At 36.6% G+C, this 72,089-nt stretch overlaps 3 protein-coding genes and 1 long non-coding RNA gene across 4 annotated transcripts in view; all 4 read right to left on the bottom strand.

Annotated features, from left to right (window-relative positions):
• LOC149784122 (uncharacterized) overlaps positions 1 to 3,866 on the bottom strand; it is a 3,898-nt gene extending 32 nt beyond the window's left edge. The window contains exons 1-7 of the long non-coding RNA XR_016414101.1: positions 2,868 to 3,866; positions 2,447 to 2,517; positions 2,074 to 2,237; positions 1,758 to 1,892; positions 1,081 to 1,245; positions 219 to 362; positions 1 to 71 (exon numbers count right to left, since the gene is read on the bottom strand). The exon at positions 1 to 71 is cut by the window's left edge and continues 32 nt beyond it. This is a non-coding gene — a long non-coding RNA (uncharacterized LOC149784122). The remainder of the gene's footprint in view (positions 72 to 218; positions 363 to 1,080; positions 1,246 to 1,757; positions 1,893 to 2,073; positions 2,238 to 2,446; positions 2,518 to 2,867) is intronic.
• Positions 3,867 to 34,625: 30,759 nt separating this feature from the next.
• On the bottom strand, positions 34,626 to 49,459 carry LOC149784121 (uncharacterized). The gene is made up of 9 exons (XM_089932217.1): positions 49,337 to 49,459; positions 38,079 to 38,150; positions 37,706 to 37,869; positions 37,390 to 37,524; positions 36,711 to 36,875; positions 35,849 to 36,413; positions 35,579 to 35,701; positions 35,179 to 35,248; positions 34,626 to 34,986 (listed from the first exon to the last, which is right to left on the bottom strand). Exons 6-9 carry the CDS (start codon positions 35,864 to 35,866, stop codon positions 34,709 to 34,711), a joined length of 489 nt encoding a protein of 162 aa, XP_089788343.1. The 5' UTR covers positions 35,867 to 36,413; positions 36,711 to 36,875; positions 37,390 to 37,524; positions 37,706 to 37,869; positions 38,079 to 38,150; positions 49,337 to 49,459; the 3' UTR covers positions 34,626 to 34,708.
• LOC149784120 (uncharacterized) lies at positions 49,446 to 55,700 on the bottom strand. Its single transcript, XM_089932215.1, has 9 exons — positions 53,177 to 55,700; positions 52,804 to 52,967; positions 52,488 to 52,622; positions 51,809 to 51,973; positions 50,947 to 51,511; positions 50,677 to 50,799; positions 50,277 to 50,346; positions 49,739 to 50,084; positions 49,446 to 49,580 (listed from the first exon to the last, which is right to left on the bottom strand). Exons 5-8 carry the CDS (start codon positions 50,962 to 50,964, stop codon positions 49,807 to 49,809), a joined length of 489 nt encoding a protein of 162 aa, XP_089788341.1. The 5' UTR covers positions 50,965 to 51,511; positions 51,809 to 51,973; positions 52,488 to 52,622; positions 52,804 to 52,967; positions 53,177 to 55,700; the 3' UTR covers positions 49,446 to 49,580; positions 49,739 to 49,806.
• A 7,639-nt stretch (positions 55,701 to 63,339) lies between these two features.
• On the bottom strand, positions 63,340 to 68,643 carry LOC149784119 (uncharacterized). The gene is made up of 9 exons (XM_089933204.1): positions 68,261 to 68,643; positions 67,888 to 68,051; positions 67,572 to 67,706; positions 66,897 to 67,061; positions 66,035 to 66,599; positions 65,765 to 65,887; positions 65,365 to 65,434; positions 64,827 to 65,172; positions 63,340 to 64,668 (listed from the first exon to the last, which is right to left on the bottom strand). The coding sequence occupies exons 5-8, from the start codon at positions 66,050 to 66,052 to the stop codon at positions 64,895 to 64,897; spliced, it is 489 nt and encodes a 162-aa protein (XP_089789330.1). The 5' UTR covers positions 66,053 to 66,599; positions 66,897 to 67,061; positions 67,572 to 67,706; positions 67,888 to 68,051; positions 68,261 to 68,643; the 3' UTR covers positions 63,340 to 64,668; positions 64,827 to 64,894.
• Between the last annotated feature and the right edge of the window lie 3,446 nt (positions 68,644 to 72,089).

The raw sequence follows: 72,089 nt of genomic DNA, 5'->3' as shown, positions 1-72,089 counted from the left end.
GCGCCATTTCTTTCGATGAAAGCATGGATGGACATGAGTTGACCCTGTTGTCGGAAAGGCTCACCAACGACCTGGAAGTTATAATCACATTTATTAAACAATTGGACATGAAGGCTATTATTGCGTGCTATTATAAATTTAAAACAGACAATATCTGCAGCTCAGCAATAACTGGCAGTCGAACAGCATACAATAATGAATACAACATAATGATTTACCTTAAATGTTCCATCCATATACCACCGTTTTGCTTCTCGCAAAACTCCTAACAGATATTCAGTTGCCAGCAAGAAGTGTCACTATCTATCCATTCTGATGTCTGCCACCAAGAAGTCAGGAGCGTTGATGAAGTCCTCATTCAACTGTAAAATTCAGAACAAATATATAATTGTTGTCAATATCATTCATGTCTTAAAATATTCACACTTTAAACTATCAATATTTAACTACAAACTATATATAATATATTTTATCTTCAAAGTATAATTGAGAGCAGATATTAAGAATAATGAGCAAACATTATAAAAAAGAAAAAATAAATTAGTTTAAATTTTATAGTCAATTAATATCGAACTGTAGATTTGTCTGATTTCTATATAAACTACAAAGTCCAACGTTCTTGTCTTTTCTGGACGTAGTTTCGCTCTGGTTCTATTGGCAACTCTTTTCAAAAGCGTCTTCTTTAGGAGAGAGACTGTATCTGGTCCAGAACTCTCCAGAATAGCGTCTTCTGCAATCTTCAACGTCTAGTGTGAATATTTGCTCTCTAGCAGCACGTCTCGGCTTTGATAAGGAGAAAATCTTGTTATGTCAAAGGAGGTAATCATAAGTGTATAATTAAGCACTAAACATGTATGAAAATTTATTGCCTTTACCACGGAATCCACTAAAATTATGAAAAGCATACTAAAAAAACATTTAACGAATATTGCCTTTAGTATCACCACTGTGTTAGGATTGAATATTTAAATAATTATAGTTACATGTAATTTTTGTTCTTATAATTATAATTTTTATTTGTTTATGTGCAAATTGTACACTTAGCTGACAATGTAACATGCTATGCTGACAAAAAATTACCTTGGCGTACACCTGTGTCTTTAGCTGACGGTCAGGGACAGCGGTGTGTGTGTGCTGAGCATAGCTTTGAACAAACAAGTTCCCTTCCTGGCGTATTGTTGCTTTGCACTTCACGTTGACACTTCTAGAAGTGCAGCGCCACAAAGTAGAATTTACGTTATCTCGCTGCAAGGACAAAAATGCATTATGTATGTCCTTGAACAGTCTTGGCCAATGAGGAAATTTAATACAATTAAAATTTTTATATCAAACACACACACACACACCAATTTTATTTATACAAATTAAGGTCGAGAAGGATGTATTTTACTACTCATTTGATATATACATGTCATTTGTAATTGATATGTGATTAATTACCTAGAAACAACAGTATTCAGTGTTATAAATTATACAATCAATTAAGGGACATTCGAGAAGTATGTATTTTGATTCTAAATAAGGATAAATTCAGTCTAAATACTGCAGTAATCTAACCTGATGTACACAAGTTCACATCCATATTAACAAACTAAATCGAAATTATCATGTGGAATTTGTTTGTCGATATAAGTAAACATGTTTGTCCAGGATTTTGAAGAAATTGAATTGTCAGAATTGAAAATAAATCATATGTATTTGTCTACGTTTACAATAAATGATGCAAATACTGTTAATATCGACACATTTTCACACACCTTTACCCCATGTAAATATCCAAGTCTGGACACCAATAATCTGGTCTGGTATGTTTCTGTGAAGATCCCTCTAGGATTGAATACGTTATACCACGGTATTCGACTATCGTCTCAGTCAAAACATCGTGCACTGACCTGAAATAAACAATGTTATGCAAGCAATCATACAAATTTTAAGCATTTATGATGAACGGAAGTATTGCGGTTGCACATGTTTTATGTTTGTATATGATTATCAAGGAGTTCAAAATCATATTTATAACAACGTGTCTCAGACTCTTTGGAAATATTACTAGTATTACTTGCGTATACGTACTCTTCTTCAATAATATTCACTGGATCAATGTTTCTGTCACTTATATCGAAAGAAGTGTCTGCATCGGTGATGTCGGGAATCGTAATCGCCCCATATGGATCCACTTCAATTTCCGTCAACTCGGCCACCGGAATATCAGTCGACAAATTGCCTATACTATGGATCTATGAAATAAATGAAACAATAAAAAGCATTACATTTTCAATTTTTCCTCGCACCAGATAATGATTTTTCATTTAGTTTCATCATATGTAAAACGGCAAATTGTGACTTATGGAAATATAAATATTAAGGCAGTCGAAAACCGACTGGTTTAATTCATTGCCTTACAAACAAAAATCCTCGTATCGCCTTATGAATTTTAAACACTTACACTTAACTTCAAAAAGGCGGGTCTTCTGGCTCATCTTGGTCTTGATCGGATATACCTATGGTCACTGGAACCTGTTGTAAACGATTAAGGATTTATTTAATACAAAATTTGCCTCGATAAACGCTCATCATGAACAAAATAGTGTTACTAATTGTCAGCAGCATCTCTTGAACAACCACCTTGAATTGTATGAGAAATTAATCAACTATAGTGTTACTTGTTTATATATACAACATAAATACGACATGAACACGATTGTACTGTTATTTAACTTATTGCAAGTTTTCTTAAAATTCCTCGTGTCGCCTTATGAATTTTAAACAAAGTTGGGTTCATCGGCTCGTCTTTGTCTTCATCTTCCACCACCATGGTCATATGTGGTAGAAATATTTTCTTAATATTTAGTTGTTTTATATCATACCTGATTCAATTCTCTGCATGGCCTGCATGTAAAACTGATTTCCCCTCTGCTATTTACAGCCTCCCTGTACGCCAGCAAGGGTATTCCTAGAATAAATAATTTAATATATAATCTTCTTAGATAAATATTTCGATCCATACTCTGTAGGATGTACAATTAAAACATGCAAAAGATAAAAATTTCATAGGTGATTTAATTGAACACATGAAGCGAGCTATCGCCATCATTTTCAGAGTAGTGTCTTAATTGTCGTAAATAAAGAGAATATTCTTAACTAAAGAATGTTCTTATGTTTTGTACCCTGTGTTGCAAAAGTCGGCAATAGGCAAGACTCTCATTGATAATTTTATTATCAATGACCTGCACCGTCATCTTTATATGTTTCATTGTAGTTCTAGTGACTTCAAGAAAAGGTGGAGTACGTAAGAATAATAAATGTTTGCTCGTGCTCCCCTATTTCCAATTGAATAGAAGTGAATATGAAGATTTTCACAACTTTAGGAATATATTTAAAAGTGTACCTACCAGTGTTGCACGTGCGATGTTTCCAAAATCTGCACACGTAATCGGTAAAGGTCTGCTGTTTGCAATCCGTTCTTTATATTTGTCTAGGTGTTAATTCTCACTAACCAGTATTTCAGTTAAGGCAGCTCAGTGTTTTAGCAATATATGTAAAAATATCATTGACTTAGAAGTGAATAGATATGGGTATTGTAGAAAAACTGACTTTTTTCTTCTTTTATTATTATTATTATTTTTATTATTATTATTATTAATAATCATTCTTGTAAACGGTCCATTTTAACCCGGGCCTTTTCCGTCTAGGTCCTTTCTGACCCGTTATTGGCCTTTCTGGACCGGGCCTTTTTAACCCGGGCCGTTTTGATACTGGGTCTTTCTGACCCGTTACTGGCCTTTCTGGACCGGGCATTTTTAACCCGGGCCGTTTTGGCACTGGGCCTTTCTGGCCCGTTACCGTTAATATTGGTACTACCCTAATTCGTGGACGTGCATACTAAAATGAGTCTTTGTGCATCAACGGACCAGCCTAGCGTGCTTCACACCCGGCAGATTTTCAGCAGACTGTGCATACATTTGAACATTATTAGGTCTTTAAGTTTGTTCTTGTTCTATTATTTTAAAATATATGCGTAAAATTATATCGTCCCTATTTTAGATCTATATAAACTTGACAAAAAAGCAATTTTTAGATGCTTTTATTTCTTTCCAAAGCACAAGACTAATTAATAATAAATATAACAATACCATTATATACACATGAAGTTCAATGTATAGCATATGAAAAGCAAGAATGAATAAGAAACTTTCTTTATAACTTGTAATACAAGGTACTGCTTAGTCTTTGTGAAGAATGTCACTGAAACTTCATCAGTATCGGCCACATTTTTTCCCCAGACAATTTCTTAAATGCCTTCCTGAAATCAAAATTCTCAACATTGGACCCATCAAGTGACATTCTCAATAAATGTTTCATAGTAGATATGATATTTGATTATATTCTGGCGGCTGTTCCACCTCTCACAGTCTGCAGTAGAAACAATGCAACAAGTCACGTGTTAGCTGTCTCAGATGCTGCTAGATATAATTCTTTGTATTTCAGAACTAGATCAACCATATTTGTTGTGCATGATACAGTCCTGTTATATAAGTAAATTTTAATTTTTTCACTGATGTCACTTAAGTGACCCAGCCTTTAACAGTCGACGACTGGCATCCTTGTATCGGCATCAATTGTTACTCAGTTAAGTTCAGACAACACAATCGTGTTATCTCAGCAAATGATCCCTAAAACACTAAGCAGCCTCAAGTGCGTATCATGCTCAGGATTCAAATAACATGTTAGCAACACGTGCAAATGACGCTAAATCTGGGGTCAATTTGAGCTTCTACGTTGTAACTACTCGTTAATGGAAATTCTCAGTTTGTGACAGTTTTACTATTTAATCAGAGTTTACCATGCCCCTAATAGTCTGTCTGGCTGCTGTATAAACAAATGCTTAATTAAGAATAAAATTCTCCCCTCGAAAAGTATGGAGGGGATTACCGCCATAATTCTATGCATGTATTTTCTAATCTTTCTTGATGATCCATTGTAAATGGCTCTTTGCAATTGCTACTTTCATAATTCTATAAATGTATATTGTATTCTTCATTGATGCAGATTGTACGTGGCACTTTGCAACTGCTACTTTCCTTCTGCAATATTGTCAGTAGCTGCTAGCAAGTGCTACATTCATAATTCTAGTCATGAATTTTCTATTCTTCATTGATGCAAGCTGTAAATGGTTGCTTAAAAGTACCTAGATCTACTTTCACTCTGCGTCCTTGTATCTTGCAATTTAAAAACAACTGAATTAATTCTATAGTTTGTCAGTTATTACAAGTTTTAACATTACATTTATAAACTTGCTGTATCACAAGTTTCACAAATTGCACCTTCCAAAATCATGCCTATAATGTAGCTTCAAGCACATTGCAAGTTAGAATCAAGGAGGTAAGCATAAAATAATGCCTCATTATGACAACAGATGGCATTATGACACAACAATTTTTCACAATGGGACTACTCCCCTGACCCTAGCAACAAGAGGCTATACCACTTTATGGCATGTTTGGGTGTCTTATTTCAAATATCATTCGAATTAAATTACATCACCTGATGTCAGGGTATTAACATTTGGAAGAGAGCTGGCCTGCAAGAAACACAAAACAAATTAAATATAACAAATTCTATACAATTATCATTTTAGAGCATATTTATTATTTTAGAGTGCAGTGCAAATTCTGCTTTTTGTAGCAGTAAAAACCTCATAAGGTTTGAGCAAAGTGCAGATAATAGCACCTAGAGGCCATACTTTCATTTCTTTATTGAAGAGAGAGAGAGAGAGTACATTACTGAGATGAGGATTCTGTTTATTCACTCAACCCTATGTAATTAAACTTTACTGTTAATCTGCAGTTCACAGTGGCAGTTGAATTATATATATATATAACAAGAAGTAAGGTAAATAGTCAAATTATACAGAATTCTTATCTAGGTATGGCATGCATGATTATGCAATAGCCAGCAAGTATTGTCGCTAGTTGTCTGTGACAAGCATGTCAAATCTCCAATTTCATTTTAAATTTCCAGTTCCAATACAACAGAAAGAGGCAATGACTTGAAACAAGGACATCACATACAAAGCATATATGCTACAAAAAATATGAACTTATTTCATTATATAAGAAAAGAAATTCTAAGAGTAGGAAATATATTTTCTGTATGTAAACATAAGATCACTTCCATTCAATTATGAGATGCTTTATTTTGACATATATCAAACTGGAAACTACATTGTTTTATTATTTGAAACCATATTCATCCATATATAAAGCAATATATATATATATATATATATATATATATATATATATATATATATATATATATATATATATATATAGTACAGATAAGATTACTAATTGTATGGTACCTTACTCATAAAACATCAAACTCCTTTGGTAGCAATTATAAAAATATAATATATTGAATATAAATAACATTGCTACCACTACCAGTAACCAGCTCAATTTGTTTGTATTATTACTGCTACAATACAGTACTAAAAGTGCTTGATACATTTGGATATGAAATTAATGTATTAGTTCAAAAGATTAGTATACATTTTTACATGTATCTTCTACAGAGGTGATTGTTTTCTGTTAGAAGAATAAGACAACCCCCACATAATTTTCTAAAACAACTTGTAAAGTTTTTAAGGCAAGTCACAGTTCTGGCCATTGTACCATCCATCACCCCTACCACCCCACATAAACATCTTCATTTGTCTGTGGTTTTATCATTATTTTGTCCTGCTTCAAATATAAGCTAATATTGTCTTAACACAAAAAATATCAGAACAATAAAACTATGTAATAAGGCAAAATAAATAAAAGAAATATACAGTCCTATGTTTAACTTTTCATAGGAAATGTAAGAGAAAAAAAAAGTTTAATTTAAACCAGCATTCATAAAATCAATATTGTTAGAAGAATTAGTCTGAAACAAAAGTTACCATACAGGTAGGCAATTATACGGAACAAATACCTGGATTGTCTTGTTACATGGTTGTTATATTTTCATTTGCCAATCCCTTTTCTTTTTCACTTTCACATGAATAAAACATGAAGGAAAACAAACTTTTCACACATTCTGGCTTTTGGATTGGACATACACACTCATCATTGCAAATTCTGAGGAATTAAAACTAAATTCTAGATTGGCCAAGACACATTACCTTTTGTGTACCACATACATTTGTAAATTATGACTCAAGAACAGTCAGGTTATATTCCCTAGTGTCTGTCTCAAGAATTAATCCACAAAAACATTCCATTACTGGATCTGTATTCAATAAATATACTGTAGAAAAATACACACTTTTTGATAAATTTATTTTGTGGGCAATAAAAACAGGTTGTTTGCACTTGCTATGAGCAAAATGCCATGACAAGATTATATTTTATTTGCTATTTTATCATTTCTCATACTTTGACCTTTACAAAACTATTATATTTATGAATCTGAGATGAAATTTTAAAATTGGCCTCTTATCCCTAATGTATGTGCCTTGGAACAATGGATAAGGTAAATTCCATAACTGATATGTCTTAATCACCAGCAGAGAGAGAGAGAGAGAGAGATTCATAAGTTAATTTCCTCACAGAATAATAGAAACCATGGGCCATTTTCTGACTGCAGATTTGTAAGATACCTGAGCAGAAAGTAACAGCTACTTTATAAGCATGCAAGCCATTTTAATATGAGTTATAGGCCCCCAAGTGCTATTATTCCTCAGAGAAGACACAAGACTGGGTTTTAAAAATTAAAGCCACACATGTACCAGTTCGTTACTTTGTGAAAAATGGGTTAATTATGAGAAAATGTAGACACCGCTTGTACCTGCTGGTGATGAGTGGTTAGTGGGCAATCAAATTGTTGTTCCCAAGTCATATAGACTGGAAATGCATAGTCTAACCCATAAAACTCCTTAAGCTGGTCATTTTGGTGTCAATAAGACTTATCAAAAGATCTTGAATAATTTTTATTTGCCAAAAATTAAAAGTGACGTTTATAAGTACTATAGATCTTCACACTTGTCATATGGTAGGAAATCCCAATCAGAATATTGTAAGGCACATCTGCAACTTATTCCTGCATTTGACCATTTGACAAGCTATTTAACAGAAAAATGGCAGACTGTTGGTTATTTACTTAACACCAAGTCAAGCAACTTTTTGACCATAATGTGTGCATCCTCAAGATTTCCAAAGCCTATTCCTTTGAAGAATATTAAAGCAAAAACTGTTCTAAAAGTTTAGGCAATGTTTTAACACTTGTTTGCCACCCCAAATCTGTCCTGCAAATTTTATGTTTGATTATTTCCAACAACTTATGTGTGAAGGGGCAAATTTCTGGCAATCTAACAAGAATACATTAGTTGAGAACCATTAATTAGCTCTATGGAGACATGCGCGTATCATATCGCCATACGACCATGTTTGGTGATGTCCTTTAGAGGGAGAATTTGGTTCCTAATTAAGCATTTGTTTATACAGCAGCAAAACGGACTATTATGGACACTGTAAACTTCATTTTCATTGTAAAGTTGTCAAAATTGAGAAATCGCAGAAACACTGTTACTCAAACTACCAGGTCAAGCTGACCCCGAATTTGGCATCTCTGAAGAAAAGGGTGGCAGTGATATTTGATTATGATTGGTTATGTTAAATAAGGTGGCGTGTTTCCCACACAAAATTTCATAGGTTTCAATATCACCTACATCGAAATTTTAATCAGTCTAAGCTTTTCTGGAAGAGAAATTAGAGTAGGCTCTGGGGGATTTGCAAGAAATTCCTCGTAAAATGGGACTTATGTCGAAAGGGACCGACAAAATAATTTTGGCGATCAGAAGGAGGAACACTGAAAGCAAAGGTAGTGTGACAATTCCATGTAATTTTTTGATGCCTTATATACTGCTTTGATGAATTTATTTACTTGTATTAACATGAATCCTTTTTCCTACATTTGTATAATAATTTGCTTTATGAAATATAACTCTTGAGTTTATGCATAGGCAGTCATACATTAATGTTCACCGAATTTAGAAGATTTCACGTATGATTAAGAATTAGGTTCTAAGAATTTAACGCATTACATTAGTTAATATGATTACGAGAATCCGTGTGAATTCACCAAATTTAGAAGATTTCACATATGATTAAGAGTAAGTGTGATTGACTGAAATGATATAGTAATTGATGTAATAATGTATTCCAATTTTGCTGTGTAAATTGAGGCTGGCTCAGAACGCCAAGCCTTGCATAGGGTGCATTAAGGTCAAGGCGTAACGAATTAGCCATTTGACTAACTAGGGTCATTATACGACATATGCAGTCAATTGACAGCCTTAGCATCTGTCTAGCACTGATAGAAAAATCTGATAATAAGGGAGAATAATTTGAAATCCCCTGTATCATAAATAACAGGAAATTTAGGTTGTCTCTATTTGTATTTATTTAAAAGGGAGAAAATAGCTCCTGGGACGAATGATATGATGTTACCGTGAGACGTATACTGAGAAGGATAGAGAGCAGTGCAGTGAGACATATAATCCTGTGGCGCAATCCTGCCTGGTATTAATTTCTAAACGTATTCTGAGAGTATCCAGAGATGGATGGTGGAAAGTATTATCCTGAGATCCAAGGTTCTGAACAGCTACAGTCGAAGCAGAAGAAACTGGGGACTAGCAGGTTATCCAATTGTACAAGCCGTTAACTTCAATTGTTCACTTGACCCTATGATGAACTAAATCTGTCAGTAAACAGATCAGATATTTTCCTTCTATATATCTGCTCAGATCTCTATCTACTTCACCTATAAGTTTCACCACTTCATATTTACTCGAACCGGGCAATAACATCGAGGATGGTCAACCCGTAGATAACAAAAAACCAAAATTAAGTGAGACACAGCAAAAGTCACCACCAGAAAACATTCATACCCTCCCCGCTTTACATTATGCATGAATTAGACAACCAAAAGTTTAATTTTTCGGTCACCCTGAAAGTAATGGGGCTAGCTCAAGACTGTGTGAAAACACACTCACCTACCCAGGATACACGTATACAATTATATTGAATCAAACCTTAAAAAGGACAGTGATCAGTAAATTTCTGCATTGTTTTTTTCTCCCATATTGATATTTGTCACCAAATGAAAGACCCTATGATTACCCTAAAACAATAAGACTGTCCCAAAACACCCTCAACTACCCAGGATACATGTGGGCAATAAAATAGAATAAAACCAAATAAAAAGACAGAGATATGCAAAATTCTACGCTGTATAAATATCAAGTATGATCAATAGAATTTATTCTTTTGTTGATACTTGCTGAAGACTATCCCAAAACACACTCATCAACCCAAGATACGTCTATACAATTACAATGACTTAATAAAATATACAGTTTTGGTGCATTTTCTCTCTCTGTCTCTTTCTTTGATCATGGATAGTTCACTAAACTACATTCATATTGCAAAAAGCAGCACAATTAATAAGTCAGAAGTATGCATCACTACATTCATCTTTCAAATATTTTTTAAAGCATTTTTTTTAATTTTTAATATCACAATGAGCAGCTGAATAATTAGAACCCAAGGGTGCTATATTTATATTTTTAAAATTCTTGAACCAAATTAAGAATTACAATAAATAAAATTAGTCTCCTGTAACATCTTTTGTCTCTGATTATTTCCACTTTTAGAGACAAAAGTTTTAAAGGATGTAAACCAGTCTTAAAGCTGGTTTTGGGGATTCTGTATATTACCAATGCAAATTAAGTATTGGAAAACAATTGTACACTAAATCCAATCTTTCTAATTGCAAATAAGCATTTTTATCATGATACGATCATGATTTTCCAGTTTGATTTTTTCAGATTTTGTAGCAAATTATGTCCCAAAATGAAGATCATGATAACAATAAGAACACCTTTAAGGATTGCTTAATTTTTGTAATGTCAATTTTACCTATAAACTTTATTTAATGTGCTATTGATATTGCCCTGAAATATTTTATTTTCACAGGAGCTTATGTACAGTAGTATCACAGGAAAGACAGACGTCTGTGAGGTGCTTCAAAATGGGTGATATACAATACAATCGTTACAAGCAGGGTTTGTCTGATGAAAACTCATTAAGAAGAGTACGAATATATCATTGTCATTTCTGATCCTTAGTAAAATAACTAATGTTTCCAAAGTAATGAAAGATATCACTAAGAAATAGATTTTTTAAATGGTGAAGGTAAATATTTAAATGCGTCAAAACTGGGGTTGAAAGAAAAGGACCACCCTGCTGTACTGTACAGGAGCTTGTTACAAAGAAAATTTGGAGTATCCGTCCTTGAATCAAGGGATGGGGGTTCTAACCACGTTTTACCACAAATTTTTCATTTGGATGGTTTATCTCCAGTATGTATCCTCATGTGCGTCTTCAAACTAGAACTCTCTCTGAACATTTTATCACACACTTCACATTTGAATGATTTATCTCCTGTATGTATCCTCATGTGTCTCTTCAAATAACTACTTAGTGCAAACATTTTGTCACAAACTTCACATTTGAATGGTTTGTCTCCAGTATGAATCAACATGTGGGTCTTCAAATGTTCAAGGCACCTAAACATTTGATCACAAACTTCACATTTGAAAGGCTGATCTCCAGTATGTATCCTCATGTGGACCTTCAAAGAACTACTTAATCTAAATATTTTGTCACAAACTTCACATTTGAATGGTTTGTCTCCAGTATGAATCAACATGTGAGTCTTCAAATGTTCAAGGCGCCTAAACATTTTATCACAAACTTCACATTTGAATGGCTTATCTCCAGTATGTATCATCATGTGACGCTTCAAATGGCTAAGGCTCCTGAACATTTTATTACAAACTTCACATTTGACTGTTTTACCTCCAGTATGCATCCTCATGTGGGACTTCAAATAACTATTGATTGGAAACATTTTGTCACAAATTTCACATTTGAATGGCTTATCTCCAGTATGAATCATCATGTGGACCTTCAACTCGTTATGGAGCCTGAACATTTTATCACAAACTTCACATTTGAATGGTTTAACTCCAGTATGAATCATCATGTGGCCCTTCAAATGATCAAGGCGCGGAAACATTTTATCACAAACTTCACATTTGAATGGCTTATCTCCCGTATGAGTTATCACATGGACCTTCAAATGGCTAAACCATTTGAACATTTTATCGCAAACTTCACATTTGAATGGTTTATCTACAGCATGTATCATCGTGTGACGCTGCAAAATCCAACTACTACTAAATGTTTTCTCACAAACTTCACATTTGAATGGTTTATCCCCACTATACGTCTTCAAATGAATACTTCGTCCAGTCATAGTATCAAAATTAGGTCGGCACTAGAGGACCTGGAGTGGCGGTAGGTCTACATGGACAGGGAGATGGAGTACGTATTAACATTTATGAGTTTGGGCTGGGCGATCTTGACTGTAACACTAACATTTTACTGGCCGATTGTCAGAACCTAAACTTCATCCCGCAAACCGCATTCAATGTCTGGTTCAAACATAGTGTTAATGTGGTTACGGGTCAAAACGGACCGGTACCGAAAAGGCCCACGGCCAAAACGGACCAGTGCTTAAAAGGACCGGTCCGAAAAAAACCGGACCCAAAAAGGCCCATTTATATATTAATTACCAGCTACTAGTATCGTGTCTAATAAAAGTAACTAAAACGTAAAATATAAAGTCCTTGTTTTACTGGTAAATGTCTATAAATATGTGCAGTAGAGAAACATTGTGCCGTATGTCACAATCGTACGTCCAGTGATCATGAAAATAATTGCGACACGCTACTACATGTGCTATGTAAAATGAACAAATAAGACAAATAATAATTGTCTTAGAAAACACTGTATGTAAAGCGAATCAATAATATCTTTGTTATAACATATCAAGACTGAATACGAGTTAGTGGTACCCACGTGTGGTTTGTGTATGCCAACTTTGTCATGCTAATGCCGTAACTAAGTAATGGCGATTTCATTTATGATGGATGGATGAATATTTTAAATTGCGAAGACTACTGACTCTTCCTGTTTCATATACATTCAATATCGTTAATACGTGTATGCGTATTTTATCTGCGTTGATTATATTTGATGCTTTCAATAGACATTTGTTATATTCTGTGCCAAGTAGGCACCGTTATTGCGTTGTGGTTGCAATGAAAGTCAAGTCACAATTGGAAAAGATTTAAGAGGTTATTTATACATAACAACATAAATTTGTATGATAGGTTAGAAAGAGACAAAGAAGAAAACATATCATATCTAACTAGTACAAGTACAAAAAAGACAAACGCTAATGCCATTTCAGATTTATTAATATGTCAATAATATCAATCATTATCGATAATACATGAATATTAATATCTAATATCAAATGCTACAACAATATTGCTCATAATGGCTGTCAAATAAATTTAACAGCAACATATATTAAATAATTCTACAATAACAGCAATAAATAATCATCGAACTATAAAAACATGCATACGTAGATAATCACTTAAAAACTTAACAAATTTGCACTACAGTGGCTGCCGATGTTAATATGACAATATAGGATTCAATTCTAGAATAACAGAGGGATATAGTAATGTTGTTCACGGTTATTCAGCTTTTCTAAAGATAAATTTCCATGTCATTTCCCGGGGTTTTCCAAGATGAAACAACTTTTTCAATGCTTACATATGACCATTACTGAAGGGAATTAAAGAACATTTTAGATTATAAAACATGCATTTTCTAAATCTAAAAATGTTCTCTTGCTAGTCTCTCCAAAAAATATCAGTCAGAAACGATGATGATGCACAAAACCACAAAATGTATCACACGAAGCTAGTTTGATTGTATTCCTAAATGGCATATAAAGTCATTTCAATGTACAAAAAAAATATTTCTAACCTCCTATTACAGGATTAATGAAACAAACGCAAATAATATGAATCTTGTCTTGTAACAAAAGGAGCTTAACCATGAACATATGTGGTATGGTAGTCGCTTACCAGTGGGCCTAGAAATTTAAACTTTGTTATATCGACTCATATCGGCATGAAATCGATAGGAAAATTATTTATTTCCTCAGAAATGGCAAGTATTATAATCATTATGTCGTTAATCGGGTGACACTATGGCGTAGATGAAACGTGACCCAGTACTCGTCATTTGTATTAATAGTCACATGACTTCACAATCTCAAATGACGACATTTGCATTTACTTTTTTTAATTTTTTCTCAATATCATTTAAAAGTGTGGGTTGTTAGATTTTTATCCTCATGCGACTAGCATTGCAAATCGCAATTATCAGGTCACATTTCTTCAACGACGTAGTTTAATCATGTCTTTTGGCAGAATAAAGACTTAACGATTTTAATACTCACAACTCGATAAATTTAACTCAAGGTCAGTTTAATTGCGACTCAATTACGTGATTATTTATACTTACACTCTGAGACCATACCTCTCACCGACGGAGCTCAAAAACTTAGAGGTTTTTATCTTGTGCTGCATGTACTGGTTCCAAAGTGTATTTAATGATTTTTCAAATCTGTAGCTTCGTCTCTCACGTCCTAGGTAGTTACACTGGACGGCCAAGCGCATGAGATCGGCCTCCCTCCGCAGTAGTGGCACTAACTGGGAGAAGCCTAGTAACATGTGTACTGCCCTTGAATTTATACGATGGTGCATGCCTGAAAATGTAAAACAGATAACGAACAATTGAATTGTATACGTAATACGTTTTTATATATCAACATGTATACATATTAATATGATACGGATAATTATGTCATGCAAGTAGTGAAAGGGGTCACCCTAGCGACAATGGGAATTAGCATTACAGAGACCCCTGGGTCACTCTAGCGACAATGGAAATTTAACATGGAGAAAAATCGTGGGTCAATCTAGCGACAAGGGGAATTAACATGGGAAAAAACCCTGGGTCACTCTAGCGACAAGGGAAATTGAACATGGGATTTTTTTTTTTTAAATTTTTTTTAAAAAAAATTTTTTTAAAAAAAGGGGTAGGCAATTCAAAGACTATCTCTTTTCGAGAAATATGGCTGGCCCTGAAAAGGGCCTTTGGGTTTTATGTTAATCTATTCATTAACATAAATGGCACCGCATTGGTCTTCTTCTTGTTCTTAGGCTACGTCTCACTGTTGGTCCGTACATCAGCACTCTTTTTAGGCATCCTTGTCTTTCGACGTAGATCCTACGTATCCACAGGCTGGTGTTTGTCCTGTGGACAACGGTCCACTTCGATCGGACATACATGAGCAAGTCTGTCCGAAACATCATGGAAGACACAAGGGTGGATGACTCAACTGTGGTCCACATCTTGAAGCGACGAGAACAGGTGAATCAATGCAGTCAACGGCGCTTATTTATAGGTACAGGTAGGATTGAAACGGATTGAGTTCATTCACCAATCCAAACACGCGTTACAAAATTCAGCCAGCCGCATCCAATCCGAAGAGAGCAGTCTGTCACGTCACCTAGTCAATATAGATCTGCTAGCGCTTGTGTGCAGTCAATCTATGCGACAGTCATTCAACATGACGGAAACTCAGAAAACGATCCATTGGGGTGCACCAGCAGGGGAGACTGCCCAAGGGAACTCGGACTTACTTTCAGAAGAGGTGAATTGGGATTTTGTGGATTTTCTCTCTTCGCAAGAATTTGTTCCGGAACCTGCGTTACCTTCTTCATTACCGCAAGTGGAAAATTTTAGACAGAGACAGAAAGAAGAATTGGAGAAATTTATACAACGACAAAAGGAAGCGGAACAAGCTTTTCTCCTACAGCAACAGCAACAAGAAGAAGAGGTAAGAAAAAAACAACAGCAGCAACAGCAAGAAGAAGTAGCAGCAAAGAAACAAGAGGGTGAAAATCAAACGGTCACGGTACTGTTGGACATTTTAGCGGAGTTAAGAAGTCTGAAACAAATGTATCAGACTTCTTTATCACGACCAAAGAGAATACGACCTTCCCGAGCTAAACACGTCAACCCTGTGACTAAGCCTACCGTACCACCCTTAGTGATTTCAACCCAATCATTATCATCATCATCATCAACATTACGCAGTCCTGAAGTAGGCCTTGGCCGTGGCAAAGGCATAAGGCAGTTAAAGCTGATTGCTTAAACTCACCCCTACACCATGAAGAAAAAGGCCCTTTTCAGGGCCACCCACATTTCTCGAAAAGAAATACAATTTCAATTTGCCAATAACTCAAAAAAATAAACCTCACCCATGTTACCTTTATAGTACGTGTCTGTGTATGAGTGCGTGAGTGTAGCTTCTTATTTTAAAATCAAAACTCAAAGACTCTTACCTTATATCATTCATTTATTCTTTTCTCCATTTTTTTACAATCCAATTCACAATTCACATCTCAACACTTTAATCAAAAGTTCATTTATTTCTTCTTTTCTCCTTGTTTAGTCTCTCTGTTTTTTTAATTTCTTCACCGTCACACTCTTTTCCTCTTCTTCTTCCTCCTCGCTTTCTTCCCTTCTTCTTTTTTTCTCCTGTTTCTTTTTCTTCACCTGTCTTCTTTCTTCCTCAGAAGAATCCCTCTCTTCCTCCGAAGAATCCCTCTCTTCTTCTGAAGAATTCCTCTTTTCTTCTGACTCCTCTTGTTTCTTTTTTGGGCAATCCGGAGACCAATGTCCTTTTTCTTTACAATAATAACAGGTATCTTGACTTTTGTCTTTTTTATCCCCTGTTTTTTTTCTTTTTTGACGGTCTGGACACTCTGAAGACCAATGCCCTTTCTTCTGACAGATATAGCAAGTATCTTGACTTTTATCTCTAAAGGAAGGAGAGTAGTCCGTAGGCTGGTCTGAAGAGAATTTTCTAATGACCCCTCGCAAAGCTCTGACGAAACGTTCCATCTGGTTAGTCTCTTCCATCGTTGTGCTCGGCTTGAGAGTGAAATGAATAGTGAAAGGACAAGACACACACCCTTTTATATACGCTGGTCTGCCATGACTATAAAGTAGTTTATGGTGTTTGAACTTGAGTCATTTGACTTTTTGCTTTCAAGATGAAACGATCCCATTCATTCGAGAAGAAAGAAGAAGAAAGTAAGAGGCAGAAACGTGATCTATCGCCTCGTACCAGGGCTGAAATCTTGGCACAAATTCATGCCAGTGATTTTGAAGAGGACATGAGTGAACCAGAATCCGAACCCTCTAAACCAAGTTCATCACCCTTAGTTAACCCTGAAAATTACTATTCCATTCGAGAGACGGAAAAGCGCTCCTCTAGAAAATTTAGAACCACGGCTTACAAATACACGGTGAAGTTTAAAGATTTCAAGGCTGAAGTGCCGTTAGAGAAAGCAGAAGTGTTCATCACTGAGGTGTGGGATTCTTTGCTCACTGCACTCAAGCGACAATGTCAACCCAAAGAAGACGATCGCTTGAGACTTTCCATACAACACGACGGTTTGAAATCCCCTGTTTGGATCGAGTTTAGCACCCCTGCAGAATTGACTGCTTCCAAAGTCATGGACAAGATTCAACACGTACAACAATCTAATGATCAGTTTGACATCACCGATGGTAAAGCCACACTGGACATGACTCACGTCTCTCCTCCTCAAGGGACAGGACGCAAAAAGATGTTATTGGTGAACGACCTTCGCAACACCAAAACAAGTCTCGTCCGAATTAACAACCCTCAAGACCAGATGTGTTTAGCCCGTGCCATCGTGGTGGGACGAACCTATGCCAACAAGAACGACACGGTAGAATGGAAAAGAACCTGGAAAACTATTCAACGTTCCGACCGAGCCAAACAACGAAATGAAGCAGAACTCCTGTTACAACAAGCCGGACTGTCCAAAGACACACCCTGCGGCATTCCCGAGATGCAAAAATTGCAAGATGTCCTAGCTCCACGCTACACCTTGAAAGTGCACCCTCAAGAAGTGCGCGGACCTCTGTTGTTTCGAGGCCAAGACTTTAAGGACGGAAAATACATTCATGTCTATTATCACGATGAACATTTCGATACCATTACCAGTATCACTGGATTCCTGGGATATGTTTATTATTGTGAGAAATGTGACTATGGTTATAATAATCGAGAGCAACACAAACATTGTGGATGGAAATGCTCAGGATGTCTGGCCTCTCCACCCTGTCTGAGCGAAGAACCAGTGCCTTGTTCAACTTGTCTGCGCACGTTTGTCAGCCCTACCTGTTACCAACAACATTTGAAGACGCAAGGTTCACAGAAGAAATGCGCTTGTCAACTGCTGAGATTGTGCCCTACGTGTGGACAAGGCATACGTACCAATAATACCAAGGCACACGTATGTTCAGGAAAGAAAAAATGTCACATTTGTCACCACATCGTGGACTTGGAACACGAATGTTACGTGCAGAAATACCAACTCCCACCAGAGAAAGAGGACGGTCACAAGAAGAAAGGCAATTTCATCTTTTTCGATTTCGAATGCATGCAAGAAACCGGCATTCACATTCCTAATTTCTGCGTGGCTCATCGAGCGTGCGAGAAGTGCATTCAAGAACCTATCTTCAGTCATTGCCCTCACTGCAGCAAGATTCCCGGAGGGCGTGAAAAAATCTTTCGGGGACCAAACACGTTAGCCGATTTTGCCCAATGGGTCTTAGACCCCGTCGACAAGACGTGGAGCCAAGAGGACATCGAACGTTACCGAGATTGTCATCGCCATGCCACGGTGATGGCTCACAATTTCTCCGGATACGATGGACAGTTTCTTCTCAGATACTATACGGAACAAGGCACCGAGCGTCCTAAAGTGACTTTGAACGGAGCCAAAATCATTTTCATGCAAGTGGGACAAGTACAGTTTAAAGATTCGATGAGCTATTTGGCCATGCCTTTGAGTCGAATGCCTAAAACGTTTGGAATGACAGAAATGGCTAAAGGGTACTTTCCACACTTTTTCAATACGGAAGCCAATCAACACGTCGTTCTACCCCATTTACCAGAGGCTCACTATTACGACCCCGACAACATGCGTACCGAACAACGAGAAGCTTTCTACGCTTGGTACCAGATTCACGCCTCGGACCCTTTCGACTTTCAGGAAGAAATGCTAAAGTATTGTCGTTCCGACGTGGACATTTTACGGCGTTGCTGTGGAAAATTTCGAGAACTGTTCATGGAACACGGAGGGGTCGATCCTTTGAAAGAAGCTTGCACCATTGCCAAAGCGTGTTCCTTAGTGTATCGACAACGATTCATGCCTGAAAAGACCGTGGCTGTCATCAGTCCTCAAACGACCCACTTTGTCAAACGTCAATACTCGGTCAAAGCCCTACGCTGGTTACATTACTTGTGCGACAAGGAAGACAAGTGGATTCAGCATGCCCGCAACGGAGGGGGCGAAAAGACCATCGGAACGTATTCGGTCGATGGCTGGGACTTAGAAAACCCCAAGATCGTGTACGAGTTTAACGGTTGCTTATTTCACGGATGTCCCGTCTGTTACCCTGACCGTGGCACTAAAAATCAGTTTTTGCAACGAACCATGGAAGACTTGTACCAGGACACTTGTCAGCGGCACCTAAAGTTAGAACAGCAAGGATACCAAGTGGTGGAAATGTGGGAACACGAGTACGATCACCGTATGAAAACCGATCCCGAGTTTAAACGCCTCGTGGAAAGTTACCAGTTCATGGACCCGCTGAACCCGAGGGATAGTTTGTACGGAGGAAGGACCAATGCCACCTGTTTGCTGTACCAAGCCGACGAAGAGAAAGGAGAAGAAATCAAATACTTGGACGTGTGTTCGCTGTATCCCTACGTGTGCAAATATTGTCGCTTTCCTGTAGGGCACCCGCAATTGTTAACGGAACACATCGACCTGAAAAACATTCGACAATACGAAGGCTTGATCAAGTGCAAAGTTTTGCCTCCCACGAACCTGTACCATCCCGTCTTACCTCACCATTGTCAAGGCAAACTGATGTTTCCCTTGTGCCGTACTTGTGCCGAAACGTGCAACCAAGACCAACCTTGTCAGCACACCCAGGAAGAACGGGCCTTGACGGGAACCTGGGTCAGCGTGGAATTGTTCAAAGCTCTGGACATGGGATACCAACTGTTAGAAGTGTACGAAATTTGCCACTTTCCCAAGACACAACAATACCGCAAGGGTGACCCCACGCAGAAAGGCATTTTCGCAGACTACGTGGATGCCTTTTTGAAACTGAAGCAAGAAGCCAGCGGCTATCCGTCCTGGTGTCACACTCCCGAAGACCAAATACAATTCAAAGAGAAATACTACGAACAAGAAGGCATCACTTTAGACCACATCGAGAAAAACGAAGGTAGGCGATCGTTTGCCAAAGTGATGTTAAATTGCTTGTGGGGCAAAATGGCACAACGACCGTGTTTACCCAAGACGGAATATTTGACAGAACCTTCCCGCTACTTCCAGATGATTCACGACAAAACCAAATACATGAAACACGTGGACGTCGTTCGAGAGAATTTGATCTTGGTCAATTACGAAGAAGATCTGGACTTTGTACAAGACGACCCTTTTGGAAATGTCATCATTGCGGCTTACGTGACAGCCCATGCTCGCTTAAAATTGTACGAAGCTTTAGAACTGTTAGAAGAACGCGTCCTGTACTTTGACACGGACAGTTGCATTTACATCCATCACCCGATTCAACATCACCCTAACATCGAAGGAGACCGTTTAGGAGCCTGGACAGACGAGCATCCCGACGACAAGATTCTAAGTTTTGTCAGTGGCGGTCCCAAAAATTACGGCTACGAATACCGGGACAAACAAGGAGAAGTGCACACGACGTGCAAAGTGAAAGGACTGACTCTGAATTATCGTACCAGTCGAGTGGTCAACTTTGGGGTATTGAAAGAAGCCTTGCAATCGGGAGAGGATGGAAACTTTAAAGTGACCACCTATCAACCTAACAAGATTGTACGTTTACCCACTCACCACATCGTCAGTCGACCCTTGGAAAAAGTCTATCAAATTGTATATCAGAAGCGAGTTCGACTTCCCAATCATTTCACCTTACCGTACGGTCACGTCGGTATTGGTCTGTATATAAAAAAGGAACCCTAGGCAAGATCGATAGTTCATTGTGACTACCAAGACCGAGCGAACAAGATGAATACTTTGAAAGAGGCATCGTTCCAGTTTGGGGATTGTAAAAAAGTTGTATCTTCCTCTAGTGTGACTAATATTGGATGGATAAGACCCATGCATTGCGACGGAAAATGTCCGGAAGGAAACTGCGATTGTCCATGTGGTTACCATTGTAATTGCGTAACGGAGTTTGCAGACGAGTGCGATTGTGAGCCTTGCGATGGATACGATGCTGTACCTTGTGACCTGAGCGATGCCGTAAAGCATCATGGGAACTTTGTTCTCACTGCCCCTATCATGGAAAGTGATGCTGTGCGTGTCAAACCTGAGGGATGCGAAAGCGATGCCGCTCGTCCTCTTAGACATTTTACCGGGTTTAAAGGGGAATGTCGACCTTCACGTTTACCTCCCTACGGATGTCATCCAGCCCTGAGCAAACTCCTGTTCATGTCACCCAACCCTCATCGAAACGAACCTGTGAAAGACGAATATTCGTTTCCTGTGCGTTTGTCGGAATACTGCGACTTTGAAAATCGTCTTCAATCGTTCAAAGGAAAATGGCCAAAGTATCTGGGAGGACCGACCCCTGAAGAATTAGCCAGAGCCGGATTTTTCTACTTGGGCGAAGGAGATAAAGTCAGGTGCTTCAGTTGCGATGTGACACTTCACCACTGGGAACCGGAAGATTCGGCCTACGTAGAACATGCTCGATGGTCACCGAATTGTCATTACTTACCTTTAGTGGGACCGAGACATTGAAGTAACTTCTTACCATAATAATCTGTTCATGGATACTTTACAAGAGAACATTCGTGCTTTGCCTGTGGAGTTGAGAGAACGCATTTACCGAGAGCTGGTCAAAATACAAGTGAAACGTAAAGAACAATTGCATCCGTTACGTCACCGGTGTTTGAACCACTGGTACCTGAAGGCTATACAAGGACTGATTCAATTGAAAGTGTTCCATTGGACAGACATTGATCAACGACCTCCTGGTTATAAAAAGGAATGGTTTGGTATGGACGATTTTATCTACTACATTGTAAACGTACTGCATCGAATTCCAGAGGAAGAGTTAACGAATTACCAACATCTTGAACACAATGTCAACTTGGTGAAAGAGGAAACTTCTGAACGAATTGTAATGTGTAGATTAGTGACTCAACGATTTAAATTCGACACTGAAGTGAAACCATGTTTGTGCAAAGAGTACATTTCTTGTGTCAGACCAAAGAGGATTTAGTATGACCTATTCATGGATACTTTGCTAGAGAACATTCGTGCTTTGCCTGTGGAGTTGAGAGAACGCATTTACCGAGAGCTGGTGAAAATACAAGTCAAACGTAAAGAACAATTGCATCCGATACGTCACCAGATCTTTAACCACTGGTACCTGAATGGTATAAGAGAACTGATTCGTGAGAAATTCTTTCAATGGTCAGACATTGTTCAAAACTTTGAGGTCGCTAATGATCGACATGTTCATGATTATGGTTACTTCGAGATTCACCTAGTGCAACGCATTGAGGAAGACAAGTTAAAGGATTACAAACATATTTTACGTGGAATCTACTTAGAGGAAGAGGAAACACCTAAACGAACTCTGACGTTTCGGTTACAGTATGCAAGATTTAGATTCCCTACTGGAGAACGAAGATCTCTGGCTAGAAAGTACGTCTATTGCATCCGAAAAAAAGAGAATATAAAAACAGGCTGCCATGCCACGGTTTATGTCACATGTCATCCAACAGATTCCGTGGAAGGAACTCAATGACCATATTCAAACCGTGGATCATTACCATCAATTATTACAAGAACTTTATCCATTAAATTTGGGACGACAAGTGGTGTGTGTCTTAGTGACTTGTTTTCTGGGATTTCGTTTACCAGCCGATTCTTTGTGGACTCTTTACGATCAGTACTTACCACCTCCATGGCCTTAAATGGTCACGAAAAACTCCTTTTGCTCAAAGCCTTGCGGTTTCATCTGGATACTTCTCGACCTAAACAGGAAAAAAAGATTCGTCAACTTTTAGCTACCCAAGACGTGTATGACGATGTGTGTGTAGCTTGTGACTTACACCCTCATTGGACAGATGTTCGTGACTGGAAAAAGGGGGGTTTTGAGGCTTGGACCCAAGAAGTGGCCCAGTATGCACAAGAGTTGTTCAAGGAAAAAAGTTACTTTTCAACCTGTGTTAGTGACGGTGCCAGAAGAACCCGTCACCGAGAACAACCACTCGCTTCAGGACAGAACTGTCATGGACAGGTCTGAAAGGTCATTCCGGGAGGACACTTGTGTGACAATACCTCATGTAGAGACTGTAAGAACATTACACACTGTCCCTAGGACATCTTGGTTAACCAAAACATGTTGTACAGACACTTGTTTATATTCCACTTTGATCGCTTTGCTGTGTTTTATATTCCTGTACATCACTATTTGGGTTGTATGTATTTTTGTCTTTCGTGTTCATATTTGAAACATTCAATAAACGTGTTCTGAAAAAGTATATAAACTCTTGTCTTGTTTGTTTTTCGTGTCACAAGTGACATTTCTCACACCATGGCTACCTCTGCTGTCTCTGCTCCCTCTTCCTCTACTGTCAAAGTCATCGACGAACACTTAGATCGTGCCAGTTGGGAGGCTTTGTATCTTCGCCATCCCTTTAACATGCTCATTGCTGGACCTAGCGGTTCAGGCAAAACCGAATTCGTCAAACGTTTGATCGAACATAAACATCATTTGATCGATCGGCCCCCTCAACGGATCGTGTGGTGTTACAAAGAGTGGCAATCGGCGTACAGCCTCTTGCGTGAAAGTCAAGGCGATTCCATCGTGTTTGTGGAAGGCATTCCTAAAGAAGACGACAGCATCGTCTCTGACTCCCGTCTAACCCATTTGGTCATTTTCGACGACATGTTAGGAGAAGACGAAGAAGAAATTAAATTGTGGTTTACGCGCAAAGGGCATCACCGTAATGCCAGTGTCGTTTACATCACCCAAAATTTGTTTCAACAAAGTAAAGCCCATCGCACCATCAGTCTCAATGCGCATTACGTGGTCTTGTTTAAAAGCCCTCGAGATAAATCGCAAGTGCAAGTCTTAGCCAAACAGTTAGGAACGCCTTGGCTGACTCAGGCGTACGACGATGCCACTCAAACGCCACACGCCTATTTACTCGTCGATTTGAAACCTACGACCCCCGAGGATTTGCGATTTCGTACCCACTTGTTTCACCACTGGTGCCAAGACGGAGGGCCTGTCCTGTACACGTCTCCGTCCTCGACTTCATTTCACTCCTCCCATGAAAAAAATCTATAAAAACCTCAGACCCTTTTTCGTCTGTCTCACACAGTGTGAACATGACGTCCCTTCAGTCGCATCTTCCCGTCAAATTGATTCGTGCCTTGTATGGCATCAGTCGAGAAAAAGATCCACAAACACGAGCTCGTGTCTTAGAAGCTAGTCTCAAAGAAGTCTTACGATGGTTCACGGTGACGGCACGTCAAATACTCCAAGGAATCATTCAGATTCCTCATCAAACCCAACGCTTTTTCGATCGAAACAAAGTCGCTTTGGTCCAACTGGCCGATCCCCGCATCGACACTCAAACCAAAAAACAAATCATTTTGAAACCTGGAGGGAGCGGTACTCTAGGAGGGGTCATCATTCGCTCACTCTTAAGATGGGATCCTAATGCCCCCAAAGTTATCCCTAAGACAAAAGTCCAACGAAGCCCCAAGAAGAAAAAGAAAAAGACCAAGTCCCCAAGAAGAACTTCTCCAGTGGCGGGACCCTCCTCTTACCAGACACCACCACCATCACCCCGGAAAAAGAAAAGAAGCCCCAAGAAAAAGAAACAGAGAAAAAGTCCTCAAAAAAAGAAAAGTCCACAGAAGAAAACTAGTCGCAAGAGAGGCACTTCGGCCAGGACGCAACCTTACACTCGCAAGCCACGACCTGCCACAACGTCTCCGGCAGCCTCACGTTTGTCCACTTCTCCGTTGATGTCACCAGGAACTGAAGAGTACTTGGAGACGTTGATTACACCAAGAACTTCTCCGTTGATGACCCCCAAAAGAACTTCCCCAGTGGCAGGACCTTCCCATTTAGCGGCAGTGGCTGCTGCTCACAAAGTACCTTCTCCCAAAATCAAAGTTCAAGAAAGATCGGGCATGTTACAAAGTTTACTGGATTTGTCCAAGCAAGAACTGGCTCGATTTAGTCCGTTACGTACCCCTGCACGACGTGTCATGCCTGTCCTCAAACTGATAAAACGTAAAGACAATCAGTGGCGACGCGTTCCAGTATAAAAATGGCCTGTGACCGAGTAGGGTATCAGTGTTTTTAGGTGCTCCTAAAGACTCAAAGATGTCACCCTCCAGAAAACCCCAAGGAAAGAAAAGGAAAGGACTACCACCACGTTTAGCCAAACATGGGGACCTGTTATCTGTCCTGTCCAAAGCTTCTCCACCCCTACGAAAAAAACTCATTCAAACGGCCTCCAAAGAGGTCATCGATACCGTGTGCGAATGTTGTTTGAACGTTTTGAAAGGCACGATCCCTTTGTCCAAACACCAGAAACAATGCTTAGGCAAACATCGTCACGTTCTTCGGAAAATGGTTCAAAAGAAAATTCCCATTCGTCAAAAAAAGAAGATGTTGGTCCAACGTGGAGGCATTTTACCTCTCTTGTTAGGCCCCATACTGAAAGGAGTCTTGGGAACCATGTTGGGAGGACTGATGGGAGCAAGATAAAAAGGCCTTCGGAAGTCCCAAGATCTCAGAATCGACCCCTGACAACCCCATGGAAGGACGAAAACTAGCTTTAGTGCCTTACAAACGATGGATGGAATACCATCGGTGGCAAGAAGAACGCACCCCGCATTTACCTCCCAATCCCAATTTGAGCGAGATGTCCCAGTTACAACACGAATTGCAATCCTTGCTGGATCGCCAAGATTTGTCCGAAACAGAAAAATCGCAAAAGTACGGTCAACTCTTGCAAAGACTGCAACTCTTTCACCAGAAAGCTTTAGACGAAACAGCTCTACCCACTTTGAAAGATTTTAAGACCTTGATGAAAAGTCCAGCACCATCACCAGTACCAGTACCACCACTACCAGTGACCAAGACAGAAAAAGGAAAAGAAGAAGAAGGGTTTCAAACTCCACCAGAAAAAGTACGCAAGTTAACAACACCACCTACCTCCAGAATTGGATGGATTAAAAAGATGATGGCGACCCCTTCTTCCTCACAAGAGAAAAAGAAAGTGAAGACAGAAGTGAAGACAGAAGTGAAACAAGAACCGATATCCCCTGCTCAGACATCCTCCTCCTCTTCGACACCTATTGCTGGCCGCACACGCAAAGCCTTGCAATCCAAGAAAATACCCCAAGAGAAAAAGAGTAGCCTCTTCCAAGAGTGGGTGCCTTATTAAGACACCAATCAACACAAAAAATGGAAAAAGTCTTAGCTAGCATTTACTACGATCCCTCCCATCCTGCAGGTTACGCAGGAGTTCAAAAATTGTATCGTGCTGCCAAAATGCGACTGAAAAGTCTCCGTTTACCTCAAGTGCAACGATGGTTACAAGAACAAGCTACCTACACTTTACACAAACCCATTCGACGCAAGTTTGCCAGAAGTCGCACCCGAGTGGAAGGCATCGATCATCAATGGCAAGCCGATTTAGCCGATGTCTCTCATTTGGCCAGCTACAATCGTGGTTACAAATATTTGTTTTGTGTCATCGACGTCTTTTCCAAATTTGCCTGGGTCGTGCCTTTGACTTCCAAATCCAGCAGCGAGTTAGTGCGAGCCCTGCAACGGGTGTTGAAACAAAGCGGTCGTCGCCCTCTTCGATGGCAAACGGACAAAGGCACCGAATTTCTGAACCAAGCTTTCCAAAAAGAATTAAAGAAACGTGACATTCATTTTTTTACCACCGAGAATCCCGAAACCAAAGCCAGCATCGTGGAACGTTTTCAACGCACTTTGAAAGAACGCATGTGGAAATATTTTACGCATCACCACACTCTGAAGTACATCGACATCTTACCGCACCTGGTGCAAGCGTACAACCAATCTTACCATCGAAGCATCGGACGTGCCCCGCAAGACGTGACTCCCGACAACGAAGTGCTGGTGTTCGAGCGCCTGTTCGGTACGTCCCCGACGAGGGCTGTCCCCAAGAAAAGTGGAGAGTTGACCGTAGGAGATTGGGTGCGCATTGGCAAAACCAAACGCACTTTCGACAAAGGTTACTTACCTAACTGGACGACCGAACTGTTTCGCGTCACTGGACGAGTACATGGCCGTCATCCTGCCGTCTATAAATTGGAAGACATGAACGGAGAAGTACTCAAAGGAACGTTTTATTTGCCCGAGTTACAACGTGTCACCAAAAAAGAAGACGACGTGTACGACATCGAAAGCATTCTCGAACGCAGAACCCGTAAAGTGGGCAAACGACGTGTCAAAGAAGTCAAAGTACGTTGGAAAGGATATCCACCCAGTTTCGATTCTTGGATCGACGCTTCGCAAGTCATCGACTATAAAAAGAAGAAGTGACCATCATGCCCTTTCACACATCAGACGCAGCTACGTCGACCAGTCCTTCTTCCCCTAGTTCTTCTGTGCAAGATTTACAAAAACAACCCTTGTGGGTGTGGTGTGGAGAACGTGTGCCTAAAACGCAAATCGTCTTTTTCTGCCAAATCTTCGTGGTGTATTGTGTCATCGGGGCAGCCATCGCCAATTTGAGTTTGCAACAAGGAGACAAACAATTGTGGACCATTTTATTGAGCAGTTGCATCGGTTACCTACTTCCCAATCCCTCCCTGAAATTCTCCTCGAACGGGAACGTTGTGTCCAGTGCCAGTGCCAGTCACCACTCCAACAACAACCACAACCAGAACCCCATTTTGGGCGGAGACACACCTCTGACATCCACTAATATTCCCTCGGACAGCCACAGAACTCTAGAATTATGAGTCACCAAAACCAATTTTACTTAACCTTACCCAGTGACAGTTCCATGGAGGTGTTTCCCAACAACACGTTGTGCTGTTACACGGCCAAATTACCTCAAGCCATCCCCTTAGATCACGAAGCCCATTGGGAAGTGGCTTTGGTAGAAATGATTCACCTAACCCAAGTCCTCAATGTCATTCCACAGCAAAATTGGTTTAAGGTGGAAGTTCATGACAAACAATTGCAAGAGGAGTTAAATAAGATTGGCACATATACCAATAAAACCTATGATGACAAAACTCAAACGTGGACCTACAACTTGATCATTCCCGCAGGCTATTATTTCAGCGGTCAACATTTGGTCAGCACCATAGCCACCAGGTTTAATAGCGTGTTCCATAAAGCTTTGGGGAATGTCCAAAAAAGTGTCACCCTGGAATACCACAAAATAGCTCGTCGCTTTCTGATGAAATTTTCTGAGGGGTCCAAAAAATTCATGTCTTATTTTGTCCTGAATTGTTTGACATATTGGGCGGTGACACGGAGCTGAGGAAGACAGGAGAACAAAAAAAAAGCCCCGAATTAGCAGTCATTCATGACAACGACTCTTTTGCGAGGTATTTTCGTACCCCGGTAGAACTGAACCAAGGACTAAATTTGATGTTCGTGTACTCCGATGTGGTGGAGTATAACGTGGTGGGACACACCTCTGTGCCGTTACTGCGTGTCATTCCTTTCAAAGTGGATTCTGCCGCAAACGCTGACGAGGAAGGTGGAAACACTTACCACGTCCACCGCGAATTTGTCCATCCTCACTATTTGCCGGTCAGCAAGTCGTATTTGGACACGGTCAACATTACTATAAAAGGAGATTTGGGACAAAATATTCCATTCACCAAAGGAAAAGTCACGGTGAAACTCCATTTTCGAAAACGGTTCTCTCACGAATCGTAAGCAAGTCATGTATCCAGTGTACCGAGGGGTGGCTCGACAGCGAGGACACGGTTTAGGAGACATGTTAAAATCGGCCTTTCGTTCGGTGGCCCCAGTGTTGAAACCGATGGTGACACGCGGATTGCACGCCTTGAAAGATGCGGCACTGACGCAAGGCAAAGAATTTCTCCAAAATGTCATCATCGACAAACAAAACCCTAAAGAAGCCTTCATGAGGGCAGGTAAAAATGTCTTGCTGCAAACGGGCAAAGACATTTTGGGCCGACGAGACACACCTATAAATGCCCTGCACGCTACCGAGTCAAGCATTCAGCAAGGACAAGGCAGAAAGAGACGACGAAGAAGAAAACACCCTTTCACCAGACTTCAAGCGAGAAAGGCCAAGAAAAGAAGAACCGTTCGAGACTTAGACGTTTTCGATTATTGAAACACAGCAACAACAAAAAATGATGCACCGAGAGTCTTGCGCCTGTTCCAAGACGGAACTGGATCTGTTTGCCATGCCCCCCACCATGATGACCATGCAAGAATCCCAATGGGTGGAATTTCATCCCATCTCCTCATTGACCGATTCCGCTCCCATCGAGTTTGAAATCAAAGGACAGCCCGAAGATTACATCGATTTGAATAGCAGTTACTTGTACTTGAAAGTCCAAGTTCTAAAAAAAGATAATAAAGGAGTAGAAGACGATGATAATATAGCTCCCGTCAACAATTTCATGCATTCCTTGTTCAGCTCAGTGGATTTGTACTTGAATAACAAACTGGTCAGCAGCAGCATGGATACTTACCCTTACCGTGCCTACCTGGAAAATCTCTTGACGTACGGAACAGATGCCAAGACAAGTCATCTCAATGCCTGTGTGCTGTGGGTAGATGACACACCGGACAAGTTCGACACAATAGATCCAAGCAATGAAGGCTTTGAGGCAAGAGAAACCAAAATCTTAAACAAGAAAAGTTTAGAACTGATGGATCGTTTGCATTTGGACATGTGGTTGCAAGAGAAATATTTGCTGAACGGGGTAAATGTCCGCTTGAGACTGAACCGCAGCAGTACCACTTTCCATTTGCAGGCTGCTGATCTTGCTAAGGCTCCTAAAAGCATAATCCAAGAGGCCAAACTCTACGTACGACGCGTAGAAGTGTTACCTAAAGTGGCAAACGAAATCAGTCAGACGTTGAGCAGAACGAACGCCAAGTATCCCATCCGACGCGTGGAAGTGAAAACGTTCACCATTCCCGCTAACCTTCAATCCATAACCCAAGATCATCTGTTTCAAGGACAGCTACCCAAGCGTTTAATCCTTGGTATGGTCGATAATGAAGCCTTCAACGGAGCCATCAATAAAAATCCATTCAACTTTCAACACTTCAACGTGTCCAAGATAGAAGTCAGTCGCGATGGCAAGACCTTGTGTACCCGACCCTTTGAACCTAAGTTTGGTGACGAAGAGAAGAATTACTTGAGATCGTACTTGTCCCTGTACGAAGCCACCGGCCAGTTAGGAACCAACACCAGTCACGGCATTGAGTACGAAGAATATGACGGAGGCTATGCTTTGTGGGCTTTCGATTTCACTCCAGACCAAGGCAGCGACGAGGGACATTTCCACCCTATAAAATCAGGCCAGATTCGTGTGGAACTTCAGTTTGCAAAGCCACTGGACAATACAGTGAACGTCATCCTGTATGCAGAATTCGATAATACCATAGAAATCAACAGTTTGAGAGAAGTCATTCTAGATTATTAGAAGTCATGGAAGACTGTTATCCCTCTTTACCTAGTGGAGAAACTTTGGAGATGGAATGTGAGGAGACCGTGGAAGGAGAAGAATCTCAAGACAAAGACGAAGAAGATATCATAATGAAGTCGAGATGGCCAGAACAAGAAGCCCATTTAGTCTGCTGTTTTGCCAAACACTTGGTCGACAAAATGACGGAATTGATCAAGAAAAATTGCTATGGATGTCAAAACGATCATCCCAGTCAAATTCAACACGATAAATGCCTGATGTTGAGTCAAGAAGAAAAATTGGACGAGTATCTGGACGAAGCTTGGAGCCTCATCTCGAACAAAGACGTGTTGCACCAGTGGTATAAAGACTTGCGTGAACATTCTTGTCCACCATTAACCACTCAAGAGATCCATCGTATCGAAGCTCTCCTGAATCAGAGTGAGGAAACAGAACGAATAACCGTTTATTCGTCAGACATTTTCAAGCAAAAAGTCAGGATCGAATTGACGACTTATTATTACCTGTGAAGAAGAAAAAAGCACACACAAATCAATGGATACCTGGGAACTTTATTACCTTTTGAACCACAGTTCGTATACGGCTTCTTGGAATCCTGTCGTCTGTGCTAAAGATGAACTCCCTCATCGCAAACCTAAAGACCATCAAGCTTACGTGATCAACACGGACGAAAGTCATCTCCCAGGAACCCACTGGGTAGCCGTCTACTTTCCTCAAGAAGGATGTGTGGAATATTTCGATTCGTACGGATTGCCCCCTTTGGAAGACGATATCATCGACTTTATGAGAAGAAATGCTCAAACCACCCAATTCAATAACGTGAAATTACAAGGCACAGATTCCTTGGTGTGTGGACAGTACTGTGTGTATTTTCTGCATCATCGCAGCCTGGGCTATTCCTTAGAACATTTAGTGACTCATTTCGATCCTCGTTCTTCTGCTAGAAACGATGTGAAAGTAGATCGATGGTTTTGTGACCATTATGCTTATCTTTTGTCTCAAGCTAGGAAACGTAGTGTCCATCAATGGCCTAATGATTTCCAACAGTGGAAATCACGATTTCATTCACAACGTTGTCAGCCTTGTTTAAAGTAGATTGTATTTGAAGAAAAAAATGTTTGTGATTAGAAAAAAATTGTTTCATGTTATCATGTTGGATTATTGTTAAAAATGTTGTTGTTTAGTGTTAAGTGATTTTTGAATAAAAAATGTTGTGTTTAGAAAAAAATGCCTTTGTCTTTTGTTTAGCTATAAGAATGTTGGATTGATGCTCTTTCATTTCTTACTATCCCTCTCATGAACGTTGCGGCTCGAAAACCGTGTGGGGGATGTTTTCCTTCACGTCCGCGCTTTCACTTTAAGACCCGGGTTGTTCCCAGTCTAGCCATCCATTGTCGACTCATCCTCCTAAGAAGATGTGCTCCAAACTAGCTAAGCTCAACGAAGCCTACGTGAATTTGCATAGGGTCAGACACAGTCTGATACCGAAGCCAGAAGAAATAGAGAATGTGAGAATGTTAAAAATCACTGAAGACCTGATAGAAGAGCTCTTCAGAGAAGAAATGAACAGGGAGAAAGAAGAATGGACAGAGAAGTACAGACTTCAGAAACAGCAGCAACAGCAGCAACAGCAGCAACAACAGCAACAGCAACCTGAAGCTGACAGAGGCTTTGTCGATTGCCGTATCGACACCAAAGAGTTCTTCTTCTCTTTCCGAAGAAGCAGACCTATCGCCAGAAAGTCTATCCTCAGAGGACATCGCATTCTTAGAAACTAAAAAAGAATGCCATAGCAAAAACAAAAAAACAGCCCTTTTCAGGGCTACCCAATACTCTAGAAAAGAAATAACTATTAATTTGCCAATGTGAGTAGATAGAGTAGTGTGAAAATAAACACTAACTCTCTCTTAAAAATGTGAGGGTATGTGTTTGTGTGTTAGTGTGTTAGTGTTAGTAAGAGCTAAAAGTAAGTTGGTGTGGATAGTAGATTAAAATGATTTTTTTGGGTTATTGAGGTGTATATTTGGAGATAGATTGGATTGCTTTGCTTATGTGGATAGTCTATTGAAGTGATTTATAAAAAATTTTAAAATAGTGATGGGTAGCATAAAAAGTGAGTGAGTGTTTCTTTTAGGTCCGCGCGATGTTGTTTTTTTTTGGTCATGATCTAGGTAAGATGAATTTTATGTTATTAGGGGGATGTTTTCCATCACGTCCGCGCTTTCAGTATAAATTGAAACTCGTTCGGCAGTCCAGCTACCCTTGTTGATTGATCAACACCAAAAAATGAACACGAGACTTGAGAAACTGTTGGAGCTTCATGTGCATCTGGAATATGCCAGGCGCATATTAAATGAACTGGCCGCGGAAGCCATTGTCGAGGAGGGAAGGATAAGAGAGGAGGAAAGAAGAAACAAAGAAGAAGAAAGAAGATATAAAGAGGAAAGAAGAAACAAAGAAGAGGAGGAGGAAAAGGAGAGAAGAAATTTCAAAATCCCAGAGAGTGAAAATTGGGATTCTGAAGCAACATATCCTGCCTCTGCTCTCTCCCCCCAAAAGGTAAAAAGTAACTGGGGGATAAGATGTGTATGTGGCGCCAGGCCTGGAAGGTGCCACCATTAACCAGGTGTCCATGAAGTTCCAAACAAAACAGCCCTTTTCAGGGCTACCCAATACTCTAGAAAAGAAATAACTATTAATTTGCCAATGTGTGTAGGTAGAGTAGTGTGAAAATAAACACTAACTCTCTCTTAAAAATGTGAGGGTATGTGTTTGTAAGAGCTCAGGTATGTTAGTGTGAATAGTAGATTATGGGTTTCTTAGCAAATGTGGAGAGTATAGTTAGGGTTATATTATATGAAATGAGAAAGTAGGGGGATGTTTTCCTTCACGTACGCGCGATGTTTGGTCATGATGTAGGTAAGATCCATTTTATGTTTTAGGGGGATGTTTTCCTTCACGTACGCGCTTTTCGTATAAGAACCCACAGTATTCGTTGTTCAAACCATTCTGCAAAGAATACAAAGAAGATGGCGTCAAACCAAATGGACAAATTACAAACCTTGCAAGACGTTTTAGACAACTTAGGAATAATGGAACAGATGCTAATAAGACTCGTTGAAGACCATTATTCCTATAGTCCCCATCGTGTAAAGATGGAAATTAACAATTTAAGGAAAGCAAAGGACAAGATTAGTGGTGTTATGAAAGAGATCAAGGAGGAGAAGGAGGATGAAGAGGAAAAGATAAGAATAAGAACATGGAACGAAAAAATTGAAAAAGAAGAGGAAAATGAGAAGAGGAAGAAAGAAGAGGAGGAAGAGAAGAAAGAAGAGAAGGAGAAAAAAAGAAGAGAAAGAGTGTTGGAGATAAAATAAGAAGTTGGTGGAGGAAAAGAAGAAATTAGAAGAAGAAGAAGAAGAAAACCCAAAGGCCCTTTTCAGGGCCAGCCATATTTCTCGAAAAGAGATAGTCTTTGAATTGCCTACCCCTTTTTTTAAAAAAATTTTTTTAAAAAAAAAATTAAAAAAAAAAAATCCCATGTTCAATTTCCCTTGTCGCTAGAGTGACCCAGGGTTTTTTCCCATGTTAATTCCCCTTGTCGCTAGATTGACCCACGATTTTTCTCCGTGTTAAATTTCCATTGTCGCTAGAGTGACCCAGGGGTCTCTGTAATGCTAATTCCCATTGTCGCTAGGGTGACCCCTTTCACTACTCATGCATATTAACAGACTAATGTCTTTATACTGATATGCTTTATTTTTGCTGTGCTTACCTTCAACGTCGTTGTTTGTTCGTACTTTCTGGCGGTATACAAACCAGGCCTCAACTGGAAACACTGGATTATCCATCCACTGCCTGCGAAGGTACCCGATAAGGGTCCGTGTAGCATTTGTTGTAGCCTTCATTTGCAGCATCTGCACGGCTTGATGTATGTGCGCGCTGGGCAGGAACTGAAGGGCCAGCACTTGACGAACGAAGGAGTGAAGGCCTTCTCGTCGCATTGTACGTTTCAGCCAATCCAACAGACTGCACGTATCGCCACACGGCCTGGGACCAGTGGAAGGCACAGCCCTTAAGTTCGACGCCGGGAAAGGCCTCTCTGATGGTGAGCAATGCAGCTGAAAATATGCATATGCAAATAAAATTCCCGATATGATATTGTTTGTGTATGAAGCAATTCCATGTGAAAGGTAATACGGTGTCCTCATGATATTGCACGATGTCATTAATTTTTCCAGACATGCACTGTTAGCGTTGTTGAGTAATGTTCAATTTCAAATATACATTAATGTTATTAGTAAACAGCTTACCTTTTTCGAAGTCCAGTACGAATCCTTCTAATGATACATGTCCCAACCTTGACTGCAGAGAACGAAACACCTGTAATCCAAAGAATCGAAATGAGGTCAGTATTCGTAGTGCTGTTACCATAATCAATTCCACAGCGATTACATAACGTCATTTACCTAACATTCAAAAATGACTCATCATTTAATTCTTGGAAAGAAATACAAATGCTGGAAACACTGTAGAACATTCAAGAGACATATGTTTCATTTTTGAGATATCACGACATAGTCTCATCACATGGTGTATTCATTTTGTTACTGTTTCTTCTATCTATCCTATATCTATCCAATAAACATGCTGGAAATGTCAGTAATTTTTGTAACAGGCAGAGAGAAAGAAAGCTTTAACATAATGGCTTACAGCCTGATAGTCTGACTTCGTCTTCCGGCTCATTAAACCGAACACATGCTGTGCGCCATTTCTTTCGATGAAAGCATGGATGGACATGAGTTGACCCTGTTGTCGGAAAGGCTCACCAACGACCTGGAAGTTATAATCACATTTATTAAACAATTGGACATGAAGGCTATTATTGCGTGCTATTATAAATTTAAAACAGACAATATCTGCAGCTCAGCAATAGCTGGCAGTCGAACAGCATACAATAATGAATACAACATAATGATTTACCTTAAATGTTCCATCCATATACCACCGTTTTGCTTCTCGCAAAACTCCTAACAGATATTCAGTTGCCAGCAAGAAGTGTCGCTATCTATCCATTCTGATGTCTGCCACCAAGAAGTCAGGAGCGTTGATGAAGTCCTCATTCAACTGTAAAATTCAGAACAAATATATAATTGTTGTCAATATCATTCATGTCTTAAAATATTCACACTTTAAACTATCAATATTTAACTACAAACTATATATAATATATTTTAACTTCAAAGTATAATTGAGAGCAGATATTAAGAATAATGAGCAAACATTATAAAAAAGAAAAAATAAATTAGTTTAAATTTTATAGTCAATTAATATCGAACTGTAGATTTGTCTGATTTCTATATAAACTACAAAGTCCAACGTTCTTGTCTTTTCTGGACGTAGTTTCGCTCTGGTTCTATTGGCAACTCTTTTCAAAAGCGTCTTCTTTAGGAGAGAGACTGTATCTGGTCCAGAACTCTCCAGAATAGCGTCTTCTGCAATCTTCAACGTCTAGTGTGAATATCTGCTCTCTAGCAGCACGTCTCACCTTTGATAAGGAGAAAATCTTGTTATGTCAAAGGAGGTAATCATAAGCGTATAATTAAGCACTAAACATGTATGAAAATTTATTGCCTTTACCACGGAATCCACTAAAATTATGAAAAGCATATTAAAAAAACGTTTAACGAATATTGCCTTTAGTATCACCACTGTGTTAGGATTGAATATTTAAATAATTATAGTTACATGTAATTTTTGTTCTTATAATACTTATATTGCGTTGATTATGTACAAAAGGTACAATTAGCTGACAATTTAACATGCTATGCTGACAAAAATTTACCTTGGCGTACACCTGTGGCTTTAGCTGAATGTCATGGATAGCGGTGTGCGTGTGCTGAGCATAGCTTTGAACAAATAAGTTCCCTTGCTGGCGTATTGTCACTTTGCACTTCATGTTGACACTTCTAGAAGTGCAACGCCACAAAGTAGAATTTACGTTATCTCGCTGCAAGAACAGAAATGCATTATGTATGTCCTTGAACAGTCTTGGCCAATGAGGAAATTTAATACAATTAAAGATTTGATAACACACACACACACACACACACCAATTTTATTGTAACAAATTAAGGTCGAGAAAGATGTATTTTACTACGCATTTGATATATACATGTCATTTGTAATTGATATGTGATTAATTTCCTAGAAACAACAGTATTCAGTGTTATAAATTATACAATCAATTAGGGGACATTCGAGAAGTATGTATTTTGATTCTAAATAAGGATAAATTCAATCTAAATACTGCAGTAATCTAACCTGATGTACACAAGTTCACATCCATAGTAACAAACTAAATCGAAATTATCATGTGGAATTTGTTTGTCGATATAAATAAACATGTTTGTCCAGGATTTTGAAGAAATTGAATTGTCAGAATTGAAAATAAATCATATGTATTTGTCTACGTTTACAATAAATGATGTAAATACTGTTAATATCGACACATTTTCACACACCTTTACCCCATATAAATATCCAAGTCTGGACACCAATAGTCTGGTCTGGTATGTTTCTGTGAAGATCCCTCTAGGATTGAATACGTTATACCACGGTATTCGACTATCGTCTCAGTCAAAACATCGTGCACTGACCTGAAATAAACAATGTTATGCAAGCAATCATACAAATTTTAAGCATTTATGATGAACGGAAGTATTGCGGTTGCACATGTTTTATGTTTGTATATGATTACCAAGGAGTTCAAAATCATGTTTATAATAACGTGTCTCAGACTCTTTGCAAATATTACTATTATTACTTGTGTATACGTACTCTTCTTCAATAATATTCACTGGATCAATGTTTCTGTCACTTATATCGAAAGAAGTGTCTGCATCGGTGATGTCGGGAATCGTAATCGCCCCATATGGATCCATTTCAATTTCCGTCAACTCGGCCACCGGAATATCAGTCGACAAATTGCCTATACTATGGATCTATGAAATAAATGAAACAATAAAAAAAATTACATTTTCAATTTTTCTTCGCACCAGATAATGATTTTTCATTTAGTTTCATCATATGTAAAACGGCAAATTGTGACTTCTGGAAATATAAATATTAAGGCAGTCGAAAACTGACTGGTTTAATTCATTGCCTTACAAACAAAAATCCTCGTATCGCCTTATGAATTTTAAACACTTACACTTAACTTCAAAAAAGGCGGGTCTTCTGGCTCATCTTGGTCTTGATCGGATACACTTATGGTCACTGGAACCTGTTGTAAACGATTAAGGATTTATTTAGTTAATGCAAAATTTGCCTCGATAAACGCTCATCATGAACAAAATAGTGTTACTAATTGTCAGCAGCATCTCTTGAATAACCACCTTGAATTGTATGAGAAATTAATCAACTATAGTTTTACTTGTTTATATATGCAACATAAATATTTAAATATCTTTTAAATATCTTAAATATCTTTTATTATTATTATTATTATTATTATTATTATCATTAATCATTCTTGTAAACGGTCCTTTTTAACCCGGGCCTTTTCCGTCTAGGTCCTTTCTGACCCGTTATTGGCCTTTCTGGACCGGGCCTTTTTAATCCGGATCGTTTTGGTACTGCGCCTTTCTGGCCCGTTACTGGCCCGTCTGGACTGAGTCTTTTTAACCCAGGCCGTTTTGGTACTGGACCTTTCTGACCCGTCACCGTTAATATTGGTACTACCCTAATTCGTGGACGTGGATACTAAAATGAGTCTTTGTGCATCAACGGACCAGCCAAGCGTGCTTCACACCCGGCAGATTTTCAGCCCACTGTGCAAACATTTGAACATTATTAGGTCTTTAAGTTTGTTCTTGTTCTATTATTTTAAAATATATGCGTAATATTATATCGTCCCTATTTTAGATCTATATAAACTTGACAATAAAGCAATTTTTAAATGCTTTTATTACTTTCCAAAGCACAAGATTAATTAATAATAAATATAACAATACCATTATATACACGTGATGTTCAATGTATAGCATATGAAAAAGAAGAATGAATAAGAAACTTTCTTTATAACTTGTAATACAAGGTACTGCTTAGTCTTTGTGAACAATGTCACTGAAACTTCATCAGTATCGGCCACATTTTTTCCCCAGACAATTTCTTAAATGCCTTCCTGAAATCAAAATTCTCAACATTGGACCCATCAAGTGACATTCTCAATAAATGTTTCAGAGTAGATATGAAATTTGATTATATTCTGGCGGCTGTTCCACCTCTCAGTCTGCAGTAGAAACAATGCAACAAGTCACGTGTTAGCTGTCTCAGATACTGCTAGATATAATTCTTTGTATTTCAGAGCTAGATCAACCATATTTGTTGTGCATGATACAGTCCTGTTGTATAAGTAAATTTTAAATTTTTTCACTGATGTCACTTAAGTGACCCAACCTTTAACAGTCGACGACTGGCATCCTTGTATCGGCATCAATTGTTACTCAGTTAAGTTCAGACCACACAATCGTGTTATCTCAGCAAATGATCCCTAAAACACTAAGCAGCTTCAAGTGCGTATCATGCTCAGGATTCAAATAACATGTTAGCAACACGTGCAAATGACGCTAAATCTGGGGTCAATTTGAGCTTCTACGTTGTAACTACTCGTTAATGGAAATTCTCAGTTTGTGACAGTTTTACTATTTAATCAGAGTTTACCATGCCCCTAATAGTCTGTATGGCTGCTGTATAAACAAATGCTTAATTAAGAATAAAATTCTCCCCTCGAAAAGTATGGAAGGGGATCACCGCCATAATTCTATGCATGTATTTTCTAATCTTCCTTGATGATCCATTGTAAATGGCTCCTTGCAATTGCTACTTTCATAATTCTATAAATGTATACTGCATTCTTCATTGATGCAGATTGTACGTGGCACTTTGCAAGTGCTACTTTCCTTCTGCAATATTGTCAATAGCTGCTAGCAAGTGCTACATTCATAATTCTAGTCATGAATTTTCTATTCTTCATTGATGCAAGCTGTAAATGGCTGCTTGAAAGTACCTAGATCTACTTTCACTCTGCATCCTTGTATCTTGCAATTTAAAAACAACTGAATTAATTCTATAGTTTGTCAGTTATTACAAGTTTTAACATTACATTTATAAACTTGCTATATCACAAGTTTCACAAATTGCACCTTCCAAAATCATGCCTATAATGTAGCTTCAAGCACATTGCAGGTTAGAATCAAGGAGGTAAGCATAAAATAATGCCTCATTATGACAACAGATGGCATTATGACACAACAATTTTTTACAATGGGACTACTCCCCTGACCCTAGCAACAAGAGGCTATACCACTTTATGGCATGTTTGGGTGTCTTATTTCAAATATCATTCGAATTAAATTACATCACCTGATGTCAGGGTATTAACATTTGGAAGAGAGCTGGCCTGCAAGAAGCACAAAACAAATTAAATATAACAAATTCTATACAATTATCATTTTAGAGCATATTTATTATTTTAGAGTGCAGTGCAAATTCTGCTTTTTGTAGCAGTAAAAACCTCATAAGGTTTGAGCAAAGTGCAGATAATAGCACCTAGAGGCCATACTTTCATTTCTTTATTGAAGAGAGAAAGAGAGTACATTACTGAGATGAGGATTCTGTTTATTCACTCAACCCTATGTAATTAAACTTTACTGTTAATCTGCAGTTCACAGTGGCAGTTGAATTATATATATATATATATATATATATATATATATATATATATATATATATATATATATATATAACAAGAAGTAAGGTAAATAGTCAAATTATACAGAATTCTTATCAAGGTATGGCATGCATGATTATGCAATAGCCAGCAAGTATTGTCACTAGTTGTCTGTGACAAGTATGTCAAATCTCCAATTTCATTTTAAATTTCCAGTTCCAATACAACAGAAAGAGGCAATGACTTGAAACAAGGACATCACATACAAAGAATATATGCTGCAAAAAATATGAACTTATTTCATTATATAAGAAAAGAGATTCTAAGAGTAGGAAATATATTTTCTGTATGTAAACATAAGATCACCTCCATTCAATTATGAGATGCTTTATTTTGACATATATCAAACTGGAAACTGCATTTTTTTATTATTTGAAACCATATTCATCCATACATAAAGCAATATATATATATATATATATATATATATATATATATATATATATATATATATATATATATATATATATAGTACAGATAAGATGACTGATTGTATGGTACCTTACTGATAAAACATCAAACTCCTTTGGTAGCAGTTATAAAAATATAATATATTGAATATAAATAACATTGCTACCACTACCAGTAACCAGCTCAATTTGTTTGTATTATTACTGCTACAATACGGTACTAAAAGTGCTTGATACATTTGGATATGAAATTAATGTATTAGTTCAAAAGATTAGTATACATTTTTACATGTATCTTCTACAGAGGTGATTGTTTTCTGTTAGAAGAATAAGACAACCCCCACATAATTTTCTAAAACAACTTGTAAAGTTTTTAAGGCAAGTCACAGTTCTGGCCATTGTACCATCCATCACCCCTACCACCCCAAATGAACATCTTCATTTGTCTGTGGTTTTATCATTATTTTATCCTGCTTCAAATATAAGCTAATATTGTCTTAACACAAAAAATATCAGAACAATACAACTATGTAATAAGGCAAAATAAATAAAAGAAATATACAGTCCTATGTTTAACTTTTCATAGGAAATGTAAGAGAAAAAAAAGTTTAATTTAAACCAGCATTCATAAAATCAATATTGTTAGAAGAATTAGTCTGAAACAAAAGTTACCATACAGGTAGGCAATTATACTGAACAAATACCTGGATTGTATTGTTACATGGTTGTTATATTTTCATTTGCCAATCCCTTTTCTTTTTCACTTTCACATGAATAAAACATGAAGGAAAACAAACTTTTCACACATTCTGGCTTTTGGATTGGACATACACACTCATCATTGCAAATTCTGAGGAATTAAAACTAAATTCTAGATTGGCCAAGACACATTACCTTTTGTGTACCACATACATTTGTAAATTATGACTCAAGAACAGTCAGGTTATATTCCCTAGTGTCTGTCTCAAGAATTAATCCACAAAAACATTCCATTACTGGATCTGTATTCAATAAATATACTGTAGAAAAATGCACACTTTTTGATAAATTTATTTTGTGGGCAATAAAAACAGGTTGTTTGCACTTGCTATGAGCAAAATGCCATGACAAGATTATATTTTATTTGCTATTTTTTTTTATTTCTGATACTTTGACCTTCACAAAACTATTATATTTATGAACCTGAGATGAAATTTTAAAATTGGCCTCTTATCCCTAATGTATGTGCCTTGGAACAATGGATAAGGTAAATTCCATAACTGATATGTCTTAATCACCAGCAGAGAGAGAGAGAGAGAGAGAGAGAGAGAGAGAGAGAGAGAGTGAGAGAGAGAGAGAGAGAAATTCATAAGTTAATTTCCTCACAGAATAATAGAAACCATGGGCCATTTTCTGACTGCAGATTTGTAAGATATCTGAGCAGAAAGTAACAGCTACTTTATAAGCATGCAAGCCATTTTAATGAGTTATAGGCCCCCAAGTGCTATTATTCCTCAGAGAAGACACAAGACTGGGTTTTAAAAATTAAAGCCACACAAGTACCAGTTTGTTACTTTGTGAAAAATGGGTTAATTATGAGAAAATGTAGACACCTCTTGTACCTGCAGGTGATGAGTGGTCAGTGAGCAATCAAATTGTTGTTCCCAAGTCATATAGACAGGAAATGCATAGTCTAACCCATAAAACTCCTTAAGCTGGTCATTTTGGTGTCAATAAGACTTATCACAAGATCTTGAATCATTTTTTATTTACCAAAAATTAAAAGTGACGTTTATAAGTACTATAGATCTTCACACTTGTCATATGGTATGAAATCCCAAAAAGAATATATCTAAGGCACATCTGCAACTTATTCCTGCATTTGACCATTTGACAAGCTATTTAGCAGAAAAATGGCAGACTGTTGGTTATTTACTTAATACCAGGTCAAGCAACTTTTTGACCATAATGTGTGCATCCTCAAGATTTCCAAAGCCTATTCCTTTGAAGAATATTAAAGCAAAAACTGTTCTAAAAGTTTAGGCAATGTTTTAACACTTGTTTGCCACCCCAAATCAGTCCTGCAAATTTTATGTTTGATTATTTCCAACAACTTATGTGTGATGGGGCAAATTTCTGGCAATCTAACAAGAATACATTAGTTGAGAACCATTAATTAGATCTATGGAGGCATGCGCGTATCATATCGCCATACGACCATGTTTGGTGATGTCCTTTAGAGGGAGAATTTGGTTCCTAATTAAGCATTTGTTTATACAGCAGCAAAACAGACTATTAGGGACACTGTAAACTTCATTTTCATGGTAAAGTTGTCAAAATTGAGAAATCGCAGAAACACTGTTACTCAAACTAACAGGTCAAGCTGACCCCGAATTTGGCATCTCTGAAGAAAAGGGCGGCAGTGATATTTGATTATGATTGGTTATGTTAAATAAGGTGGCGTGTTTCCCACACAAAATTTCATAGGTTTCAATATCACCTACATCGAAATTTTAATCAGTCTAAGCTTTTCTGGAAGAGAAATTAGAGTAGGCTCTGGGGGATTTGCAAGAAATTCCTCGTAAAATGGGACTGTTGTCGAAAGGGACCGACAAAATAATTTTGGCTATTAGAAGGAGGAACGCTGAAAGCAAAGGTGGTGTGACAATTCCATATAATTTGTTGATGCCTTATATACTGCTTTGATGAATTTATTTACTTGTATTAACATGAATCCTTTTTCCTACATTTGTATAATAATTTGCTTTATGAAATATAACTGTTGAGTTTATGCATAGAAAGTCAGATATTAATGTTCACCGAATTTAGAAGATTTCACGTATGATTAAGAATTAGGTTCTAAGAATTTAATGCATTACATTAGTTAATATGATTATGAGAATCCATGTGAATTCACTAAATTTAGAAGATTTCACATATGATTAAGAGTAAGTGTGATTGACTGAAATGATATAGTAATTGATGTAATAATGTATTCCATTTATTTGCTGTGTAAATTGAGGCTGGCTCAGAACGCCAAGCCTTGCGTAGGGTGCATTAAGGTCAAGGCGTAATGAATTAGCCATTTGACTAACTAGGGTCATTATACAACATATGCAGTCAATTGACAGCCTTAGCATCTGTCTAGCACTGATAGAAAAATCTGATAATGAGGGAGAATAATTTAAAATCCCCTGTATCATAAATAACAGGAAATTAAGGTTGTCTCTATTTGTATTTATTTAAAAGGGAGAAAATAGCTCCTGGGACGAATGATGTGATGTTACCCTGAGACGTATACTGAGAAGGATAGAGAGAAGTGCAGTGAGACATATAATCCTGTGATGCAATCCTGCCTGGTATTAATTTCTAAACGTATTCTGAGAGTATCCAGAGATGGATGGTAGAAAGTATCATCCTGAGATCCAAGGTTCTGAACAGCTACAGTCGAAGCAGAAGAAGCTGGGGACTAGCAGGTTATCCAATTGTACAAGCCGTTGACTTCAATTGTTCACTTGACCCTATGATGAACTAAATCTGTCAGTGAACAGATCAGCTATTTTTGTTCTATATATCTGCTCAGATCTCTATCTATTTCACGTATAAGTTTCACCACTTCATATTTACTCGAACAGGGTAATAACATCGAGGATGGTCAACCCGTAGATAACGAAAAGCCAAAATTAAGTGGGACACAGCAAAAGTCACCACCAGAAAACATTCATACCCTCCCCGCTTTACATTATGCATGAATTAGACAACCAAAAGTTTAATTTTTCGGTCACCCTGAAAGTAATGGGGCTAGCTCAAGACTGTGTGAAAACACACTCACCTACCCAGGATACATGTATACAATTATATTGAATCAGACCTTAAAAAGGATAGTGATCAGTAAATTCCTGCATTGTTTTTTTCTCCCATATTGATATTTATCACCAAATCAAAGACCCTATGATTACCCTAAAACAAAAAAAGGCTGTCCCAAAACACCCTCAACTACCCAGGATACGTGTGGGCAATAAAATAGAATAAAACCAAATAAAAAGACAGAGATATGCAAAATTCTACGCTGTATAAATATCAAGTATGATCAGTAGAATTTATTCTTTTGTTGATACTTGCTGAAGACTATCCCAAAACACACTCATCAACCCAAGATACGTGTATACAATTACAATGACTTAATAAAATATACAGTTTTGGTGCATTTTCTCTCTCTGTCTCTTTCTTTGCTCATGGATAGTTCACTAAACTACATTCATATTGCAAAAAGCAGCACAATTAATAAGTCAGAAGCATGCATCACTACATTCATATTTCAAATATTTTTTAAAGCATTTTTTTAATTTTTAATATGACAATGAGCAGCTGAATAATTAGAACCCAAGAGTGCTATATTTATATTTTTAAAATTCTTGAACCAAATTAAGAATTACAATAAATAAAATTAGTCTCCTGTAAAATCTTTTGCCTCTGATTATTTCCACTTTTAGAGACAAAAGTTTTAATGGATGCAAACCAGTCTTAAAGCTGATTTTGGGGGTTCTGTATATTACCAATGCAAATTAAGTATTGGAAAACAATTGTACACTAAATCTAATCTTTCTAATTGCAAATAAGCATTTTTATCATGATACGATCAAGATTTTCCAGTTTGATTTTTTCAGATTTTGTAGCAAATTATGTCCCAAAATGAAGATCATGATAACAATAAGAACACCTTTAAGGATTGCTTAATTTTTGTACTGTCAATTTTACCTATAAACTTTTTTTAATGTGCTATTGATGTTGCTCTGAAATATTTTATTTTCATAGGAGCTTATGTACAGTAGTATCACAGGAAAGACAGACGTCTGTGAGGTGAGTCAAAATGGGTGATATACAATAAAATCCTTACAGCCAGGGTTTGTCTGATGAAAACTCATTAAGAAGAGTACGAATATATCATTGTCATTTCTGATCCTTAGTAAAATAACTAATGTTTCCAAAGTAATGAAAGATATCACTAAGAAATAGATTTTTTAAACGGTGAAGGTAAATATTTAAATGCGTCAAAACTGCGGTTGAAAGTAAAGGACCACCCTGCTGTACTGCACAGGGGCTTGTTACAAAGAAAATTTGGAGTATCCGTCCTCGAATCAAGGGATGGGGGTTCTAACCACGTTTTACCACAAATTTTTCATTTGGATGGTTTATCTCCAGTATGTATCCTCATGTGTGTCTTCAAACTAGAACTCTGTCTGAACATTTTATCACACACTTCACATTTGAATGATTTATCTCCTGTATGTATCCTCATGTGTTTCTTCAAATAACTACTTAGTGCAAACATTTTGTCACAAACTTCACATTTGAATGGTTTGTCTCCAGTATGAATCAACAAGTGAGTCTTCAAATGTTCAAGGCGCCTAAACATTTGATCACAAACTTCACATTTGAAAGGCTGATCTCCAGTATGTATTCTCATGTGGACCTTCAAAGAACTACTTAGTCCAAACATTTTGTCACAAACTTCACATTTGAATGGTTTGTCTCCAGTATGAATCAACATGTGAGTCTTCAAATGTTCAAGGCGCCTAAACCTTTTATCACAAACTTCACATTTGAATGGCTTATCTCCAGTATGTATCATCATGTGCCACTTCAAATGGCTAAGGCAACTGAACATTTTATTACAAACTTCACATTTGACTGTTTTACCTCCAGTATGCATCCTCATGTGGGACTTCAAATAACTATTGATTGGAAACATTTTGTCACAAATTTCACATTTGAATGGCTTATCTCCAGTATGAATCACCATGTGGACCTTCAATTCGTTACGGTTCCTGAACATTTTATCACAAACTTCACATTTGAATGGTTTAACTCCAGTATGAATCATCATGTGGTCCTTCAAATGATCAAGGCGCGAAAACATTTTATCACAAACTTCACATTTGAATGGCTTATCTCCCGTATGAGTTATCACATGGACCTTCAAATGGCTAAGCCTTTTGAACATTTTATCGCAAACTTCACATTTGAATGGTTTATCTACAGCATGTATCATCGTGTGACGCTGCAAAATCCAACTACTACTAAATGTTTTCTCACAAACTTCACATTTGAATGGTTTATCCCCACTATACGTCTTCAAATGAATACTTCGTCCAGTCATAGTATCAAAATTAGGCCGGCACTAGAGGACCTGGAGTGGCGGTAGGTCTACAGGGACAGGGAGATGGAGTACGTATTAATATTTATGAGTTTGGGCTGGGCGATCTTGACTGTAACACTAACGTTTTACTGGCCGATTGTCAGAACCTAAACTTCATCCCGCAAACCGCATTCGATGTCTGGTTCAAATATTTTGTTAATGTGGTTACGGGTCAAAACGGACATGTACCAAACAGTCCCACGATCAGTGCTTAAAAGGACCGGTCCGAAAAGGCCCGATCCAAAAAGGTCCATTTATATATTAATTACCAGCTACTAGTATCGTATCTAATAAAAGTAACTAAAACATAAAATATAAAATCCTTGTTTTACTGGTAAATGTCTATAAATATGTGCAGTAGAGAAACATTGTGCCGTATGTCACAATCGTACGTCCAGTGATCATGAAAATAATTGCGACACGCTACTACATGTGCTATGTAAAATGAACAAATAAGGCAAATAATAATTGTCTTAGAAAACATTGTATGTAAAGCGAATCAATAATATCATTGTCATATCATATGAAGACTGAATACGAGTTAGTGGTACCCACGTGTTGTTTGTGCATGTCAACTTTGTCATGCTAATGCCGTAACTAAGTAATGGCGATTTCGTTTATGATGGATGGATGAATATTTTAATTTGCGAAGACTATTGACTGTTCCTGTTTCATATACATTCAATATCGCTAATACGTGTATGCGTATTTTATCTGCGTTGATTATAATTTATGCTTTCAATAGACATTTGTTATATTCTGTGCCTAGTAGGCACCGTTTTTGCGTTGTGGTTGCAATCAAAGTCAAGTCACAATTGGAAAAGATTTAAGAGGTTATTTATATATAAAAATATTTACAACATAATTTTGATGATAGGTTAGAAAGAGACAAAGAAGAAAAGATATCATATCTAACTAGTACAAGTACAAAAAAGACAAACGCTAATGCCATTTCAGATTTATTAATATGTCAATAATAACAATCATTATCGATAATACATGAATATTAATATCTAATATCAAATGCTACAACAATATTGCTCATAATGGCTGTCAAATAAATTTAACAGCAACATATATTAAATAATTCTACAATAACAGCAATAAATAATCATCGAACTATAAAAACATGCATACGTAGATAATCACTTAAAAACTTAACAAATTTGCACTACAGTGGCTGCCGACGTTAATATGACAATATAGGATTCAATTCTAGAATAACAGAGGGATATAGTAATGTTGTTCACGGTTATTCAGCTTTTCTAAAGATAAATTTCCATGTCATTTCCCGGGTTTTTCCAGGATCAAATTACTTTCTCAACGTTCACATATGACCATTACTGAATAGAATTAAAGAACATTTTAGATTATAAAACATGCATTTTCTAAATCTAAAAATGTTCTCTTGCTAGTCTCTCGAAAAACATCAAAGTCAGAAACGATGATCATGCACAAAACCACAAAATGTATCACACGAAGCAAGTTTGATTATATTCCTAATTGGCATATAAAGTCATTTTAATGTACAAAATAAAAATTCAAACTTCCTATTACAGTATGAAAGAAATAAACGCAAATAATATGAATCTTGTCTTGTAACAAAAGAGTTTTACCATGAATATATGTGGAATGGTAGTCGCTTACCAGTGGGCCTAGAAATTTAAACTTTGTTATATCGACTCATATCGGCATGAAATCGATAGGAAAATTATTTATTTCCTCAGAAATGGCAAGTATTATAATCATTATGTCGTTAATCGGGTGACACTATGGCGTAGATGAAACGTGACCCAGTACTCGTCATTTGTATTAATAGTCACATGACTTCACAAATCTCAAATGACGACATTTGCATTTACTTTTTTTAATTTTTTCTCAATATCATTTAAAAGTGTGGGTTGTTAGATTTTTATCCTCATGCGACTAGCATTGCAAATCGCAATTAACAGGTCACATTTCATCAACGACGTAGTTTAATCATGTCTTTTGGCAGAATAAAGACTTAACGATTTTAATACTCACAACTCGATAAATTTAACTCAAGGTCAGTTTAATTGCGACTCAATTACGTGATTATTTATACTTACACTCTGAGACCATACCTCTCACCGACGGAGCTCAAAAACTTAGAGGTTTTTATCTTGTGCTGCATGTACTGGTTCCAAAGTGTATTTAATGATTTTTCAAATCTGTAGCTTCGTCTCTCACGTCCTAGGTAGTTACACTGGACGGCCAAGCGCATGAGATCGGCCTCCCTCCGCAGTAGTGGCACTAACTGGGAGAAGCCTAGTAACATGTGTACTGCCCTTGAATTTATACGATGGTGCATGCCTGAAAATGTAAAACAGATAACGAACAATTGAATTGTATACGTAATACGTTTTTATATATCAACATGTATACATATTAATATGATACGGATACTTATGTCATGCATATTAACACACTAATGTCTTTATACTGATATGCTTTATTTTTGCTGTGCTTACCTTCAACGTCGTTGTTTGTTCGTACTTTCTGGCGGTATACAAACCAGGCCTCAACTGGAAACACTGGATTATCCATCCACTGCCTGCGAAGGTACCCGATAAGGGTCCGTGTAGCATTTGTTGTAGCCTTCATTTGCAGCATCTGCACGGCTTGATGTATGTGCGCGCTGGGCAGGAACTGAAGGGCCAGCACTTGACGAACGAAGGAGTGAAGGCCTTCTCGTCGCATTGTACGTTTCAGCCAATCCAACAGACTGCACGTATCGCCACACGGCCTGGGACCAGTGGAAGGCACAGCCCTTAAGTTCGACGCTGGGAAAGGCCTCTCTGATGGTGAGCAATGCAGCTGAAAATATGCATATGCAAATAAAATTCCCGATATGATATTGTTTGTGTATGAAGCAATTCCATGTGAAAGGTAATACGGTGTCCTCATGATATTGCACGATGTCATTAATTTTTCCAGACATGCACTGTTAGCGTTGTTGAGTAATGTTCAATTTCAAATATACATTAATGTTATTAGTAAACAGCTTACCTTTTTCGAAGTCCAGTACGAATCCTTCTAATGATACATGTCCCAACCTTGACTGCAGAGAACGAAACACCTGTAATCCAAAGAATCGAAATGAGGTCAGTATTCGTAGTGCTGTTATCATAATCAATTCCACAGCGATTACATAACGTCATTTACCTAACATTCAAAAATGACTCATCATTTAATTCTTGGAAAGAAATACAAATGCTGGAAACACTGTAGAACATTCAAGAGACATATGTTTCATTTTTGAGATATCACGACATAGTCTCATCACATGGTGTATTCATTTTGTTACTGTTTCTTCTATCTATCCTATATCTATCCAATAAGCATGCTGGAAATGTCAGTAATTTTTGTAACAGGCAGAGAGAAAGAAAGCTTTAACATAATGGCTTACAGCCTGATAGTCTGACTTCGTCTTCCGGCTCATTAAACCGAACACATGCTGTGCGCCATTTCTTTCGATGAAAGCATGGATGGACATGAGTTGACCCTGTTGTCGGAAAGGCTCACCAACGACCTGGAAGTTATAATCACATTTATTAAACAATTGGACATGAAGGCTATTATTGCGTGCTATTATAAATTTAAAACAGACAATATCTGCAGCTCAGCAATAGCTGGCAGTCGAACAGCATACAATAATGAATACAACATAATGATTTACCTTAAATGTTCCATCCATATACCACCGTTTTGCTTCTCGCAAAACTCCTAACAGATATTCAGTTGCCAGCAAGAAGTGTCGCTATCTATCCATTCTGATGTCTGCCACCAAGAAGTCAGGAGCGTTGATGAAGTCCTCATTCAACTGTAAAATTCAGAACAAATATATAATTGTTGTCAATATCATTCATGTCTTAAAATATTCACACTTTAAACTATCAATATTTAACTACAAACTATATATAATATATTTTAACTTCAAAGTATAATTGAGAGCAGATATTAAGAATAATGAGCAAACATTATAAAAAAGAAAAAATAAATTAGTTTCAATTTTATAGTCAATTAATATCGAACTGTAGATTTGTCTGATTTCTATATAAACTACAAAGTCCAACGTTCTTGTCTTTTCTGGACGTAGTTTCGCTCTGGTTCTATTGGCAACTCTTTTCAAAAGCGTCTTCTTTAGGAGAGAGACTGTATCTGGTCCAGAACTCTCCAGAATAGCGTCTTCTGCAATCTTCAACGTCTAGTGTGAATATCTGCTCTCTAGCAGCACGTCTCACCTTTGATAAGGAGAAAATCTTGTTATGTCAAAGGAGGTAATCATAAGCGTATAATTAAGCACTAAACATGTATGAAAATTTATTGCCTTTACCACGGAATCCACTAAAATTATGAAAAGCATATTAAAAAAACATTTAACGAATACTGCCTTTAGTATCACCACTGTGTTAGGATTGAATATTTAAATAATTATAGTTACATGTAATTTTTGTTCTTATAATACTTATATTGCGTTGATTATGTACAAAAGGTACAATTAGCTGACAATTTAACATGCTATGCTGACAAAAATTTACCTTGGCGTACACCTGTGGCTTTAGCTGAATGTCATGGATAGCGGTGTGCGTGTGCTGAGCATAGCTTTGAACAAATAAGTTCCCTTGCTGGCGTATTGTCACTTTGCACTTCATGTTGACACTTCTAGAAGTGCAACGCCACAAAGTAGAATTTACGTTATCTCGCTGCAAGAACAGAAATGCATTATGTATGTCCTTGAACAGTCTTGGCCAATGAGGAAATTTAATACAATTAAAGATTTGATAACACACACACACACACACACACCAATTTTATTGTAACAAATTAAGGTCGAGAAAGATGTATTTTACTACGCATTTGATATATACATGTCATTTGTAATTGATATGTGATTAATTTCCTAGAAACAACAGTATTCAGTGTTATAAATTATACAATCAATTAGGGGACATTCGAGAAGTATGTATTTTGATTCTAAATAAGGATAAATTCAATCTAAATACTGCAGTAATCTAACCTGATGTACACAAGTTCACATCCATAGTAACAAACTAAATCGAAATTATCATGTGGAATTTGTTTGTCGATATAAATAAACATGTTTGTCCAGGATTTTGAAGAAATTGAATTGTCAGAATTGAAAATAAATCATATGTATTTGTCTACGTTTACAATAAATGATGTAAATACTGTTAATATCGACACATTTTCACACACCTTTACCCCATATAAATATCCAAGTCTGGACACCAATAGTCTGGTCTGGTATGTTTCTGTGAAGATCCCTCTAGGATTGAATACGTTATACCACGGTATTCGACTATCGTCTCAGTCAAAACATCGTGCACTGACCTGAAATAAACAATGTTATGCAAGCAATCATACAAATTTTAAGCATTTATGATGAACGGAAGTATTGCGGTTGCACATGTTTTATGTTTGTATATGATTACCAAGGAGTTCAAAATCATGTTTATAATAACGTGTCTCAGACTCTTTGCAAATATTACTATTATTACTTGTGTATACGTACTCTTCTTCAATAATATTCACTGGATCAATGTTTCTGTCACTTATATCGAAAGAAGTGTCTGCATCGGTGATGTCGGGAATCGTAATCGCCCCATATGGATCCATTTCAATTTCCGTCAACTCGGCCACCGGAATATCAGTCGACAAATTGCCTATACTATGGATCTATGAAATAAATGAAACAATAAAAAAAATTACATTTTCAATTTTTCTTCGCACCAGATAATGATTTTTCATTTAGTTTCATCATATGTAAAACGGCAAATTGTGACTTCTGGAAATATAAATATTAAGGCAGTCGAAAACTGACTGGTTTAATTCATTGCCTTACAAACAAAAATCCTCGTATCGCCTTATGAATTTTAAACACTTACACTTAACTTCAAAAAAGGCGGGTCTTCTGGCTCATCTTGGTCTTGATCGGATACACTTATGGTCACTGGAACCTGTTGTAAACGATTAAGGATTTATTTAGTTAATACAAAATTTGCCTCGATAAACGCTCATCATGAACAAAATAGTGTTACTAATTGTCAGCAGCATCTCTTGAATAACCACCTTGAATTGTATGAGAAATTAATCAACTATAGTTTTACTTGTTTATATATGCAACATAAATATTTAAATATCTTTTAAATATCTTAAATATCTTTTATTATTATTATTATTATTATTATTATTATTATTATCATTAATCATTCTTGTAAACGGTCCTTTTTAACCCGGGCCTTTTCCGTCTAGGTCCTTTCTGACCCGTTATTGGCCTTTCTGGACCGGGCCTTTTTAATCCGGATCGTTTTGGTACTGCGCCTTTCTGGCCCGTTACTGGCCCGTCTGGACTGAGTCTTTTTAACCCAGGCCGTTTTGGTACTGGACCTTTCTGACCCGTCACCGTTAATATTGGTACTACCCTAATTCGTGGACGTGGATACTAAAATGAGTCTTTGTGCATCAACGGACCAGCCAAGCGTGCTTCACACCCGGCAGATTTTCAGCCCACTGTGCAAACATTTGAACATTATTAGGTCTTTAAGTTTGTTCTTGTTCTATTATTTTAAAATATATGCGTAATATTATATCGTCCCTATTTTAGATCTATATAAACTTGACAATAAAGTAATTTTTAAATGCTTTTATTACTTTCCAAAGCACAAGATTAATTAATAATAAATATAACAATACCATTATATACACGTGATGTTCAATGTATAGCATATGAAAAAGAAGAATGAATAAGAAACTTTCTTTATAACTTGTAATACAAGGTACTGCTTAGTCTTTGTGAACAATGTCACTGAAACTTCATCAGTATCGGCCACATTTTTTCCCCAGACAATTTCTTAAATGCCTTCCTGAAATCAAAATTCTCAACATTGGACCCATCAAGTGACATTCTCAATAAATGTTTCAGAGTAGATATGAAATTTGATTATATTCTGGCGGCTGTTCCACCTCTCAGTCTGCAGTAGAAACAATGCAACAAGTCACGTGTTAGCTGTCTCAGATACTGCTAGATATAATTCTTTGTATTTCAGAGCTAGATCAACCATATTTGTTGTGCATGATACAGTCCTGTTGTATAAGTAAATTTTAAATTTTTTCACTGATGTCACTTAAGTGACCCAACCTTTAACAGTCGACGACTGGCATCCTTGTATCGGCATCAATTGTTACTCAGTTAAGTTCAGACCACACAATCGTGTTATCTCAGCAAATGATCCCTAAAACACTAAGCAGCTTCAAGTGCGTATCATGCTCAGGATTCAAATAACATGTTAGCAACACGTGCAAATGACGCTAAATCTGGGGTCAATTTGAGCTTCTACGTTGTAACTACTCGTTAATGGAAATTCTCAGTTTGTGACAGTTTTACTATTTAATCAGAGTTTACCATGCCCCTAATAGTCTGTATGGCTGCTGTATAAACAAATGCTTAATTAAGAATAAAATTCTCCCCTCGAAAAGTATGGAAGGGGATCACCGCCATAATTCTATGCATGTATTTTCTAATCTTCCTTGATGATCCATTGTAAATGGCTCCTTGCAATTGCTACTTAAATAATTCTATAAATGTATACTGCATTCTTCATTGATGCAGATTGTACGTGGCACTTTGCAAGTGCTACTTTCCTTCTGCAATATTGTCAATAGCTGCTAGCAAGTGCTACATTCATAATTCTAGTCATGAATTTTCTATTCTTCATTGATGCAAGCTGTAAATGGCTGCTTGAAAGTACCTAGATCTACTTTCACTCTGCATCCTTGTATCTTGCAATTTAAAAACAACTGAATTAATTCTATAGTTTGTCAGTTATTACAAGTTTTAACATTACATTTATAAACTTGCTATATCACAAGTTTCACAAATTGCACCTTCCAAAATCATGCCTATAATGTAGCTTCAAGCACATTGCAGGTTAGAATCAAGGAGGTAAGCATAAAATAATGCCTCATTATGACAACAGATGGCATTATGACACAACAATTTTTTACAATGGGACTACTCCCCTGACCCTAGCAACAAGAGGCTATACCACTTTATGGCATGTTTGGGTGTCTTATTTCAAATATCATTCGAATTAAATTATATCACCTGATGTCTCAGGGTATTAACATTTGGAAGAGAGCTGGCCTGCAAGAAGCACAAAACAAATTAAATATAACAAATTCTATACAATTATCATTTTAGAGCATATTTATTATTTTAGAGTGCAGTGCAAATTCTGCTTTTTGTAGCAGTAAAAACCTCATAAGGTTTGAGCAAAGTGCAGATAATAGCACCTAGAGGCCATACTTTCATTTCTTTATTGAAGAGAGAAAGAGAGTACATTACTGAGATGAGGATTCTGTTTATTCACTCAACCCTATGTAATTAAACTTTACTGTTAATCTGCAGTTCACAGTGGCAGTTGAATTATATATATATATATATATATATATATATATATATATATATATATATATATATATATATATATATATATATATATATATATATATATAACAAGAAGTAAGGTAAATAGTCAAATTATACAGAATTCTTATCAAGGTATGGCATGCATGATTATGCAATAGCCAGCAAGTATTGTCGCTAGTTGTCTGTGACAAGCATGTCAAATCTCCAACTTCATTATAAATTTCCAGTTCCAATACAACAGAAAGAGGCAATGACTTGAAACAAGGACATCACATACAAAGCATATATGCTACAAAAAATATGAACTTATTTCATTATATAAGAAAAGAAATTCTAAGAGTAGGAAATATATTTTCTGTATGTAAACATAAGATCACTTCCATTCAATTATGAGATGCTTTATTTTGACATATATCAAACTGGAAACTACATTGTTTTATTATTTGAAACCATATTCATCCATATATAAAGCAATATATATATATATATATATATATATATATATATATATATATATATATATATATATATATATAGTACAGATAAGATTACTAATTGTATGGTACCTTACTCATAAAACATCAAACTCCTTTGGTAGCAATTATAAAAATATAATATATTGAATATAAATAACATTGCTACCACTACCAGTAACCAGCTCAATTTGTTTGTATTATTACTGCTACAATACAGTACTAAAAGTGCTTGATACATTTGGATATGAAATTAATGTATTAGTTCAAAAGATTAGTATACATTTTTACATGTATCTTCTACAGAGGTGATTGTTTTCTGTTAGAAGAATAAGACAACCCCCACATAATTTTCTAAAACAACTTGTAAAGTTTTTAAGGCAAGTCACAGTTCTGGCCATTGTACCATCCATCACCCCTACCACCCCACATAAACATCTTCATTTGTCTGTGGTTTTATCATTATTTTGTCCTGCTTCAAATATAAGCTAATATTGTCTTAACACAAAAAATATCAGAACAATAAAACTATGTAATAAGGCAAAATAAATAAAAGAAATATACAGTCCTATGTTTAACTTTTCATAGGAAATGTAAGAGAAAAAAAAAGTTTAATTTAAACCAGCATTCATAAAATCAATATTGTTAGAAGAATTAGTCTGAAACAAAAGTTACCATACAGGTAGGCAATTATACGGAACAAATACCTGGATTGTCTTGTTACATGGTTGTTATATTTTCATTTGCCAATCCCTTTTCTTTTTCACTTTCACATGAATAAAACATGAAGGAAAACAAACTTTTCACACATTCTGGCTTTTGGATTGGACATACACACTCATCATTGCAAATTCTGAGGAATTAAAACTAAATTCTAGATTGGCCAAGACACATTACCTTTTGTGTACCACATACATTTGTAAATTATGACTCAAGAACAGTCAGGTTATATTCCCTAGTGTCTGTCTCAAGAATTAATCCACAAAAACATTCCATTACTGGATCTGTATTCAATAAATATACTGTAGAAAAATACACACTTTTTGATAAATTTATTTTGTGGGCAATAAAAACAGGTTGTTTGCACTTGCTATGAGCAAAATGCCATGACAAGATTATATTTTATTTGCTATTTTATCATTTCTCATACTTTGACCTTTACAAAACTATTATATTTATGAATCTGAGATGAAATTTTAAAATTGGCCTCTTATCCCTAATGTATGTGCCTTGGAACAATGGATAAGGTAAATTCCATAACTGATATGTCTTAATCACCAGCAGAGAGAGAGAGAGAGAGAGAGATTCATAAGTTAATTTCCTCACAGAATAATAGAAACCATGGGCCATTTTCTGACTGCAGATTTGTAAGATACCTGAGCAGAAAGTAACAGCTACTTTATAAGCATGCAAGCCATTTTAATATGAGTTATAGGCCCCCAAGTACTATTATTCCTCAGAGAAGACACAAGACTGGGTTTTAAAAATTAAAGCCACACATGTACCAGTTCGTTACTTTGTGAAAAATGGGTTAATTATGAGAAAATGTAGACACTGCTTGTACCTGCTGGTGATGAGTGGTTAGTGGGCAATCAAATTGTTGTTCCCAAGTCATATAGACTGGAAATGCATAGTCTAACCCATAAAACTCCTTAAGCTGGTCATTTTGGTGTCAATAAGACTTATCAAAAGATCTTGAATAATTTTTATTTGCCAAAAATTAAAAGTGACGTTTATAAGTACTATAGATCTTCACACTTGTCATATGGTAGGAAATCCCAATCAGAATATTGTAAGGCACATCTGCAACTTATTCCTGCATTTGACCATTTGACAAGCTATTTAACAGAAAAATGGCAGACTGTTGGTTATTTACTTAACACCAAGTCAAGCAACTTTTTGACCATAATGTGTGCATCCTCAAGATTTCCAAAGCCTATTCCTTTGAAGAATATTAAAGCAAAAACTGTTCTAAAAGTTTAGGCAATGTTTTAACACTTGTTTGCCACCCCAAATCTGTCCTGCAAATTTTATGTTTGATTATTTCCAACAACTTATGTGTGAAGGGGCAAATTTCTGGCAATCTAACAAGAATACATTAGTTGAGAACCATTAATTAGCTCTATGGAGACATGCGCGTATCATATCGCCATACGACCATGTTTGGTGATGTCCTTTAGAGGGAGAATTTGGTTCCTAATTAAGCATTTGTTTATACAGCAGCAAAACGGACTATTATGGACACTGTAAACTTCATTTTCATTGTAAAGTTGTCAAAATTGAGAAATCGCAGAAACACTGTTACTCAAACTACCAGGTCAAGCTGACCCCGAATTTGGCATCTCTGAAGAAAAGGGTGGCAGTGATATTTGATTATGATTGGTTATGTTAAATAAGGTGGCGTGTTTCCCACACAAAATTTCATAGGTTTCAATATCACCTACATCGAAATTTTAATCAGTCTAAGCTTTTCTGGAAGAGAAATTAGAGTAGGCTCTGGGGGATTTGCAAGAAATTCCTCGTAAAATGGGACTGTTGTCGAAAGGGACCGACAAAATAATTTTGGCGATCAGAAGGAGGAACACTGAAAGCAAAGGTAGTGTGACAATTCCATGTAATTTTTTGATGCCTTATATACTGCTTTGACGAATTTATTTACTTGTATTAACATGAATCCTTTTTCCTACATTTGTATAATAATTTGCTTTATGAAATATAACTCTTGAGTTTATGCATAGGCAGTCATACATTAATGTTCACCGAATTTAGAAGATTTCACGTATGATTAAGAATTAGGTTCTAAGAATTTAATGCATTACATTAGTTAATATGATTACGAGAATCCGTGTGAATTCACCAAATTTAGAAGATTTCACATATGATTAAGAGTAAGTGTGATTGACTGAAATTATATAGTAATTGATGTAATAATGTATTCCATTTATTTGCTGTGTAAATTGAGGCTGGCTCAGAACGCCAAGCCTTGCATAGGGTGCATTAAGGTCAAGGCGTAACGAATTAGCCATTTGACTAACTAGGGTCATTATACGACATATGCAGTCAATTGACAGCCTTAGCATCTGTCTAGCACTGATAGAAAAATCTGATAATAAGGGAGAATAATTTGAAATCCCCTGTATCATAAATAACAGGAAATTTAGGTTGTCTCTATTTGTATTTATTTAAAAGGGAGAAAATAGCTCCTGGGACGAATGATATGATGTTACCGTGAGACGTATACTGAGAAGGATAGAGAGCAGTGCAGTGAGACATATAATCCTGTGGCGCAATCCTGCCTGGTATTAATTTCTAAACGTATTCTGAGAGTATCCAGAGATGGATGGTGGAAAGTATCATCCTGAGATCCAAGGTTCTGAACAGCTACAGTCGAAGCAGAAGAAACTGGGGACTAGCAGGTTATCCAATTGTACAAGCCGTTAACTTCAATTGTTCACTTGACCCTATGATGAACTAAATCTGTCAGTAAACAGATCAGCTATTTTCCTTCTATATATCTGCTCAGATCTCTATCTACTTCACCTATAAGTTTCACCGCTTCATATTTACTCGAACCGGGCAATAACATCGAGGATGGTCAACCCGTAGATAACAAAAAACCAAAATTAAGTGAGACACAGCAAAAGTCACCACCAGAAAACATTCATACCCTCCCCGCTTTACATTATGCATGAATTAGACAACCAAAAGTTTAATTTTTTGGTCACCCTGAAAGTAATGGGGCTAGCTCAAGACTGTGTGAAAACACACTCACCTACCCAGGATACACGTATACAATTATATTGAATCAAACCTTAAAAAGGACAGTGATCAGTAAATTTCTGCATTGGTTTTTTCTCCCATATTGATATTTTTCACCAAATGAAAGACCCTATGATTACCCTAAAACAATAAGACTGTCCCAAAACACCCTCAACTACCCAGGATACATGTGGGCAATAAAATAGAATAAAACCAAATAAAAAGACAGAGATATGCAAAATTCTACGCTGTATAAATATCAAGTATGATCAATAGAATTTATTCTTTTGTTGATACTTGCTGAAGACTATCCCAAAACACACTCATCAACCCAAGATACGTCTATACAATTACAATGACTTAATAAAATATACAGTTTGGGTGCATTTTCTCTCTCTGTCTCTTTCTTTGATCATGGATAGTTCACTAAACTACATTCATATTGCAAAAAGCAGCACAATTAATAAGTCAGAAGTATGCATCACTACATTCATCTTTCAAATATTTTTTAAAGCATTTTTTTTAATTTTTAATATCACAATGAGCAGCTGAATAATTAGAACCCAAGGGTGCTATATTTATATTTTTAAAATTCTTGAACCAAATTAAGAATTACAATAAATAAAATTAGTCTCCTGTAACATCTTTTGTCTCTGATTATTTCCACTTTTAGAGACAAAAGTTTTAAAGGATGTAAACCAGTCTTAAAGCTGGTTTTGGGGATTCTGTATATTACCAATGCAAATTAAGTATTGGAAAACAATTGTACACTAAATCCAATCTTTCTAATTGCAAATAAGCATTTTTATCATGATACGATCATGATTTTCCAGTTTGATTTTTTCAGATTTTGTAGCAAATTATGTCCCAAAATGAAGATCATGATAACAATAAGAACACCTTTAAGGATTGCTTAATTTTTGTAATGTCAATTTTACCTATAAACTTTATTTAATGTGCTATTGATATTGCCCTGAAATATTTTATTTTCACAGGAGCTTATGTACAGTAGTATCACAGGAAAGACAGACGTCTGTGAGGTGCTTCAAAATGGGTGATATACAATACAATCGTTACAAGCAGGGTTTGTCTGATGAAAACTCATTAAGAAGAGTACGAATATATCATTGTCATTTCTGATCCTTAGTAAAATAACTAATGTTTCCAAAGTAATGAAAGATATCACTAAGAAATAGATTTTTTAAATGGTGAAGGTAAATATTTAAATGCGTCAAAACTGGGGTTGAAAGAAAAGGACCACCCTGCTGTACTGTACAGGAGCTTGTTACAAAGAAAATTTGGAGTATCCGTCCTTGAATCAAGGGATGGGGGTTCTAACCACGTTTTACCACAAATTTTTCATTTGGATGGTTTATCTCCAGTATGTATCCTCATGTGCGTCTTCAAACTAGAACTCTCTCTGAACATTTTATCACACACTTCACATTTGAATGATTTATCTCCTGTATGTATCCTCATGTGTCTCTTCAAATAACTACTTAGTGCAAACATTTTGTCACAAACTTCACATTTGAATGGTTTGTCTCCAGTATGAATCAACATGTGGGTCTTCAAATGTTCAAGGCACCTAAACATTTGATCACAAACTTCACATTTGAAAGGCTGATCTCCAGTATGTATCCTCATGTGGACCTTCAAAGAACTACTTAATCTAAATATTTTGTCACAAACTTCACATTTGAATGGTTTGTCTCCAGTATGAATCAACATGTGAGTCTTCAAATGTTCAAGGCGCCTAAACATTTTATCACAAACTTCACATTTGAATGGCTTATCTCCAGTATGTATCATCATGTGACGCTTCAAATGGCTAAGGCTCCTGAACATTTTATTACAAACTTCACATTTGACCGTTTTACCTCCAGTATGCATCCTCATGTGGGACTTCAAATAACTATTGATTGGAAACATTTTGTCACAAATTTCACATTTGAATGGCTTATCTCCAGTATGAATCATCATGTGGACCTTCAAGTCGTTATGGAGCCTGAACATTTTATCACAAACTTCACATTTGAATGGTTTAACTCCAGTATGAATCATCATGTGGCCCTTCAAATGATCAAGGCGCGGAAACATTTTATCACAAACTTCACATTTGAATGGCTTATCTCCCGTATGAGTTATCACATGGACCTTCAAATGGCTAAACCATTTGAACATTTTATCGCAAACTTCACATTTGAATGGTTTATCTACAGCATGTATCATCGTGTGACGCTGCAAAATCCAACTACTACTAAATGTTTTCTCACAAACTTCACATTTGAATGGTTTATCCCCACTATACGTCTTCAAATGAATACTTCGTCCAGTCATAGTATCAAAATTAGGTCGGCACTAGAGGACCTGGAGTGGCGGTAGGTCTACATGGACAGGGAGATGGAGTACGTATTAATATTTATGAGTTTGGGCTGGGCGATCTTGACTGTAACACTAACATTTTACTGGCCGATTGTCAGAACCTAAACTTCATCCCGCAAACCGCATTCAATGTCTGGTTCAAACATAGTGTTAATGTGGTTACGGGTCAAAACGGACCGGTACCGAAAAGGCCCACGGCCAAAACGGACCAGTGCTTAAAAGGACCGGTCCGAAAAAAACCGGACCCAAAAAGGCCCATTTATATATTAATTACCAGCTACTAGTATCGTGTCTAATAAAAGTAACTAAAACGTAAAATATAAAGTCCTTGTTTTACTGGTAAATGTCTATAAATATGTGCAGTAGAGAAACATTGTGCCGTATGTCACAATCGTACGTCCAGTGATCATGAAAATAATTGCGACACGCTACTACATGTGCTATGTAAAATGAACAAATAAGGCAAATAATAATTGTCTTAGAAAACACTGTATGTAAAGCGAATCAATAATATCTTTGTTATAACATATCAAGACTGAATACGAGTTAGTGGTACCCACGTGTGGTTTGTGTATGCCAACTTTGTCATGCTAATGCCGTAACTAAGTAATGGCGATTTCATTTATGATGGATGGATGAATATTTTAAATTGCGAAGACTACTGACTCTTCCTGTTTCATATACATTCAATATCGTTAATACGTGTATGCGTATTTTATCTGCGTTGATTATATTTTATGCTTTCAATAGACATTTGTTATATTCTGTGCCAAGTAGGCACCGTTATTGCGTTGTGGTTGCAATGAAAGTCAAGTCACAATTGGAAAAGATTTAAGAGGTTATTTATACATAACAACATAAATTTGTATGATAGGTTAGAAAGAGACAAAGAAGAAAACATATCATATCTAACTAGTACAAGTACAAAAAAGACAAACGCTAATGCCATTTCAGATTTATTAATATGTCAATAATATCAATCATTATCGATAATAAATGAATAATAATATCTAATATCAAATGCTACAACAATATTGCTCATAATGGCTGTCAAATAAATTTAACAGCAACATATATTAAATAATTCTACAATAACAGCAATAAATAATCATCGAACTATAAAAACATGCATACGTAGATAATCACTTAAAAACTTAACAAATTTGCACTACAGTGGCTGCCGATGTTAATATGACAATATAGGATTCAATTCTAGAATAACAGAGGGATATAGTAATGTTGTTCACGGTTATTCAGCTTTTCTAAAGATAAATTTCCATGTCATTTCCCGGGGTTTTCCAAGATGAAACAACTTTTTCAATGCTTACATATGACCATTACTGAAGGGAATTAAAGAACATTTTAGATTATAAAACATGCATTTTCTAAATCTAAAAATGTTCTCTTGCCAGTCTCTCCAAAAAATATCAGTCAGAAACGATGATGATGCACAAAACCACAAAATGTATCACACGAAGCTAGTTTGATTGTATTCCTAAATGGGATATAAAGTCATTTCAATGTACAAAAAAAATATTTCTAACCTCCTATTACAGGATTAATGAAACAAACGCAAATAATATGAATCTTGTCTTGTAACAAAAGGAGCTTAACCATGAACATATGTGGTATGGTAGTCGCTTACCAGTGGGCCTAGAAATTTAAACTTTGTTATATCGACTCATATCGGCATGAAATCGATAGGAAAATTATTTATTTCCTCAGAAATGGCAAGTATTATAATCATTATGTCGTTAATCGGGTGACACTATGGCGTAGATGAAACGTGACCCAGTACTCGTCATTTGTATTAATAGTCACATGACTTCACAAATCTCAAATGACGACATTTGCATTTACTTTTTTTAATTTTTTCTCAATATCATTTAAAAGTGTGGGTTGTTAGATTTTTATCCTCATGCGACTAGCATTGCAAATCGCAATTATCAGGTCACATTTCTTCAACGACGTAGTTTAATCATGTCTTTTGGCAGAATAAAGACTTAACGATTTTAATACTCACAACTCGATAAATTTAACTCAAGGTCAGTTTAATTGCGACTCAATTACGTGATTATTTATACTTACACTCTGAGACAATACAGCTCGCCGACGGAGCTCAAAAACTTAGAGGTTTTTATCTCGTGCTGCATGTACTGGTTCCAAAGTGTATTTAATGATTTTTCAAATCTGTAGCTTCGTCTCTCACGTCCTAGGTAGTTACACTGGACGGCCAAGCGCATGAGATCGGCCTCCCTCCGCAGTAGTGGCACTAACTGGGAGAAGCCTAGTAACATGTGTACTGCCCTTGAATTTATACGATGGTGCATGCCTGAAAATGTAAAACAGATAACGAACAATTGAATTGTATACGTAATACGTTTTTATATATCAACATGTATACATATTAATATGATACGGATAATTATGTCATGCATATTAACAGACTAATGTCTTTATACTGATATGCTTTATTTTTGCTGTGCTTACCTTCAACGTCGTTGTTTGTTCGTACTTTCTGGCGGTATACAAACCAGGCCTCAACTGGAAACACTGGATTATCCATCCACTGCCTGCGAAGGTACCCGATAAGGGTCCGTGTAGCATTTGTTGTAGCCTTCATTTGCAGCATCTCCACGGCTTGATGTATGTGCGCGCTGGGCAGGAACTGAAGGGCCAGCACTTGACGAACGAAGGAGTGAAGGCCTTCTCGTCGCATTGTACGTTTCAGCCAATCCAACAGACTGCACGTATCGCCACACGGCCTGGGACCAGTGGAAGGCACAGCCCTTAAGTTCGACGCCGGGAAAGGCCTCTCTGATGGTGAGCAATGCAGCTGAAAATATGCATATGCAAATAAAATTCCCGATATGATATTGTTTGTGTATGAAGCAATTCCATGTGAAAGGTAATACGGTGTCCTCATGATATTGCACGATGTCATTAATTTTTCCAGACATGCACTGTTAGCGTTGTTGAGTAATGTTCAATTTCAAATATACATTAATGTTATTAGTAAACAGCTTACCTTTTTCGAAGTCCAGTACGAATCCTTCTAATGATACATGTCCCAACCTTGACTGCAGAGAACGAAACACCTGTAATCCAAAGAATCGAAATGAGGTCAGTATTCGTAGTGCTGTTACCATAATCAATTCCACAGCGATTACATAACGTCATTTACCTAACATTCAAAAATGACTCATCATTTAATTCTTGGAAAGAAATACAAATGCTGGAAACACTGTACAACATTCAAGAGACATATGTTTCATTTTTGAGATATCACGACATAGTCTCATCACATGGTGTATTCATTTTGTTACTGTTTCTTCTATCTATCCTATATCTATCCAATAAACATGCTGGAAATGTCAGTAATTTTTGTAACAGGCAGAGAGAAAGAAAGCTTTAACATAATGGCTTACAGCCTGATAGTCTGACTTCGTCTTCCGGCTCATTAAACCGAACACATGCTGTGCGCCATTTCTTTCGATGAAAGCATGGATGGACATGAGTTGACCCTGTTGTCGGAAAGGCTCACCAACGACCTGGAAGTTATAATCACATTTATTAAACAATTGGACATGAAGGTTATTATTGCGTGCTATTATAAATTTAAAACAGACAATATCTGCAGCTCAGCAATAGCTGGCAGTCGAACAGCATACAATAATGAATACAACATAATGATTTACCTTAAATGTTCCATCCATATACCACCGTTTTGCTTCTCGCAAAACTCCTAACAGATATTCAGTTGCCAGCAAGAAGTGTCGCTATCTATCCATTCTGATGTCTGCCACCAAGAAGTCAGGAGCGTTGATGAAGTCCTCATTCAACTGTAAAATTCAGAACAAATATATAATTGTTGTCAATATCATTCATGTCTTAAAATATTCACACTTTAAACTATCAATATTTAACTACAAACTATATATAATATATTTTAACTTCAAAGTATAATTGAGAGCAGATATTAAGAATAATGAGCAAACATTATAAAAAAGAAAAAATAAATTAGTTTAAATTTTATAGTCAATTAATATCGAACTGTAGATTTGTCTGATTTCTATATAAACTACAAAGTCCAACGTTCTTGTCTTTTCTGGACGTAGTTTCGCTCTGGTTCTATTGGCAACTCTTTTCAAAAGCGTCTTCTTTAGGAGAGAGACTGTATCTGGTCCAGAACTCTCCAGAATAGCGTCTTCTGCAATCTTCAACGTCTAGTGTGAATATCTGCTCTCTAGCAGCACGTCTCACCTTTGATAAGGAGAAAATCTTGTTATGTCAAAGGAGGTAATCATAAGCGTATAATTAAGCACTAAACATGTATGAAAATTTATTGCCTTTACCACGGAATCCACTAAAATTATGAAAAGCATATTAAAAAAACATTTAACGAATATTGCCTTTAGTATCACCACTGTGTTAGGATTGAATATTTAAATAATTATAGTTACATGTAATTTTTGTTCTTATAATACTTATATTGCGTTGATTATGTACAAAAGGTACAATTAGCTGACAATTTAACATGCTATGCTGACAAAAATTTACCTTGGCGTACACCTGTGGCTTTAGTTGAATGTCATGGATAGCGGTGTGCGTGTGCTGAGCATAGCTTTGAACAAATAAGTTCCCTTGCTGGCGTATTGTCACTTTGCACTTCATGTTGACACTTCTAGAAATGCAACGCCACAAAGTAGAATTTACGTTATCTCGCTGCAAGAACAGAAATGCATTATGTATGTCCTTGAACAGTCTTGGCCAATGAGGAAATTTAATACAATTAAAGATTTGATAACACACACACACACACACCAATTTTATTGTAACAAATTAAGGTCGAGAAAGATGTATTTTACTACGCATTTGATATATACATGTCATTTGTAATTGATATGTGATTAATTTCCTAGAAACAACAGTATTCAGTGTTATAAATTATACAATCAATTAGGGGACATTCGAGAAGTATGTATTTTGATTCTAAATAAGGATAAATTCAATCTAAATACTGCAGTAATCTAACCTGATGTACACAAGTTCACATCCATAGTAACAAACTAAATCGAAATTATCATGTGGAATTTGTTTGTCGATATAAATAAACATGTTTGTCCAGGATTTTGAAGAAATTGAATTGTCAGAATTGAAAATAAATCATATGTATTTGTCTACGTTTACAATAAATGATGTAAATACTGTTAATATCGACACATTTTCACACACCTTTACCCCATATAAATATCCAAGTCTGGACACCAATAGTCTGGTCTGGTATGTTTCTGTGAAGATCCCTCTAGGATTGAATACGTTATACCACGGTATTCGACTATCGTCTCAGTCAAAACATCGTGCACTGACCTGAAATAAACAATGTTATGCAAGCAATCATACAAATTTTAAGCATTTATGATGAACGGAAGTATTGCGGTTGCACATGTTTTATGTTTGTATATGATTACCAAGGAGTTCAAAATCATGTTTATAATAACGTGTCTCAGACTCTTTGCAAATATTACTATTATTACTTGTGTATACGTACTCTTCTTCAATAATATTCACTGGATCAATGTTTCTGTCACTTATATCGAAAGAAGTGTCTGCATCGGTGATGTCGGGAATCGTAATCGCCCCATATGGATCCATTTCAATTTCCGTCAACTCGGCCACCGGAATATCAGTAGACAAATTGCCTATACTATGGATCTATGAAATAAATGAAACAATAAAAAAAATTACATTTTCAATTTTTCTTCGCACCAGATAATGATTTTTCATTTAGTTTCATCATATGTAAAACGGCAAATTGTGACTTCTGGAAATATAAATATTAAGGCAGTCGAAAACTGACTGGTTTAATTCATTGCCTTACAAACAAAAATCCTCGTATCGCCTTATGAATTTTAAACACTTACACTTAACTTCAAAAAAGGCGGGTCTTCTGGCTCATCTTGGTCTTGATCGGATACACTTATGGTCACTGGAACCTGTTGTAAACGATTAAGGATTTATTTAGTTAATACAAAATTTGCCTCGATAAACGCTCATCATGAACAAAATAGTGTTACTAATTGTCAGCAGCATCTCTTGAATAACCACCTTGAATTGTATGAGAAATTAATCAACTATAGTTTTACTTGTTTATATATGCAACATAAATATTTAAATATCTTTTAAATATCTTAAATATCTTTTATTATTATTATTATTATTATTATTATTATCCTTAATCATTCTTGTAAACGGTCCTTTTTAACCCGGGCCTTTTCCGTCTAGGTCCTTTCTGACCCGTTATTGGCCTTTCTGGACCGGGCCTTTTTAATCCGGATCGTTTTGGTACTGCGCCTCTCTGGCCCGTTACTGGCCCGTCTGGACTGAGTCTTTTTAACCCAGGCCGTTTTGGTACTGGACCTTTCTGACCCGTCACCGTTAATATTGGTACTACCCTAATTCGTGGACGTGGATACTAAAATGAGTCTTTGTGCATCAACGGACCAGCCAAGCGTGCTTCACACCCGGCAGATTTTCAGCCCACTGTGCAAACATTTGAACATTATTAGGTCTTTAAGTTTGTTCTTGTTCTATTATTTTAAAATATATGCGTAATATTATATCGTCCCTATTTTAGATCTATATAAACTTGACAATAAAGTAATTTTTAAATGCTTTTATTACTTTCCAAAGCACAAGATTAATTAATAATAAATATAACAATACCATTATATACACGTGATGTTCAATGCATAGCATATGAAAAAGAAGAATGAATAAGAAACTTTCTTTATAACTTGTAATACAAGGTACTGCTTAGTCTTTGTGAACAATGTCACTGAAACTTCATCAGTATCGGCCACATTTTTTCCCCAGACAATTTCTTAAATGCCTTCCTGAAATCAAAATTCTCAACATTGGACCCATCAAGTGACATTCTCAATAAATGTTTCAGAGTAGATATGAAATTTGATTATATTCTGGCGGCTGTTCCACCTCTCAGTCTGCAGTAGAAACAATGCAACAAGTCACGTGTTAGCTGTCTCAGATACTGCTAGATATAATTCTTTGTATTTCAGAGCTAGATCAACCATATTTGTTGTGCATGATACAGTCCTGTTGTATAAGTAAATTTTAAATTTTTTCACTGATGTCACTTAAGTGACCCAACCTTTAACAGTCGACGACTGGCATCCTTGTATCGGCATCAATTGTTACTCAGTTAAGTTCAGACCACACAATCGTGTTATCTCAGCAAATGATCCCTAAAACACTAAGCAGCCTCAAGTGCGTATCATGCTCAGGATTCAAATAACATGTTAGCAACACGTGCAAATGACGCTAAATCTGGGGTCAATTTGAGCTTCTACGTTGTAACTACTCGTTAATGGAAATTCTCAGTTTGTGACAGTTTTACTATTTAATCAGAGTTTACCATGCCCCTAATAGTCTGTATGGCTGCTGTATAAACAAATGCTTAATTAAGAATAAAATTCTCCCCTCGAAAAGTATGGAAGGGGATCACCGCCATAATTCTATGCATGTATTTTCTAATCTTCCTTGATGATCCATTGTAAATGGCTCCTTGCAATTGCTACTTAAATAATTCTATAAATGTATACTGCATTCTTCATTGATGCAGATTGTACGTGGCACTTTGCAAGTGCTACTTTCCTTCTGCAATATTGTCAATAGCTGCTAGCAAGTGCTACATTCATAATTCTAGTCATGAATTTTCTATTCTTCATTGATGCAAGCTGTAAATGGCTGCTTGAAAGTACCTAGATCTACTTTCACTCTGCATCCTTGTATCTTGCAATTTAAAAACAACTGAATTAATTCTATAGTTTGTCAGTTATTACAAGTTTTAACATTACATTTATAAACTTGCTATATCACAAGTTTCACAAATTGCACCTTCCAAAATCATGCCTATAATGTAGCTTCAAGCACATTGCAGGTTAGAATCAAGGAGGTAAGCATAAAATAATGCCTCATTATGACAACAGATGGCATTATGACACAACAATTTTTTACAATGGGACTACTCCCCTGACCCTAGCAACAAGAGGCTATACCACTTTATGGCATGTTTGGGTGTCTTATTTCAAATATCATTCGAATTAAATTACATCACCTGATGTCAGGGTATTAACATTTGGAAGAGAGCTGGCCTGCAAGAAGCACAAAACAAATTAAATATAACAAATTCTATACAATTATCATTTTAGAGCATATTTATTATTTTAGAGTGCAGTGCAAATTCTGCTTTTTGTAGCAGTAAAAACCTCATAAGGTTTGAGCAAAGTGCAGATAATAGCACCTAGAGGCCATACTTTCATTTCTTTATTGAAGAGAGAAAGAGAGTACATTACTGAGATGAGGATTCTGTTTATTCACTCAACCCTATGTAATTAAACTTTACTGTTAATCTGCAGTTCACAGTGGCAGTTGAATTATATATATATATATATATATATATATATATATATATATATATATATATATATATATATATATATATATATAACAAGAAGTAAGGTAAATAGTCAAATTATACAGAATTCTTATCAAGGTATGGCATGCATGATTATGCAATAGCCAGCAAGTATTGTCACTAGTTGTCTGTGACAAGTATGTCAAATCTCCAATTTCATTTTAAATTTCCAGTTCCAATACAACAGAAAGAGGCAATGACTTGAAACAAGGACATCACATACAAAGAATATATGCTGCAAAAAATATGAACTTATTTCATTATATAAGAAAAGAGATTCTAAGAGTAGGAAATATATTTTCTGTATGTAAACATAAGATCACCTCCATTCAATTATGAGATGCTTTATTTTGACATATATCAAACTGGAAACTGCATTTTTTTATTATTTGAAACCATATTCATCCATACATAAAGCAATATATATATATATATATATATATATATATATATATATATATATATATATATATATATATATATATATATATATATATATATATATATAGTACAGATAAGATGACTGATTGTATGGTACCTTACTGATAAAACATCAAACTCCTTTGGTAGCAGTTATAAAAATATAATATATTGAATATAAATAACATTGCTACCACTACCAGTAACCAGCTCAATTTGTTTGTATTATTACTGCTACAATACGGTACTAAAAGTGCTTGATACATTTGGATATGAAATTAATGTATTAGTTCAAAAGATTAGTATACATTTTTACATGTATCTTCTACAGAGGTGATTGTTTTCTGTTAGAAGAATAAGACAACCCCCACATAATTTTCTAAAACAACTTGTAAAGTTTTTAAGGCAAGTCACAGTTCTGGCCATTGTACCATCCATCACCCCTACCACCCCAAATGAACATCTTCATTTGTCTGTGGTTTTATCATTATTTTATCCTGCTTCAAATATAAGCTAATATTGTCTTAACACAAAAAATATCAGAACAATACAACTATGTAATAAGGCAAAATAAATAAAAGAAATATACAGTCCTATGTTTAACTTTTCATAGGAAATGTAAGAGAAAAAAAAGTTTAATTTAAACCAGCATTCATAAAATCAATATTGTTAGAAGAATTAGTCTGAAACAAAAGTTACCATACAGGTAGGCAATTATACTGAACAAATACCTGGATTGTATTGTTACATGGTTGTTATATTTTCATTTGCCAATCCCTTTTCTTTTTCACTTTCACATGAATAAAACATGAAGGAAAACAAACTTTTCACACATT

Source organism: Sinohyriopsis cumingii, chromosome 14 (genome assembly GCF_028554795.1).
Source record: "Sinohyriopsis cumingii isolate HCF-2022 chromosome 14, ASM2855479v2, whole genome shotgun sequence".
Classification (NCBI taxonomy): domain Eukaryota; kingdom Metazoa; phylum Mollusca; class Bivalvia; order Unionida; family Unionidae; genus Sinohyriopsis; species Sinohyriopsis cumingii.
The sequence above is the reverse complement of the archived record's forward strand: the minus strand, read 5'-3'. Positions and strand labels throughout refer to the sequence as shown.

What these genes read in the sequence shown, in the direction of transcription:
- LOC149784121 (XM_089932217.1), bottom strand. An exon ending in CGAAGTCAGACTATCAGGCT is followed by an intron (nt 35,249 to 35,578) that starts GTAAGCCATTAT and finishes TTTGGATTACAG; the next exon opens with GTGTTTCGTTCTCTGCAGTC. An exon ending in CGTACTGGACTTCGAAAAAG is followed by an intron (nt 34,987 to 35,178) that starts GTAAGCTGTTTA and finishes GCATATTTTCAG; the next exon opens with CTGCATTGCTCACCATCAGA.
- LOC149784120 (XM_089932215.1), bottom strand. An exon ending in CGAAGTCAGACTATCAGGCT is followed by an intron (nt 50,347 to 50,676) that starts GTAAGCCATTAT and finishes TTTGGATTACAG; the next exon opens with GTGTTTCGTTCTCTGCAGTC. An exon ending in CGTACTGGACTTCGAAAAAG is followed by an intron (nt 50,085 to 50,276) that starts GTAAGCTGTTTA and finishes GCATATTTTCAG; the next exon opens with CTGCATTGCTCACCATCAGA.
- LOC149784119 (XM_089933204.1), bottom strand. An exon ending in CGAAGTCAGACTATCAGGCT is followed by an intron (nt 65,435 to 65,764) that starts GTAAGCCATTAT and finishes TTTGGATTACAG; the next exon opens with GTGTTTCGTTCTCTGCAGTC. An exon ending in CGTACTGGACTTCGAAAAAG is followed by an intron (nt 65,173 to 65,364) that starts GTAAGCTGTTTA and finishes GCATATTTTCAG; the next exon opens with CTGCATTGCTCACCATCAGA.